We start from the raw sequence: 72,089 nt of genomic DNA on the forward strand, positions 1-72,089 counted from the left end.
CGTACAAGAACTACTGCGCGTCGGTGGCGCATCAAGTTAATGGTAATCTTTGGTCTGGTTTGGTTTACACGGTTTGATGTCGTAAAACGACTCAGGCTATGAAAAACGCCGTAATAGAGAGGCCCGGAAATTTTGACCACCCGGGGTTCTTTAGCATGCAGTGACATTGCACAGAACACGTACGGGCGCCTTGCTTTTCGCTTGCACCGATAGCGACTGCCGCGGCCGGAATTTTAGGTAGAATAATATAACGATTTTATTCCACCAGAAAACGAGTTCTCGCAATCGCCCTCTTAGCGACTGGTTGGCGAAAATTTGAATATGTGCATAACAAGTTTGGGCTGTATGACGCCACTTGACGGCACAAGAAAGCTAAAAAAAGATGACGTCAAAATAACGATTCAGCACTAATTACGAACATGAGATGCGCTATTTCATTGGGATCGTTTCTAGCAGCCCCGTCCGTATGGAATAAAATATGGCGGCGCTATTCTCCGGGGCAGGTCCTGCAAGACGGCAACGGCCGCAACTGCCGAGACTCGGTCGACATGCGGGCGACAGCCCAGACACCGCTTTCAACTGAGGAAGGAAACTTTGCAGTGATTGTATGGCGAACTAGCCAGCAACTCATCAGCGTTTCCGAAATCGCTCTTTGGTGGAGCGGTAGGTGCGCGCGTTGAATTTTGTTTTTTCTTCGGGTGGAAGCTTATCGCTTTGCAGCGAGGAAACAATCGGACAGACGCAACCTTCCATTAATGCCTGCGTTCGGCGCGCCGCGAAAGCAATCGACTGTGTTAGTGCGCAGAAGTGGACCTTCTTCTTAAGGACATCGGCGGAAAAAGATCATCGAAAGAAGGTTATCTCCGGTCCGGCAGCATACATGACGTCATGGGGCTCTAAGAAAGTAGAATTTCTGTGTCGCCAACAATAGCATGGTTGAAAAGATACCGTTTTGTGCAGTCTCTAGACGCGTGCATGACTTCGCTTAACGGTTGGCTCTTCTCAGCAATGCCTAGCCGCGGGCATGAAACGCTGACATGGAATCTGCGCCATCGCTGCTTGTCTGCCGGGTCTCGTGCATGACGCATTCGTCTGGCGATGTTGAACTCAGGATTGGTCGCAGTTTGCAATTTTATTCGGACACGAGGGAGCCTCCAACAACAGCGATCACAACCAATCAATCTCAACTACGGCCACAGGAGAGCGAAATTATTAAAAGCATTGGAGCCATCCGCTGATACACCGGGGGCCCTATTCTTGACACACATGGCCGCCGTTCAGCGCCGTTTTGTTTCTCTGATTGTTTCTCAGAACAGTCACGTGTTTCAAATTTGTGGCGCGAAACTTCAGTGTGTCGAAATGACTTTTTGCGGTGACGTAAAAATGACGTGAGCGTGAAAACAGAATTTAGCAATGGTGTTCATGACGTCTGGATGGTATTTATAAGTAATCGGGGAGGGAAAACAGAGGTATATATGGTATAAAGGAAAGCACTTACGCTTGTTCATTACAGATATTTAGTTCAGCATGCCTTACGGCGATTGCGTGATTAGCGAAATAGCGGGTCGGAAATGCGCATGCGCTGAACGCTAACAGCAAAATAGCGCTAGCGCATGCACGCAGTTTTGAGAAGTTAGCGCGCGTCTTTTGCGCATTTAGCGTGAAAACATGACGGCGTCCCTAGATCGGGCAGCCATCCGCTTCAGACGAACAAGGAGTCGTTGCAGTTCCGGTTGGCACGTTTATAGGTAACTATTGGTACATTCGTTTTTCGCTTTCACTAATCTTGCTTCGACGACGATGTGCAGGGTGTAGGAAGCTTTTTTGTGGAGATTCGGTCTGAAATCTGATGCTCCTTGGCCTAATGGGGTCGCCTACGACGATGCAACCACTCTGAACACATCGATTTAGTTTCCAGACTCTATATTTTACTTCTAAATTTGGCTACTATATAATTATAATTTACGACAAAGTATTGAGCTGGCTGTGAAGTTTGCATTACACAATTTCAAAAGCCTCACTTCAAAGGGGCATGCAAGTGGTTCTCGTAACATACGTCCATCAATCCTCAGAGCAGAGAAGAGCAGACGAGAAGCATCGTAATCAAAATGTCCAGCGCCAGAGTCGGAGCACGGTGTAACAGAAATATGCATGTACCTTTGACTTCTCATGACGACGTCGCACTGCTCCGAGAAGTGCGCAACCTGAATCTGTTTCGAGCATTGGAACAGCTGCTGTTTATCGGGGTCCGCGAATGGCTGGTTTTCACGTGCTATTAGCTTTGATTCGAAGCGAATTTTTTTTTTTTTTTCAATAAATGTGTGAATACTCACTGCTGCGAATTCCTCCGTCAGCCAGCTGTGATTGTTGGCATCGCTAAAAAGGTGCAGAAAACTACGAACAATGTAGCGGATAATCGTGGCGTTGGACATCACTGATGAATACAGACCGAAGATAGGTTCCAAATCGCACCAGCTGTTGGGATACGCAAGCCGTCTTCGTGCAATAAAAAGTGCCTATCGGTCAGGGACCTTAACGCCTTTGGCGCTGGTGAAAGTGTCTGGCACAGCAAGCCAGCTGTAAAGTGGCTCAACATTCTCTTTTCGAATCGGAACGGACACCTGAACAGCGCAGAGTCCGCAGCAGACATATCCAGTTGACCATTCTTTGGGCAGCAGCGGCATATAGTCAGCCCACTTCTCATTTGCAGGGAGATTTGCAAACTTCCTGCTTTGAACAAGGCAGGGCGAGCGAGCTCGAGAGCATACGCTCCTAGATACAGTTCTTTGTACTCCACCCATATGTCAGCATCGACAGATATCGCGAATCATTCAAGACGCTCGACGGTATAGTTGAAATACGCCTGAAGAATGTGCAATTCAGAGGCCAAGCGCCGCGCTGGAAGGGCACACCGCAGTGCTTTGGAAGCAGACGTACAAAACATTTAGAAGCAGAAGAACGTCTGTGGCGCCTGTAGAAACAAACGTTCGTCTGCTTCTAAACGTTTCGCACGTTTGCTTCCGCACAGACGTCGTGCCCTTCCAGGGGGGGAATTCTGTAACGCTCTCAATACAAAACCAGTCTCAAACCGCTCAACTTGCCCTGCTCCTATTGGTCGGCGGCCATATTGAAATTTTGCGTCATCACTGATCTCACCGGTGACTGCGCTTACGTCATCAACAAGACTAAAGTGGTGACGTTGCCCATGAGCTGAATATTGACTGAAATTGTGAGCGAAACGAGGTAACCCCAAAACCAGTCAACTGAGTAGAGCGAAAATGGCGGCTGTGTTCCTTGCGTTGCTATAGCGTTGCGCTGGCTGTGTGTCGGTGCGATCCACGGCGTAGAAGGGAGGACGAAGACACGTTTGACGTACCGGTCTAGTTGTTCCGACTGTGTTCAACTCGGAAACCAGCAGAAAGTGGAGTGACTGTGCGGCGATTGCCGACGAACATCGATGAACGGGGGCTCACGCAGCTCACGGACGAGTGCGCAGCCACTGCGGCTGCATGCGCACCGCGTTTTTTTGCTATCGGGGGCTACCAGCTTGCGTCGGGAACGTAACATCGTTTGCATCGCATAGGCATCGATCAGCAGGTGCGTGCGCTGATAGCGGAAGCCATCGGGCGGAACGCTGATTGTCGTCAAGGTGCCGCGGTGCGATATGGAAAGAAGTCGCTAGGCAAGGGGTTCTACGTTGTGAACATCACAGTAGTGAGTAAATGTTGGTTTTGACTGTGTGTGTTTGGCTACGACTTCGAAACGTCATTGTAAACTTGTATTGTGCCTATTTTATTACAGATCTGCGACGCGAACATACGCACTTTTGACCCTCGTTGCCCCGTGGGACCAAGGACTCCAAACAACGCGTTCGTCTAGCGGTACTCCTGCACGCCGAAAGGTGAACGAAGGCCTGTTAAACGCCTGCGACTTTTCTTGGGTAAGCTGTAAAAAACCCGCGTCGGTTATCGAACGATATTGATTATATGCATTAATATGTGCAATCGACCACTTGCTGTAAGTTGGCTTCTCTGCAAGTCTCGTTTTCTAACCAAAAGGACTCGTTCCCCCTCGCAATGTTAAAAAACGAACAGAGGAAAGATCTCTTTTCTTTCCAGCTGTTGTCTTCGAGATTACCCAGCGACGCCTGACGAAAGTTCAATACCTGTATATACCTCAAAATACAGAACGAAGGGACTAGGGATTGTAGTGCCTTGCCCCCATTCGTTACGCTCCCTCCCTACGACACGTTCGCTACTCGAAAGTGTGAGTACGCTGCAAAAAGCGCCTGCTTCTTTTCATTTCAGCAAGAACTAGAAGTCTGTTGTGTGACAACGAGACCCTTTGGTTGGATTACGAGCCTTACAGAGAAGCTGACTTGTATTTCGGCGAGTGATCGATTGTCTGAATTCGCTGAAGCTGCATGCATAAGACGGACTATAGTTATGCATATGAATGCTTGTTAATGTACAAATTTAGTGTTATGGCACCAGGAACCAAATATTCAATGTTTGAAATCTCTTTACTGCCTAAGAAACCGTAGCGCTTGTGTTGTGCAGGTAATCTTAACACATTTTTGTTTATATCACTGTAAAGCTACAAGGCTATCCTTACAATGATGCTTGCTTGGACAGCCCTGTGACACGTTGCCAACATTCCTGTGAATGTTTACCACCTCACTGCGGGCTAGTTGGTATGGATCTTTGATTGTATACTAGAACATGCAAAAGGCGGACTTAAGTGGATGTCATTGTTTGGTTATGCAGGAGACAGTGACTACCCACTGGAGTCATGGCTGCTTACACCAATGCCAAGTCATCCCAGACCCAACTTGCTGTCCCTTCTCTGCTATCACCTTGCAGCCTGGCACAGTTGGCTGTGGTCACTAGCTGTGTGGTAAACATACTTAAACCGAAAAGCGTAGCGTTACAGCAAGGTAATAAATATCCATGACGCTTATTGGAATCAGAAAATGGCACCAAAGATTTTTTACTGCCACATATACTCAGTAGAAGCACTTATTTCTTGGCCGCTGTATTTCACTCGAGTGTTTTTATTGAGAAAGAGACATCATACATACCAGCACACTTACCTTGATGTACAATGACCATACAACATTGACACGTATATTGCAGAATAATTATCGGGCTCAAAGAAGCCGCTCCCTTTCAACATATTGAAGCTACCTATACAAATAGGTACTGTATGCATGGTGCAGTGTGCAAAACGCTTACATATCAGAAGTAAAAATGCCAGCTGGATGGTATACTACTAGAGATCTTGCTCGCAGTGCTAAATGCTGTAACAGCTGTTAGGAGAATGGTGTACAAATACTAGGCTGCAGTGCCCACAATGATTGCTGAATGATTACAAAATTCTAGTGAAAATAAAATAAGCATCACACATACATTGTTAAGGCAATGTGTGAGCAGATGTTATGTACACTAATAAAACGTGTAAAACTGCAAGGGGACTGCTGAGCAGCTTTAAGACAGTAGAGGCAGCTAAGACATGAGCGTTCAAAAATATTTTTCACCATAAACATGATAGAACGAGGGAAATAAGATGGCTACTCAATACAAAACAGCACTAAACAAGGGTTGAGGAGGAACCTTGGTTTGCTAGCCAAAATGCCTCGGCAGCAGCTTTTCGATGGAGGCGAAAAGCAAGACGCCCGTGTGCTGTGCGATGTCAGTGCACGTTAAAGAACCCCAGGTGGTCGAAATTTCCGGAGTCCTCACTACGGCGTCTCTCATAGCCTGAGTTGCTTTGGGACGTTAAACCCCACAAACCAACCAACCAACCAAAATCGAAATGTGGGCTCGGCTTTCAAACTGAGGCTCCCCTCAACCCGTGTTCAGCGCTCTTTCATACACCATAACCATGTGATAAGCACCTCTTTACTTAATTGTCACCTACTTTTGACCTTGGAATTTATTTTCCAAGTTGTTTTCACCAAATAATCAGAAAAAGCATCTTTTGTGCAAACTGGCTTTTCAATTGAAATGGTTTGTACATAATGCACACAACATGGAAAGGTAATAGAATGAGGAATGTGTGTAAAATGAACATCTTTTTGAAACACTGCACACACTCCATGATGACACTTCAAAACTAGCACACATTCTTCGCCTTCGAGGTAATCTGCACACCTCACTGGTGGGCCTCTTGTTTATAAGACTAGGGAAATTTAGCAGATTCACCAGCTCGCCTCCGGCATCGCGCACCAAGCTTGCGTGATGTGTTTTTCTTTCCCGTCGAAAAGGGGGGGGGGGGGGGGGGGGGATACCGTTCAACAATGTGCCACTAACAAACACAACTTGCTGCGCGAAATACAACATACTGCACATCCCTGTCCAGACCTGGCTGAACAAGCTCGTCCTCTCCTCGGTCACTATATCAAATTTCTGAATAAAGTATTTTATTTCTCTGAACACACCAAAGGAAGCATTAACATCACAGTTTGTGTACCTTATAGAGACTAAACAATCAACATCAAAACATCAACGGAATATCGGGAACGGAGCCCGATGTGGCCGAAGTCAACTGGCTGCGAAGCACAGGAGTGACTGTCACCGTGGCTTGCATGAGGAGTCCGTAGTGGAGGGTCGTGTGTCGGATCTCGTTTCCCGCACTGCAATTGCTAACTCTAGCATAGTAGCTGCCACCTGCCTTACTGCAAGTGCAAACGTTCCTCTGTCGGCAAACACAGTAATGTAGCCTTCATGATCTTCTTGTATTTTCTTTTAAACAAACAGAACAGCAGACCACATACCTCCCACTCGTCGCTCTTGCCATCGATAGTAAACACTGTTTGACAACGCTGACACTCTTCAGTAAGCTGATGACTTAGTCGATTTTCATGCCCAACGCTTTCACCACGCTGATCACTGCAGGTTCGTAGCCTTCATTGTTTTCAATCGGATTTTTCCAGCTGCTCACGACATCCGCACAGGACCTCGATTTCAGGCGACGCACGGAAAATAGCAACTAGCCGAGGAATCAGCTGTTTTCTGGCAAGCCGCCATGTGCCCTCTTTGACACCGTCAGCGTGCCCTCGCGGAGACAAAAAGTTACTAAAGAGCAAATTTAATTGCGAAGCATAAAACGTATCTCCTTATGCTTCATGTTAGTTAGTTGTAAATACAGTTCCTCAGCAGAATAAATATTTATTAATTTTATTTACTGCGTATTAACTGCGCCGTTTCATAAAAACTTAGGAGACGGTCCCTCGTCGGCCTCGGCTAGCGTTGCGACAAATGTGTAGCAGTAGGCACGACCGCGGAACGGGGACCTCAGGGGCGGAGTCATGCTACGAGTCGCTGGCAATTGGTCGATTCCGTAATCCGTCACGATTGACGTCTTAAGGTCACGTGAAAGCCGCGTCAATTTGACGTCACGCTCTACAACTTGAGAGCGAAATTGAGAGCGTTACAGAATTCCCCCCCAGGTTCGTCTGCTTCCCTAGGCGCCACAGACGTTCGTCTGCTTCTAATGGTGAATTCCAATCGCAGAGCAGGAGCACTTCCAGAGCAACGTTTTCTGCTCCTTTCGGAGCAATTGTCTTCCAAACGCAGATCCGGAACACGGATCGCGTCTTCCAAACGCAGAACGGGAGCAATTGCCGAGCAAGGGTCGCTCCGCGGAGCAGTCAAAACTGCTCCGCCGAAATCGGGGGAACCGACCGGAAGTTTGCGTGACGTGACTTTCCGAGCGACGCTTGCGCATGCGCTAGCTAGCGCATCCATTTCCGGTGGCTCGCCGCGTTGGCTTCAGAGACAACGCGCCGCTCCATAGCAGACGATCAGTATTTGCCGCCGCCATGGATGGTTATTCGCGTCGCGCTCTTGCGCTCGCTTTGCTTGAGGACAGCGAGTCGGAGAGCAGCAGTTCCGACTCATCTGTCGAAGAATCAAGAATCAACTATTTATATGTCCATCGTCAGTGTAAACTCAAAGCCGCGCACGTTACAGCTCGGCTCTGGAAGACTGCAAACATTCGGTACGTGAACCGAAGTTTTCTTCCATAATAAAGAAAATGCTGAAGGAGTCTTACCGTGTGTGTCCGCGCTCGGCTCTTCGAGCAAGGAGGATATAATTGCGTAAACGGCTGGTGTAACCACCATATCAAAGGGAAGAAAGGCTGCAGGCTTGCAAAGCAGACGACGCGAGCGCACGAAAAGCGCGGGCAAGTGCAAGGAATGATGGGTACTTTCTCCATCTCCGTTTGCTCGCGAGCGCCACCTACTTGCTCCGGCCAGAGCAAGAGTATTCGAAACGCAGAGTCTGGGAGCGTGCTCTCCGCCGGATTGAGGCGTTCTGTGATGGAGCATGCGCGCTGCTCCAGTTCTGCGATTAGAATTCGCCATAAACGTTTCGCTTTGCTCCCGACTTCAAAGTCAGATTGTCTCGGCTCCCTCCGGCTCAACCTACGCTTTGCTTCATTTCAGTGAACGCTTTGCTTACCAGGCGGCGCTGGCAAGCACCTCGAATATATATCCTCCACCGCTGATACATCATGCAAAATAGTTTGTGTATCGTTTACTAAACGCTATACTAAAACTCGCTCTGAAGGTGAGCCTTCTGCGGCACGCTAACTTTATTTCAGTTAGCACCGATATTTACGCTAACGCCAAACTAAAACTCTCTATTTTGAATTTAAACAGCGCGAACACGAAGACAAAGGACAAGATAAAAGAAAGTATCTTGGTAAGCCATACTTACGCTTGTATTACGAATGGGCTGAAATGAACTGCCTACTGTCAAGAGCCGACTACTGAAATCTGATTGGCTGACATTGTATGGCGGGAAATGCGTCATGCATAAACATTTAATGATGACGTTAAAATGGCGTTTCATTACGTAAAGGATGTTCTGCCGTTGCTGTAAATAAAGAAAGTTGGGCGCCTCATTTCGATCCATTTGAGGTGGCCGCAAAATAATTATGGCAAATTCGACGTGCCGTGCAGGCGGCTGTTAGCTCACCGCAGTTTGGTAGACAGTTTGGTGGGTGGTAAAGTAAACTGACACATCTTGTTGTAATTGCATAAAGCAGTGAAACGACGTTATAAGGGAACTTTTCAGTTGCGTCATCTTTTAGAGGATTGATAATGAGATGCAGCTTTAAGGCCGCACGAGGGTCGTACCAACCCTCCCGTTGCAAATGCTTTGCTCTCATAGGGAAAACATCAATCCGCGTCGTCATTGCCCAGCACAGCAATGCGGCCCGCTAACTCAAGCGGGTGATCTGCGCGAGACGAGGCATTTAAGAGAGCAACAGAAGGGGAAGTTGGGCAAGTTGTAGGTTGTTCATGATGGTTTCGTGGGCGCTCTTTAACACAGAGACAACGAAAGGAAGAGAAATAAAAGCTCCAGTACCGTGTTTTCTCCTCTTTGTGTTAAACAGCTCTCACCAACCCATCATGAGTTTCAGAGAGCACTGCGATGCTTTCTAATTATCTGTCTGGTCGGTTCGTGAGTACAACCTGAGGGATGATATGGTTCGATGGCTGTGCAGGAACTTCGCGCGGCAGGCAGCGAGGAATCACCAAAGACTGTCTTAAACGTCGGCCCTAAACACTGCCTTTTTTGCCTTGCACTATGCACTCAATGCAATGTTAATGAATTCAGCAGCGTTTCCACGATAGTATAAGCAAGCAAAAATACTCACAGCTTATATTTTAATAAAGGAATGTATGTTCTATGTACATGGCACATGTTTGGTTGCCACATGTGATGTGTTTCATATATTAAGTTTTGCTTTAATATGCATGCGGGCTCATGATTTGCTTATAATTTAGAAAAAGAAAAGTACACCGGAGCACGTTATGACGGTACGCTCTAATCATATGATGCAGGTGAGTGACATATTGTGTTGATTTTTTTTTTAATACAGCCGGAAAATAATCTCTCTTTATCGATTTGCATTTTACCGTTTCGACAGTAAGGAATACGCGCGCGCACCGCCGCCCTAGCTTCATATCACGATTTCCTCAGTCATCTTTCACCTTCTTTCCTTATTCTCCATTTATCCCCCTCTGCACGTGTACTGTAGTCTGGACATCGCTTTATTAATCTTCCTGCTATTCTGTTCTTCTGTTTCTTTCTCTTTCTCGGACGTCTTTTGCGTTTCGCAAGAGCCTTTCCCACGCCAGCGCATGAAAATTTAACCGACTAGGTGTAAGGCCCAGCGTATGCCTTCCACTTTTGTGTGTGTGCGTGTGTGTGTGTGTGTGTGTGTGTGTGTGTGTGCGTGCGTGCGTGTGTGTGTGTGTGTGTGTGTGTGTGTGTGTGTGTGTGTGTGTGTGTGTGTGTGTGTGTGTGTGTGTGTGTGTGTGTGTGTGTGTGTGTGTGTGTGTGTGTGTGTGTGTGTGTGTGTGTGTGTGTGTGTGTGTGTGTGTGTGTGTGTGTGTGTGTGTGTGTGTGTGTGTGTGTGTGTGTGTGTGTGTGTGTGTGTGTGTGTGTGTGTGTCCTTAAATGTCTAACATATTGTGTCGCCTTGAGTTGTGTAGAGCATGGAAAGAGAGAGAGAGAGAGAGAGAGAGAGATGGAGGGAGGGAGAAAGAGAGAGAGAATGTGTGTGTTACACACACATACACGCACATACACACACAAATTCTCTCTCTCTCTCTCTACCTTCCTCCATCTCTCTCTCTCTGGGCTGCTTTCTGTGCTCTACACAACTCAAGCCGATACAATATGATAGAAACTTAAGCAGATTTGGTGATCGGACGGTAGTTGGTTATAACGCGGCTTTTCGAAAAAGGTGGGTAGCACAGCCAGTACCTAACAGTAATTGATACTTCGATACTGCGACCGTTGTCCTCAGACACGGACCATGCCGGCTGCGTCGGCGCCTATTCGTCAGGGCTGGAGCTACTTTGGAAATCTGTCGATCCCTTCTGCTAAAGATGAGGTCCTTAAACCTTTTAGTTTATGCATTTAAATGCCGTTGATAAGTGAACGTCAGAGGTCATCGGCGCTTATGGACAGCAATGCTACTTTCCGCTCCCATTTTGCACCACTGCGAATATTCCGTTGCCTTCTTGCTCTTCAGCAGAAACTCGAGCAGCCTTTCCGTGCGTAGCTGATGCCGAATGTTCGACCGCAAATATGTCATGACACACTGATACCGCAACACCACGACATACTTCACTCGCCTCACTGCAACCCGAGGCTTTGGAATCACGGAATGCACCGCAGTGTATCGGTTCCTGCCGGAGCATCGTCGTTTTTCATGCTTGGCGCCAATATATGTATAGTAGCAGACGACAGCGCGCTTTTTTCTGTAACTTTATTTCTCTTTTTTTTTTTTTCAGAATGCGTAGGCTGATAGTGTGCTTGCGTAACCTGGCACCGTCCTACTGCACACGTCACGCGTACGTCACAATTTGAACAAAATGACGAATTGTCGAGAATAGGGCACCGGCATGGTTGTTTTGTTTAAGAAACCGGATATGATTTGGAACTCGCTATTGACGGCTGTAAATGATGCCACGGCTATTAAAAAAACAGCTTTTTACACTTTTACCTTTATTACATAAGAGTAAACCTCTATTATCATGCATCTAAGTGGTACTGGCTTCTTAAAAAATTATTATTTTTTTTTTCAAAAATAAACCTGTTTTACGGCCCTTTGTTAAGAAAAAACAAGACAATGCATTTGGGCATGTCTTATACATCTCACTGGCCCTTTTCGTGAAAACCGCGCCTGGGAGGCGCAGTGGTTAGGGCGCTCGACTACTGTGCCCAAGGATGCGGGATCGAATCCCAGCCTCGGTGGCCGCTTTTCGGCGGACGCGAAAGGCTAGGCGCCCGTGTGCTGTGCGATGTCAGTGCACTTTAAAGAACCCTAGTTGGTCGACGTTTCTGGAGCCCTACACTAAGGCGTCTCTCATAGGCTGCGTCGCTTTCTGACGTTAAACCTCAAAACCAAACGAAACCAGCTTTTCGTAAAACGTTACTCCTTGACGTCATGGGAATGGTCACGTTGTCGTCACTTCATACGGAATTTTGACATCTTCACCGCTGGAATGAAATCGATTTTGGCGTCGTTATAATATTCCACCCTTGATCTCGCACCCTCGCGTGCAGCAGTCGAGCGTTCTAGCCACTGAGCCACCACGGCAGGAGCTAATGGTAAAGTTTATCGCTAATATCACATTTGTTAAAGTTGTTATGCATTATATGATTTGAGGGAACTTACAGACGTTTGTAACAAGTTCGAAACACTTTGAAATTCCTTAGATATGTCTGTAGGTCGCACAGATTCATTATTTGAGCTTACCACTGTGGCTCCGTCTTTCCTTTTGCATTTAAATAAGCCGCCATACAACGCTTTACCTTCACCCCACCCCTTGCTGTGATCGTCACGGGACTTTTCACCGGTACAATGACGAGTAACACTTGCCGGGCCCGACGTTGTGCGCTGTCATGACAGAAGTCACTGTAGGCTTATTCATCGGTTTGTGGCTCTCTAGTAAATCTAAAGAGGAGGAAAAGTCTAACAAAATAAAAACTGGGCAGTTTGACGCTGTAGGACATGGGTATCGAGCGTTAGCTGTGCGTATTTTAATGTTGATCGCACACCTGACCTAATGGTTTCCATGCTGGTGTATACTCTTTTAGGAATGCTGGCTTGTATGTAGGCGCGAACTCATTTAGCAGTACTGTCACGACCCCCATGATTTGCATGTAGCGAGATGGCGTATGTGCATAATGTATTTACCTAGGTTAATTGAAGGAGCGGCACAGATGGAACTTGATAAAGACAACAATGTTTGCTACACAGCGTGAGACTCAGCTGCTGTTTTCCACTAGGCGTGATCGGCTGCGGCGATAGAATAGTGCTGTCGTGCCTGCGCACGATGATGACAACGACGGTGTTTGCTGCACAGCGCGAGCTGGAACACATACTGCGCACAAGTACGTGGCATCGTCCGTGGAACGCTTGAGGTACTAGGGGTTGCAAAACGTCAAACTCTAAAATGAACATAGCAGGGCTAAAGTTTGCGGCGAACGTATAGATGAGCCACGTTAAGTTAAAAGTTAGCCGGCGTTTAGCTCTGCCTCAATCGTCTGAAAGCACTGGTCGGCATGGTTAGACCTGGTTTTGCCTGGCGATTTACTACTGTGAGATTGACACAGAGTTGGCCAAAGTTAAATTCTTTATGTAATGTTGGCCCTTCAAATCAAAGGTAAAAAGTTAATCAAATAATTCTAGTTAATTATTCTTTTCATCACAGAGGGCTATCCCGCCCACAATGCCCGCCTTGCTTCCCAAAACCACCTGCACACACTGCACCAGCGTATTTCTCGCAAGGTTTAAAATAACGACCTGTAAATGGTTAAAGGAAACACCCGGTATATATTGGATAGGCCTCTCGGACATGCAAGCGTTACACAATATTGCTGAGCTCTAAACCTCAGGATTAGTGCTTCCGCACTAAAAATTACATTCATCATCATCATCAGCCTGATTATACCCACTACAGGGCGAAGGCCTCTCCCATATTTCTCCACATAACCCGGTTCTGTGCTAGCTGCATCCACTTGGCCCCTGCGAACTTCTTAATCTCATCCGCCCACCTAACTTTCTGCCGCCCCCTGCTACGCTTTCCTTCCCTTGCAATCCAGTTTGTTACCCTCAGCGACCATCGGTTATCCTCTCTTCGCACTACATGTCCTGCCCATGTCCATTTCTTCTTCTTAATTTCCACTAGAATGTCGGTAACTTGAGTTATTTCTCTGACCCACTCAGCGCGCTTTTTATCTCTTAATGTTACACCTACCATTTTTCGTTCCATAGCCCTCTGGGTTGTCCTCAACTTAAGTAGAGCTCTCTTAGTTAGCCTCCATGTTTCAGCCCCATAGGTGAGTACAGGCAAGATGCAACTGTTGCATACTTTCCTCTTGAGCGATACCGGTAAGCTGCTAGTCATAATCTGCGAGTGCTTGCCAAATGCGCTCCATCCCAATCTTATTCTTCTTGTTATTTCCTTTTCATGGTCCGGATCTGCGGTTACTACCTGTCCTAAGTAGACATATTCGCTTACTACTTCCAGTATTTCGCTACCTAATGTAAACTGCTGCTCCTTCCCGAGGCTGTTGAACTTTACCTTAGTCTTCTGCATATTGATTTTCAAGCCTACCTTTCTAGTTTTTCTGTCTAGGTCATCAATCATTATTTGCACTTCATCCCCCGAGTTGCTTAGCAAGGCAATGTCATCAGCAAATCGCAGATTACTGAGGTATTCTCCATCTATCCTTATACCTAACTGCCCCCATTCCAAGTCTCTGAATACTTCCTCTAAACAAGCTGTGAATAGTACTGGGGAGATTGTGTCTCCTTGCCTAACACCTTTCTTTATGGAAATTTTGTTACTTTCTTTATGCAGAACTATGGTTGCAGTGCAGCCACTATATATATCTTCCAGCACTTTCACGCACGGCTCGTCTATCTCCTGATTTCGCAACGCCTGCATAACCGCCGAGGTTTCAACTGAGTCAAATGCTTTTTCGTAATCAATGAATGCTATGTATAAGGGCTGGTTATATTCCGAGCATTTTTCTACCACCTGATTGATGGTATGGATATGATGAATAGTAGAGTACCGTTTCCGAAACCCTGCTTGATCCTTTGCTTGATTGCAGTCTAGGGTTGTCGTACATTACAGGTTGTCGTACATTACATTAAAAATTACATTACACTGGCATAATTCCAATGACGGCGACGTAACATATGAGAATGTGGTCGGTTGCATCATTTTCAACTGGCAATAGCGCAGACATTTCACATTACTATCCTACAATTATAGTGACATAATTGCTGAACCTTAATTGGACTGGAATGTCGACCTGAGTGAGGACAACGTGTTATATATATATATATATATATATATATATATATATATATATATATATATATATATATATATATATATATATATACGTATATATATATATATATATATATATATATATATGGGGAAAATGAGGGTGCTCGTTAAAATACATGAAGGAAAGAAGCCAACAGTCGGCGAGGCCAAGGAAAGCGTTGAGGATGATACTTTTATGTCTTCTTTTTTTTTAATGTTTGCTTAGATAATCACAGAAATTAGTAATGTAATCTGTTTATGGGAAAGATAATTAAACACAAAGTAGAAGAAAAAACAACATGCCGATGGTGGGATTCGAACCCACGACCTCCGAATATCGCGTCCGGTGCTCTTCCAACTGAGCTACATCGGCCGCTGTCCCCCCTGCTACTTGCTTGGCTATTTATGTTGTCTGTATACGAACCTTGAGAGTGTTCACCAGCGCCACCCTCAGCAATAGCGGCGGACGTAGAACGTCCTTTGTTACCGCCAGTGTCACGTAGAACGTGATCAAGAGCGAGGGTGAAAGCTGTGCTAGAACCCTCTTACGCTACCTATGGCTTCAAGACTGCAGAACCGAGACCCCCGTAAGCTGCAAGCAGATCAATAAGGGAAAATGAGGGTGCTCGTTATAATACATGAAGGAAAGAAGCCAACAGTCGGCGAGGCCAAGGAAAGCGTTGGGGATGGTACTTTTATGTCTTCTTTTTTTTTAATGTTTGCTTAGATAATCACAGAAATTAGTAATGTAATCTGTTTAGGGGAAAGATAATTAAACACAAAGTAGAAGAAAAACAACGTGCCGATGGTGGGATCCGAACCCACGACCTCCGAATATCGCGTCCGGTGCTCTTCCAACTGAGCTACATCGACCGCTGTCCCCCCTGCTACTTGCTTGGCTATTTATGTTGTCTGTATACGAACCTTGAGAGTGTTCACCAGCTCCACCCTCAGCAATAGCGGCGGACGTAGAATGTCCTTTGTTACCGCCAGCGTCACGTAGAACGTGATCAAGAGCGAGGGTGAAAGCTGTGCTAGAACCCTCTTACGCTACCTATGGCTTCAAGACTGCAGAACCGAGACCCCCGTAAGCTACAAGCAGATCAATTAAGAGAAAATGAGGGTGCTCGTTATAATACATGAAGGAAAGAAGCCAACAGTCGGCGAGGTCAAGGAAAGCGTTGGGGATGGTATTTTTATGTCTTCTTTTTTTTAAATGTTTGCTTAGATAATCACAGAAATTAGTAATGTAATCTGTTTAGGGGAAAAATAATTAAACACAAAGTAGAAGAAAAAACAACGTGCCGATGGTGGGATCCGAACCCACGACCTCCGAATATCGCGTCCGGTGCTCTTCCAACTGAGCTACATCGGCCGCTGTCCCCCCTGCTACTTGCTTGGCTATTTATGTTGTCTGTATACGAACCTTGAGAGTTTTCACCAGCGCCACCCTCAGCAATAGCGGCGGACGTAGAACGTCCTTTGTTACCGCCAGCATCACGTAGAACGTGATCAAGAGCGAGGGTGAAAGCTGTGCTAGAACCCTCTTACGCTACCTATGGCTTCAACACTGCCAGAACCGAGACCCCCGTAAGCTACAAGCAGATCAATTAAGGGAAAATGAGGGTGCTCGTTATAATACATGAATGAAAGAAGCCAACAGTCGGCGAGGCCAAGGAAAGCGTTGGGGACGGTACTTTTATGTCTTTTTTTGTAATGTTTGCTTAGATAATCACAGAAATTAGTAATGTAATCTGTTTAGGGGAAAGATAATTAAACACAAAGTAGAAGAAAAACAACGTGCCGATGGTGGGATCCGAACACACGACCTCCGAATATCGCGTCCGGTGCTCTTCCAACTGAGGCTTCTTTCCTTCATGTATTATAACGAGCACCCTCATTTTCCCTTAATTGATCTGCTTGTAGCTTACGGGGGTCTCGGTTCTGGCAGTCTTGAAGCCATAGGTAGCGTAGGAGGGTTCTAGCACAGCTTTCACCCTCGCTCTTGATCACGTTCTACGTGACGCTGGCGGTAACAAAGGACGTTCTACGTCCGCCGCTATTGCTGAGGGTGGCGCTGGTGAACACTCTCAAGGTTCGTATACAGACAACATAAATAGCCAAGCAAGTAGCAGGGGGGACAGCGGCCGATGTAGCTCAGTTGGAAGAGCACCGGACGCGATATTCGGAGGTCGTGGGTTCGGATCCCACCATCGGCACGTTGTTTTTTCTTCTACTTTGTGTTTAATTATATTTCCCCTAAACAGATTACATTACTAATTTCTGTGATTATCTAAGCAAACATTTAAAAAAAAAAGAAGACATAAAAGTACCATCCCCAACGCTTTCCTTGGCCTCGCCGACTGTTGGCTTCTTTCCTTCATGTATTATAACGAGCACCCTCATTTTCCCTTAATTGATCTGCTTGTAGCTTACGGGGGTCTCGGTTCTGGCAGTCTTGAAGCCATAGGTAGCGTAAGAGGGTTCTAGCACAGCTTTCACCCTCGCTCTTGATCACGTTCTACGTGACGCTGGCGGTAACAAAGGACGTTCTACGTCCGCCGCTATTGCTGAGGGTGGCGCTGGTGAACACTCTCAAGGTTCGTATACAGACAACATAAATAGCCAAGCAAGTAGCAGGGGGGACAGCGGCCGATGTAGCTCAGTTGGAAGAGCACCGGACGCGATATTCGGAGGTCGTGGGTTCGGATCCCACCATCGGCACGTTGCTTTTCTTCTACTTTGTGTTTAATTATCTTTCCCCTAAACAGATTACATACTAATTTCTGTGATTATCTAAGCAAACATTTAAAAAAAAAGAAGACATAAAAGTACCATCCCCAACGCTTTCCTTGGCCTCGCCGACTGTTGGCTTCTTTCCTTCATCCATTATAACGAGCACCCTCATTTTCCCTTAATTGATCTGCTTGTAGCTTACGGGGGTCTCGGTTCTGGCAGTCTTGAAGCCATAGGTAGCGTAAGAGGGTTCTAGCACAGCTTTCACCCTCGCTCTTGATCACGTTCTACGTGACGCTGGCGGTAACAAAGGACGTTCTACGTCCGCCGCTGTTGCTGAGGGTGGCGCTGGTGAACACTCTCAAAGTTCGTATACAGACAACATGAATAGCCAAGCAAGTAGCAGGGGGGACAGCGGCCGATGTAGCTCAGTTGGAAGACCACCGGACGCGATATTCGGAGGTCGTGGGTTCGGATCCCACCATCGGCACGTTGTTTTTTCTTCTACTTTGTGTTTAATTATCTTTCCCCTAAACAGATTACATTACTAATTTCTGTGATTATCTAAGCAAACATTTAAAAAAAAAAAGAAGACATAAAAGTACCATCCCCAACGCTTTCCTTGGCCTCGCGGACTGTTGGCTTCTTTCCTTCATATATATATATATATATATATATAATTATCTTTCCCCTAAACAGATTACATTACTAATTTGTGTGATTATCTAATCAAACATTAAAAAAAAAAAAAAAAAAGACATAAAAGTACCATCCCCAACGCTTTCCTTGGCCTCGCCGACTGTTGGCTTCTTTCCTTCATATATATATATATATATATATATATATCGTGCCGGCAACTTTGCGCTAGTAGTGAGCAATGTATATGTCTGCATACTAGTTTCGAATGTCTGCTGAAATAAATGCTCTGCTTCTGAAAATTACTGACCTCTCAGTTGTACAGTTCAGTTCAGTTCAGTCGTTCAGTCGTGTCCGACTCTTCGGGACCCTATTGACCATGTCACGCCACACTTTCCGGTCTCTCACTATCTTCCTAACATCACATAACTTCATCTGCAGTGCCTCGAGGATGCCATCTAACCATCGCGTTCGCTGCCTACCCCTTCTCCGGCAACCCTCAACCTTTCCCAACATCAAATCTTTCTCCAGCGACTCCTCTCTTCTCATCAGATGACCAAAGTAGCTGAGCTTTAACTTTAGAATTTGACCCTCCAATGAGCAGTCAGGGTTTATGGTCGACAATATTGACTGATTTGATCTTCTGGCAGTCCAAGGAACTCTCAAGAGTCTTCGCCAGCACCACAATTCAAACGCGTCAATTCTTCGGCGGTCAGCCTTTTTCACAGTCCAACTCTCGCATCCATACATCACAACTGGAAAGACCATAGCACGAGTTATACGGATCTTGGTTGGCAGACTAATGTCTCTGCTCTTTACTAGGCGGTCAAGGCTAACCATTGCTCTCTTTCCCAGAAGCAGGCGTCTCCTAATTTCATGGCTGCAGTCTCCTTCCGAGGTAATCTTGGAGCCCAAGAAGAGAAAATCTGTCACTGCTTCCACTTCTTGTCCCTTGATGCTCCAGGACTTGATAGGGCAAGACGCCATGATCTTTGTCTTTTTAATGTTCAGTTTAAGCCCAAACTTCTCACTCTCTTCTTGTACGCGCATCAGAAGTCTCTTGAGTTCCGCTTCACTTTCTGCAATTAAAGTGGTATCATCCGCATATCTAAGGTTGTTGATACGTTTTCCAGCAATCTTCACTCCAGCTGAAGACTCGTCCAGACCGGCCTTCCTCATGATGCACTCTGCATATAGGTTAAATAGGCAGGGCGACAGTATGCAGCCTTGCCTCACTCCTTTCTCAATCGGAAACCAATCAGTAAGACCATGCCCAGTTCTGACTGTGGCCTCTTGCCCTTCATACAGGTTCCTGAGGAGACAGATGAGGTGAATTGGAACTCCCATCTCTTGGAGAGCTTGCCACAATCTGCTGTGATCTACGCAGTCAAACGCTTTCGCATAATCAATAAAGCAGAAGTAGATGGGTTTGTGGAACTCTCTTGCTTTTTCCATGATCCAGCGAAGGTTGGCAACTTGGTCTCTAGTTCCTCTGCCCTTGCGAAACCCAGCTTGCACGTCCGGAAGCTCCCGATCCACATACTGCTGCAGCCTACCTTGGAGGATTTTCAACATCACCTTGCTAGCATGCGAAATAAGCGCGATCGTGCGGTAGTTGGAACAATCCTTGGCACTGCCTTTCTTTGGAATGGGGATGTAAACTGACCTCCTCGAATCCTGTGGCCACTGCAGGGTTGTCCAAATCTTCTGACATAATGTATGCAGAATGTTAACAGCGTCATGGTTGAGGTTTTGAAGCAACTCAGCTGGAATGCTATCAATTCCGCTAGCTTTGTTCTTAGCAAGGCTGGCTAAGGCCCATTCAACTTCACTCTTCAGGATGCCCGGCTCAAGATCAGTTATCACAACCGTCTTATGTTGGGTTTGCACATTCGAGTCCTTCTTGTACAGTTCTTCTGTGTATTCCTGCCACCTCTTCTTTATCTCTGCGGCTTCAGTGAGGTCCTTGCCTCGTTTGTCCTTTATCACGCCAATCTTAGCACAGAAGTTTCCTTTGATATCTTTGATTGTCTTATACAGAGCTCTTGTGTTCCTTAATTGGCTGTTGTCCTCAACTGCTTGGCACTGTATGTTCAAGAAGGCATTCTTATCTCTCCTTGCTATTTTCTGAAAACCCGCATTGAGAACCTTGTATCTTTCTTTTTCCCCCATAACTTTTGCCATCCTCCTTTCCTCAGCTATTTGCAAAGCCTCTTCAGATAACCAGTTTGCTTTCTTGCATTTCTTTTGCTTTGGAACTACCTTAGTAGCAACTTCTTGTATTATATCACGAACATCAGACCACATCTCTTCGGGCTCTTTGTCTTCTAGATCTAATTATTGAAATCGATTCCTCACTTTCACAGCATATTCTAATGGAACTTGATCCAGATTATACCTGAAAGGCCTTCTAGTTTCCTGCGTTTTCCTCAATCGAAGCTTAATCTTGGCAACAAGAAGCTGATGATCGGTGCCACAATCGGCCCCAGGCCTTGTTTTTACTGCTTGTATAGCGCTTCTCCATCTCTGCCGGCAAATAATATAATCGATCTGATTCCTGTACAGACCGTCCGGTGAAGTCCATGTGTACAGGCGCCTCTTGTGCTGTTGAAAATGAGTATTCGCTATGGTCAGGTTGTTTTCTTGACAAAACTCTACTAGCCTCTGCCCAGCTTCATTTGGCTCACCAAGACCGAACTTGCCTGTAATTCCGGATATTTCTTCACTCCCTACCTTGGCATTCCAATCTCCTATGAGAAAAACGACGTCTGATGATGGGGTGCGGTCTAAAAGGCATTGTAGGTCCGCATAAAATCTCTCAACGTCAGCTTCTTCAGCAGTAGTGGTCGGTGCATAGACTTGGATAACTGTTATGTTGAAAGGGTGACCTTGGATCCGAAGTGAAATCATTCGGTCGTTTTTGGGGTTGTACCCTAGCACTGCTTTGCCCATTCTTCTGTTTACTATGAGAGCGACCCCATTCCTTCTCTTGGATTCGTGCCCACAATAAAAGACATAATGGTCGCCGGAGTTAAATTCTCCCATTCCGGTCCACTTGAGCTCGCTGATACCCAAGATATCAATGTTCAATCTGTCCATTTCTCGCTTGACGATATCCAGTTTACCTTGCGTCATAGATCTTACATTCCATGTTGCTATGTGATACATCTCCTTGCAACATCGGACTTTCCGGTCGCTTCCCGACACATCCACAACTGAGCGTCCTTTTGGCTTTAGCCCAGCCGCTTCATTCGTCCTGGAGCTACTAGGAATCGCCCTTTGTTCATCCCCAGTAACATGTGGGACGCCTTCCAACCTGGGGGGCTCATCTTCCGGCGCCATATCATTAATGGTATTGTGACTGGCCATAGGGTTTTCTTGGCAGGAAATACTGGAGTGGGTTGCCATTACCTTCTCCAGTGAATCACATTTTGTCAGAACTCTCTGCCGTGACCTGTCTATCTTGGGTGGCCCTACACAGCAGAGCTCACGACTTCATCGAGTTTCGCAAGCCCCTCCGCCACGACAAGGCAGTGATCCATGAAGGGGCTCAGTTGTACACCCTCACACATAGTATGTGAGGGTGTGGAGTGGGGAGGGGGATGAGAGATCATGAGGAAATTGAATTGCAAGGCATGTGCAGGTATCCTACAGAAAACGGTCAGCCGTCGAGGTCGCCATGGCTGGGATTCGTGGCAGAACAGCAACCATAAATCAATAATTGAAATATTTTTAGAACGAAAACGACAACAAAAGTATGAGAAACAAAAACCTGTAAAATTGGAAATAATTTGTGGGTTAAAGGTTAAAAAAAAAATAAAGGTAAATTCGAGGAGAATACGCAAAGCTAATGGGTTGAATAGACTCTGATCTCCTATTCCAGAAAGCGTAATTTGCCAGTTACATAAGATAAACTTTCATGGTAAGAAAAACTTTACGGCACCAATATCCATCTGTCGGCGAGGTTGCACTGATGCTAAATCAAATTTGGTTGATCGTTTGGAAGAGACATATTTTGGAAGAGTTTTGAGACATGCCTGAGATGCAAAGCCCTCTTTTCTACCGTGAACAATTAAGCTGATGATTAGGATAGGTAAATACATGCGGAAGTGTTTTAACTAAACGTTCTCTTCTCGGTGATTACCACTCTGAGCGTCTGCGCGGCGCGGCCAAGCAGTCCAGTTTAGAAGCTGAAATTCTCGTACTGTTAAGAATGGTTTCATGAAAAAAAAAAGAAAAAAATGCTGTTTCTGCATAACGTGCACTCACTCAGCATCAAGTAACATTATTCAGAAAAAGCTTGATTGTTGGAAGCACAATGCCTTGTTAAGAACGTTCAAGACTCCGTCCAATTAAACCGGTGAGATTATTCAATCCACAATCTACAAAGCAAAACCCGCTTCCAGTTGTCGAACAGTTTTTGAACTCCAACTAATGTCCCTGCTCAGTGTGAAGGCACAAATTCAACAGCGGCCATGGCAACCCAAGAAAATCAAAAGAAAATTTAAAAGAGTGCTTCAGAACTGGCAGTTCTTTGTGATGATAAGATTTTCCTAGAATGCCAACCTTGATGCAGCCGAGAGGCTGCAAAGCGCCTATGCAATAAAAGCGTCCGCAAGGCGTTTAACTGTCTCTGTAAATGAAAATAAGAGGTGCAGACTCCAAAATGTCATATTATCGCACGAGGAGCAGCGGCTCCTCATTAGTACTTGAATAGCGACAATCGCTAACAACGTACTCGAAAAAAAAAAAAAGCCGCTATAACGAAAAGACTGTTCTGGGTTAAAACTTATCCGACACTGCATAACCTTGATACAAAAAAAAAAAGGTTAGCAAACAGGCATTCAGTGAAATAAATCAGCTTTAATTTTTTGTCCGCGTGCACTTAGTTGCGCAATGCTCACCCAGGGCAGTTCGCCTGTAAGACTCTCCAGGAAACATGCATTTGTCAGTGCTGCAGAATGATGAACAGATGGGGCATGGGTGGTGCAATTAAGGGAGCAAACTGTCGCCTACGCCCCGCAGTGCTCAGCGTTCGAAGCGCCAGAAGGGTGCTGATCTCCACTGTGTGCGGGACTCGCGGAATTGCGACGTCATAATGAGAAATATATTTTCGCTAATAGCCTTGTTGACAGCACGACCAGCCGAGAACAGGGGATGTGCCAGAGCAGAATATGGGTGAGCTGAGTTCGTCCTCAGGCATTCATGGCGCCATTGAGTTAACTGATTCAGTGCGCTGACAGCAAAGGACAACAGCCAGGAAATCCCAAGAAGGACCAGCATCCTCCTGCATTCATACTTGTTTCTTTCAGCCATTTTGCAGCATCGATTTTTCTGTACTACCAATACTTCCGTTATCGCGCGTATTTTTTTTTTTGTTTTGATTTGTTTTGTTGCTCCTGAACCGCAGTATGTGTATTGCAGGGGGCTGCACTCCCAGAGGACAGCACAAAATGAGGCAATACGCAGAGCTCTCCGAATTACACGCAAAATATATTAACTGTTAGTTACTGACTCTACCTACGCGAGAAATGGCTGCAGGTTACAAGCAAACTTAGGACGCTATTCCGACGAGCTCTCTTCAGTCTTCTTTAATTAACACTTGACCCGTATAAACGGTGAGCTGTTCTGGAAAACTCGAATCCGAGCAAAGGAAAAATCTTTCAAATTTGTCTGGGTTAAGAATGTCAAACTTTATTCTAGGAAAGCAGTGGGGGCTTCCGCTATCAAAATCGCGTCTCTTTCAGACTGAAAAAATGATGTACGGAGATTGATTGTTATTGTTATGTCTTCTTCTTCAAGCTTTGATGCATGTTTTCAATCGTTCCATCCAGTCTCATTGAGTTCACTTACAATTCTTCATATTAACATTCGAATTGTAGTCGAAAATATTGGATTCAATTTCTGGTAGTCGCACAAGACATTTACTAAGTTGTATACATATTTGCATTCACAGCGATAAATATTGCTGATCATATTACTTGCGCGTCCAAGCTTCCACCTTTACCCACCAAATAGGTAAAGGTGGAGAAATTGCTGTTTTCTTCAAAGATTCATAATTGGTTTCCAATGTTAGCATCTCCTTCAACGCTGCTGAAGCTATGGGTTTTGAAATTTCATACTGTAACATTTCGAGTAATCTTCTTATCATTATACCGCCCGCCGTCTAGAAACGCGTCTAATTTTATCATAGAACTGCATGACGTTTGTAAACATAGGTTCAGCCAAGGTAACCTATGCATAATGGATGACTTGAGTATTGATCTAATAAAGCCAGAGAGAGCATCTGCGGAAAACTACCTAAATGCTCCTGCTGTCCATGGTATAGAAGCATTACTTTCAGATCCTACTAGAGAAGAGTTCGTAAATAACAGAATGTCTAAAACTTGCATAGATCACGTTAATGTTTGCACGTCGGACCTGTCTCGCGCTATGGCAGCAGTCATTCAACAGGAATTAGCGGATCATCGCTTTACATTATGACCCGTTGCTAAGGTTGATTCTGCATAGAAACCCGATGATAGCAAATGTGTCATAACTATCCTAGACCGAAAACTGTTTGACATAAAAGGGGTTATCCTTCGACTGAAACTGATTTCTATCACGAAATAAGAAGGATACCGCGTATGATAACTTCATTTTGGCTTTTCAAAATTTAAAAGAATCCTGCAAAAGAAGTATAATTACCAAAAAACGAAATAATAAATGCTACTTGCTTCCAGCTGACATTCCGCAGCCATCAAAGAGAAAGAAGCCCTTTGGCCAAAATGTCGCGCTTTACCGAAAAATGCAAACTTAAGTATGAATTTCGGGCTGCTATGAAGTAACCGCTCTTCTTCGGTCCGCTAAAAGACGCTACTACGCTAGCCAGCTTCACAATTGCCACCATGCATGACGTGGTCAAAACTTGGGCTATCGTGAACGAACTACGTGGGCGTCAGCGTAGGCCTTTCAAGGACGCAATTGAGCATAATTTTGGTCTCTTGAAGTCATCTTTAGCAAACGAGCTTAATAACTTTTTTTCCAAGGAACAGCGCATTGCCTTTGCTGCATCAGGTTTGCCGTTACTTCCTTCTTCTGCGAGTGACTCAGCATTTGTTTCCACCCATAACAAAGCCAGTTCGTTTCAGTATAATTTCCAGTCTTTCAGTTCAGTTCAGTCGTTCAGTCGTGTCCGACTCTTCGTGGCCCTATGGACCATGTCACGCCACGCTTTCCGGTCTCTCACTATCTTCCTAACATCACAACAAATCCACTGGAATTGATAGGATATTTATCAGCAACGTTTCCAGAAACTTCAAAAGCTTAAAGTGTGTCCTCCTCTTTATGCTAAATAGTATGATTGAAAGTCGCTGTTTACCCCTCCCTCTCAAACAAGCACGTGTTTACCACTTTACAAGGGCAGCAGAAGAAATATTTCTAACTATCGCCCAATATCTATCGTGTCATGTATATCACAAATCTTAGAAAAACACATCTCATCTACAATGTCAGCATTTTTTCTGAGGCATAATTTGCTTAGCCCTCATCAATACGGATTTGTTGCCGATTCTAGTACCTAAGTATTATTAGAAAAGATGTCGAATTTCATTGATTTCAGTTTTGATAAAAATGAAGTGGCATTTGGTCTTTTTCTTGATGTTATAAGCAGACATTTAATACTGTACACCAGGATATTCTCTGCGAAAAATTTTTTTGCTATGCGTTTCATGGTCTTTTTCAAAGGTTACTAGGAAATTATGTGTCTCAGCGATCTCAAATGGTGGCACTTGGACGTGTGCAAAGCAGAATTATAGACTTTCATAGTGGTGTTCTTCAGGGATTCATCTTATCACCTCTCTTATTTAATCTCTGTGTTACTTCCCATGCGTTTTAACTTCATTACAGATTTATCAATATGCAGATGATACCCTCCTCATCTCAGCTAGTGCAGATTTTTTGTGCGCACTGTTCGACAACTTAAATAGGATGCCCCCAAGCTATGTTATTGTTTTCATTGTAATTTCATTGAAATAAACCCTCAAAAAACTCAACTATTAATGCACACAAACCAATTCCGAAAAACGCAGCGGTTTTTTTAGCACAGCTCCAGATGCGCTGTATGTTCTTGCTGCCCAATTACATGTGTTCCGTCTCTGAAATATCTTGGCATTTACAGCGATTTATCCTAGAACACACACATGGCGCACCTCAGTAAGAAGCTTACAGGCGTCGCATGCTTGCTCTATGCTCTAAGGACTTTACCTGCCGTTTGCCATACGACGTTTAATTGCACAGTCTTTAGGATATTCTTTGCTGAGATATGGCATGTGCTGTTTCTTTAAAGGGAAGCTGAAGCACTTTTCGAAAAAATTGAGTTTTTGGCAGCATTTAGTTGTTTTTGGTCCTTGAACAAGAATATCGCATTAAAAAAGGGCTTAAATAAACGCAAACAGCTGTTTTTTAGAAGAAAACGCGCGCCAGCGCCTCACGGCGCCGAGCGAACGCCACTGTCGCGTGTGAGTGGTCGGGACCGTCGTGACGTCATCTACGGGTGTCCCGCGGGTCTCCGGCCTGCACCGACGGCGTTGCTGCGTAGTGCGTTGCTAGCGCGTTGCTTCAATTGGCTGGAAGGCCTAGTCTTGAAAATTATGGATAGTGCGGGCAGTAGTGAACAGTTTGCACTCTCGCTATGTATGTTCGAGCCATCAGCGGCTGCAGAAAACGGCGGAACCAACGACGCCGCGGAGTGCGCCGATGGAGAAAGTGACGCCGCGACATTTTCACGGGTTGGAAATCTCCTCTGGTACGTATGTTTTGCGTAGGTGCTTGTTTTTACATATCTTTGCCAGGTAGATGTGCAAGTGGTAATAAAGTAAATCACGTCGAAACGCTGTTGCTTACTGGCTGCTGCATAACAGCCGAAACACCAGACACCTGTAATATCGAATTCAAAACGCCGGCATGCTTACACGAGTCACGCGAGGTAAAGCATTTGTTTTTCATTTATTTAGAGCACGGTACCTACTTACATCCGAAGGCCTTTTATTACTACGAAAGAGCGCCAAACCTGTTTAGTGAGTTCACTGCTGGACTGCAGTGTAACGAGATGACAGAGGAAGCTATTCGTGTGTGCTATTAAGTGCGCTCCTGTATTTTTTTTTTTCTTCTGTCGTCCTACGAGATGTAGTAGAGTGGAGAGCTAGGTGAATTGGCCCATTTTAAACAAGTAAAGCCAGCTAGAAAACGAGGCAGATGTTTGCCGCGTCGTCCTGTGCACCTCTTTTTGTCTGCGGCTTTCCGCTGGTCTTGTTTCGGCAGGATGTAGTTGGTGGTGTTGCGCAGCGAGATAGCCAGCAGAATGACTTACAACAGATATATGCATACCGCGGCTCGACGAGTTTGCCATTTTTACTCGAGGAAAAATTTGCACGAACGCTATACCATTGTCGATCATCAGCCTTGTCAATCGTTCACGATTGCAAATTGTTTGCATTGCTCAAATATTCTTAAGTTGTGTGCTGAGCGTTGTTCGAACGTACCCTGCCAAAACTGGTTTATACACAGGCTTCAAGCATTTCTGGGATTCCATATAGGTAAGTGCAGAATTGTGGTTCCATTTTCAGTTAGCATTCATTACATTGCAGCTTTATTCATGGCAACACCATGTAACGACATCAATTCTAGAAACCTTATTTGGCAATTGCACTTAGCAACACATGCAGGTCTTCTTTTACTAGAGTGTTGGACTTCATAGCAAATTCATTCTGCGAATGACATGTGGACTGTCACTCCTATCTTGAACTAACAGTCTGCATACTTTTGCTTTCTACGAAAAAATCCCTAACATACAAATGTCTGTACAGAGCTCTGGCTAAGTTCTATAGGCAGATTGTACAAACGTAACAGCAGCTCCAAAAATGGAATGTCACGGAAATGGTTCGAGCACAACACAGTTGATTTCGTAGGTACGAAATTTTTCCTCTTCACGGCAGAGATCCACCGCGCTGAAAGTTTCTTGTCCTTTGGAAACGTGTGAAACACCACATCGTCCGGCCGCCAGTGTTCGCGCAGCCGAATGCTGCGCAGAACGACGGCATGATGGCCACTTGTCGCTACACCCACTCCACACAGAACGCTCGAACTAGAAAAAACAAATGGCACTAGCAAAGGATTACGTTGAATCGTCGTTCGCCACGCCAAAGCGCGAGACGCAGCGGAGCAAGCAATGCGGGACGGGCAGGACGGCCGGCCGGCTCCCCGTGAATGGGGTCACTTCCGCCAGCTCTCCAATTTTGCCATCCCCCAACCCGGCGCTTCCGGAGGCGACGGGGGCGTGTCCGCGGCGGGTTTTTAAAAGGCGATTACGGCTCTTCTAACGGACAGAATCGAGAAAAAATTTACACATATGATTTTCGAGGTCTTTTCTTCCCAACCACAGCATTTCATGCAATTTGAAAACCGCTTCAGCTTCCCTTTAACTTCTGCAACATGGAAAAATAGGATAAACCGTATTCTCAAGAATGTGGCTAAAGGAGTCATCTATTCAACACCCCATTAATTCCAAGGTGTAATTCTTTTTTCGGGTCTGCCATCCTTTGACACTGTGTTCAAACAAATCGCTGTACATAGATATTTCTGGAACTCTCAATTTAGATTACAAAATGTTAAACCAATTCCATTAGGGAAAATTTCTCGATATTTTGTCCCTACAGTGCGAACTCGTTTGGTATATCTGTGAGGTCATATTATATCCCATACATATTCAATGAGCTGCCTGATGACGTTTTCAACTTGAACACTCGCAGGCATTTACGGGATGGTATTGCCGAGCTTGAGCCGCTCTAGTTCATGCTGTTTTCGTCTACAAAAAAATAAACAAAAAAAAAACTATAAACTGGTAACAGAGGTTGTTGCTGCTGCGGGACGCGTCGCCCTACGAGCCCAATTGTTGCTTTGGCTCATCCGTGTCCTGTATTATTTCATTGAAGTGAATAAAGTATTATTATTATTATTATTATTATTATTATTATTATTATTGTTATTATTATTATTATTATTATTATTATTATTATTATTATTATTATTATTATTATTATTATTATTATTATTATTATTATTATCTGAGCCCCGCTGTCGAGGTATGTACCAACAAACACAGAACACACAGTGCCGAACGGCAGCAGCGTTGGGCCTCTGATCCGCCGGCGCGCGTTTCCCAACGGCCGCCACCCACCGCTCTCTATATACTAACCCCCTCCCCCCCCCCCCCCCCCACCTGCCTTTCCACCCGGCGCTCTCTTCGTCCCCTGCTTTACTACATTCCCTATTCGCTATTTTCCCTTGCACGTCCATCGCTTTGGTCTTAGTTCGCTCTGCCGGTTGCACCATCATCGCCCCAAACACTCAGCCCACGAAAGGGCGCCTAATGAGCGGCCCTCTAAGACTGACAGATTTTGACAAATCATCGAGATAGCTGTGAGCTGAATCTCCTTAGTTTGTATTCGCTAACCCGACCGTACTCTATTGCATTGTTATTGTTATTGGCAGACCGAACAGCATACGTTACTCCAGTTTTCCACGTGCTGAAGCTAGAATGAGTAGTGACGACTGACGAACACAGCGCGACTCACCTCTCCGCGCCGCGAGCAGCAAAGACAGGCCCAGAAGTGCGACGTTATAAAATAACTGCAGCTTCAGGTGCCTAACCCGAGTACTATACTAAGCCGCAGAATGAAGTCAGCATCCAGCCTGCCATTTCTGACGGTAAAATATGAAAGGTGCAGCGTAACATCTAAATTCCTCACATCCGGCGATATATATGAAGGCTACGGCGTAATATGTACACGATATGAGGCGCGTTGTGCCTTCCTAAAATAGTGGTCCAAATACGTTTGAGTATGTGCACCTCTGGCAAGAGTTACTGGGATTAAAGTACTTTACACCTCAATAGAGATATGCTTCCTTACCACAACATCTCTCTTCCCTTTTGTCGCAATAGTATTTTAATGCCTTTCCATGTATGTGTTGATCTTTCTTACCCATACAAAAATATACTTGTAATATTCCACCCCCACATCTTATGACATTTTATTGTAAGCGTGTTAGCAATGGCATCGTCGCATATCATAACGTCAAGCCTAGCGGCTTTATTTCTCCTGAAATTAGAGCCGAAAACTTTTGTGGCGCCTACCATAAATGTCTACAAGAAGTGTAATTCATTTACACTATGTGTTCCACTAGGGATATTTATTTCTTACGTCGCGTCAATAAACGTTTATTCGCTCACCCACACTACACCGAAGGCAGTTACATATTTCACAAATGAGCGAGTTTTCTTACTGAAAACATTAATACGGGTTTCGACGTTGTAGGGGGCGGTGGTGAAAAACATTTTTTACTTTTAAAGAAAGGTTGCTTCGGAAGCCGATCGTAGTGGGCCGCTCCCCTTACAATACTAGCCGGAGTCCTTTATTCCGGGACCCCATTGGTCTGGGCCGCCAATCGAGCTCACTGGACCAGTGGCTAAGGTATTTGTCTGATTTAATCGCGGTTTCCAGAATTGTGTGTAGCCGCACAACACACCAACAGTTTGCAATATCTGTTTCGTGTCTCTCCGACGAATCTTGGGGGCTAAAACCAAGCCGCAGCAACATCACAGTTTATTGAGGAAGCCTCTTCGTGGACACAAGAGTTTATGCTCCCTAGCTAGTCGCGCATTGACCTTCACAGAACAACTCGCAATGTACTTGCGGATTAGTCACTATAGTATGTTTGTCGAAAATGCTCTCATATGCTTTCCGTGCTGCTTCGCTATAGTTGTCTTACAAGGAGAAACCATAGTGAATGCGGCATGCGGCGCTCGCTCAACAAAGCCGTTGGCAAACAGTGCACGAAGTGTGGGTAATGCTCTCTACAAATGCTAAGCCTTTCAAGCTTTTCGGTTCGTCGCCCCCCAAAAGCCGATCTAAAATACCTAGTGTTTATTTTTTTTTTCTGCAATGCCTTTATCGCTTGCAGAAACAGTGGCGTTCAGCAGGATGTCACAATTGCATATCCCAGGGATTGTAGTCGAAAGCCAATAGTATAACGCAAAGTTGTTACGCAGACTTTGACGGGCTGCTACCTGATGCAAATGAGAAACACACTTGTATAGTGCATGTCTACAGCTGTCAGCACGGTCCTCTTAGCGCGCTATAGATGCATGCTCTGGTCTAGAATAAAGCGCTTCAATACATGCGCCTCAACACTAGTGACAGTGACATTCCTCACCGCGTCCAGTTGACACCCTTGAGCGCCAAAGATCGCCGGTGAGGCACCCCAGGCCACAGAACCAAAGCAGAGATAATACACATAGGCGGGGGCTCAGCACAATTTTTATGTGCAGGAAATATGACGCGCAAGATATTTTCTTGACCAGTAAGTCAGCCCAAACGTCGTAAGTTGGACTAATTGCAAGGATTTTGTTGCTAACGAGTGAAAAATGACGACAACAGGGGGGAAACAAAGAAACACACGCGTGAAAAAATGATAGGACTTCCAGTGCGTCTTCTTGCCCTCTGGCATCGTCTTTTGGCGCTAGTTAGCAACGAATACCACCGTATTCTGATTGCTCTTCGTGATACGCGTGCTCACTTTGGTTTGGTTTGGCAAAACTTTATTTCCCACAGTAGGGGTCCTGGAGGACACTCGGCTAGGCGCCAGGTGTAGAGGGCAGCTCCCACGTCGGAACAGAGAGCCCGAAGCTCTCCGCCGCCGCGCGGGCCTCCTGGACAGCCCGAAGCTGATCATGTAGTGAAGCACTTTTTAAAACTTTGTCCCAACGTTCCTTGTTCTTGGCGTAGGCGTCGCTCGATGCACAACCACACAGCATATGGTTTAAGTCTACACGGTCACTGCACCGTTCACACACATGTTGTCCGTCGTAGTCTGGGTCGATGTGCTTCATGCGCCAGGGGTTGGGGTATGAGTTCGTTTGGAGCAAGCGTAACGTGACTGATTGGCTGCGGGTTAATTTCTTATCCGGGAGGGGAAATGCTCGTCTGCCTAGATAAAAGTGCTTAGTGAGCTCGTTGTACGTGAATAATTGATCTCTGTACTCGATATGTGGAGTAGCAGGGGAAACCGGAGGGACGCGGTCGATGAGTCCTCGCGCCGCCTCGTGTGCGATCTCATTGAGATTCCGCAGGCCGCCCCCTAAGCTGCCCATGTGTGCCGGGAACCATACGATGGAGTGATCGGTGATGTTACTTCCGCCTAAGATCCGTAGCGTCGTCTTGTCTATCCCGCCCTTGGCGAAAGCTCGAGTGGCTGCTCTAGAGTCGCTGTATACAGTTGTGAAGTCCGAGTCTTTTAGAGCTAGTGCTATCGCTGCTTGTTCAGCTACCTCTGGATTCTTGGTGTAAAGTGTGAGTGAGTTGCGCGTACGCCCGTGTCCGCCGACTACTGCTACCGAGTAGGCATGCTTTCCCGGTATGTACGCTGCATCCACGAAAGCTGTCTGGTCGGGGAACTGTGCCGCGTCCGCAGCGAGGGCTTTGGCGCGGGCGAGCCTTCTTCCTTGATTGTGGATCGGGTGTACGTTTCTTGGGAAGGGGGACACTTTGATCGCTTCTCGCACGACTTTAGGTAACTGCAGGACGTTGTCCTTTTCTACTATGGTGTTCAGGCCGAGCTTAACGAGAATCTCTCTGCCCGCTTTGGTGCTTGATAGGCGTGCAATCTGTGCCGTGTGCTGTGCCTCGATGATTTCGGCAAGGGTATTGTGCACTCCTAGCTGTAAGAGTAATTCAGTGAAGGCATTATCGGGGAGCCCCAACGCTGTCTTGAAAGCTCGGCGTATGTGTACCTCAAGCCTTCTCTGATGTTCCTTTTTCCAGTTGAGCATTCCAGCCACGTATATGATGTGACAGAGTACAAAAGCATGGACCATTTGAATAGCGTTGTCCTCGCTCAGTCCCCTGTGCCTATTCATGATGCGCCGAAACATCCGGATCGCGTTTGCAATCTTGATCGTGATGCTGTCAAGCATCGCCCAGTTGGACCCGTTGCTTTGGATGATTAGTCCTAGAATTCGTATTTTATCGACCGTGGGTATGCGATTTCCTTCCCTGTCGTGTAACTCTATGCATGGTGTGTGGTGTCGGCGCCAGTCGTTGGACGGGCGGCCTGGTCTTGGGGGGTGGTAGATGAGTAGCTCGGATTTTCTAGAAGAGCAGCGAAGTCCCATTGGGGCAAGATGGGCCTCGGTAACCGTGATGGCTTCTTGCATGCGCGCTTCTAATTCGGCATCGCTGCCACCGGTGCTCCAGATGGTAACATCGTCTGCGTATATGGTGTGCTCCACATCAGCAATTTCACCCATTGCGCGAGAAAGCTTTGTCATCGCCAAGTTAAATAAGAATGGTGAAAGCACTGAGCCTTGTGGTGTTCCCTTATCGCCCAGATTAAAGCTCTCCGAGACGTGTTCGCCTATCCGGATAGTGGCCGTTCGATCCTGCAGAAACGCCTTGACGTAGTGGTAGAAGCGTGTTCCGAGATTGTGGTCAGATATGGCTTTGAGAATGGCTTGATGTTGGATTTTGTCAAAAGCTTGCTCCACGTCGAGTCCCAGTAGCGCCTTGGTGTCTCGTGTGGGGCGATCCAACAGACTTTTCTTGATGCGTAGCATAGCGTCTTGCGTTGAGAGGCCTGGCCTAAAGCCAATCATATTGTAAGGGAAGTACTCCTTTTCTTCTACGTATTCCGATAGTCTATTCAGGATGACGTGTTCGGCTAGCTTTCCTAGGCAGGACGTCAGTGAGATCGGCCTTAGGTTGGGTAGGCCCAGCGGCTTGCCCGGTTTTGAGATGAGGATCGTATTGGCATGCTTCCACTCTGCAGGTAGTTGGCCAGTTTTCCAGACTTCATTGATTTGTTGCGTTAGGAACCTGACCGAGTCGTCCTCTAAGTTTCGGAGAGCTCGATTTGTGATACCATCGGGGCCGGCTGCAGAGTTACTGTTGAGTTCGTGAATTGCGAAGCGTACTTCGCTTTCTGTGAAGTCCGTATCTAGCTCTGAGTTTGGCGCACCGTCATAGCTGTTCCTTTGTAAGGTACTGGGTAGCCCCGATTTAAGCGGTAAGTATCGTTTGGCAAGGTCATCCAGAAGGGCTTCGGCGGTACTGATTTGCTTCTCGCGATGTACTAATTTACTTAGCCTGATCCGTTGCATAGTTTTGGACTTTGCTCCGTGTTCGTCGAGGAGGTGTTTTATGAGTCTCCACCCACTTCCTCTTCGTATTTGCCCATTGAGGGAGTTACAGACTTCATCCCATTGTTGTCGGGAGAGAACCATGCAGTATTGTTCAATTCTCTTGTTGAGTTCGGCAAGTTTCCTTCGTAGTCTTCTGTTAAGACGTTGACCCTTCCACCTGGCTAGAATGGAATGTTTGGCTTCGAGAAGATTCGCTAGCCGACTGTCCATCTTCTCTACCTTAACGTCCGTGGTAATTGTCCGTTCCGAGGCTGCGATGTCTGCTTTGAGCTGCTCGGTCCAGCTCGTTATCGTGTGCTTTGTGGTTGCTCCTGATGAGTTGGATGGCTGCGCCCGTATTGCACGAAATTTGTCCCAATCGATAAGTTTGTATTCCCTTTGCCTCTTTCCCGGTATCTCTGCATCAATTCGGAGAATATAGTGGTCACTGCCAAGGTCTATTCCCGAGTTGTGGCAGGCACATTTTTCTAGGCCCCGGACAAAAGTAAGGTCCGGTGTGGTGTCTCGACATGTGGAAGTGCCACATCTGGTTGGGGTCTCTGGGTCTGTGATCAGCGTGAAGTCGAGATCGGAGGCTATCGTGAGAAGACGATTTCCCTTGCTAGAGGGATACGCGTAACCCCAAGCCTGGTGTGAGGCGTTAAAATCTCCACCTGTAATCAGCGAACTGTCTTTGGCGATGTGCACAATCTTGGCCAGAATGCCTCTAAACCCTTGCCTCGTATCCTTAGGGCTGCTGTACAGATTGGTGAGGAAGATGCTTTGCTTGTTCCCTACGTGGTCGTTCGGTATGATCTCAATCGTGAGGTGTTCTAGATAGCAGGCTGTGTGGCGGATTTCATGCCGAATGTACGGGATCTTCTTTCCAATCAGTAAAGCGACTCCTCTGCCCTGCTCTTTTCTGTGGGCTTCGGCCGTATATCCTGTAATGGCCAGTTCGGTTGTGAGTGTTTCTTGTAGCATGATGACGTGTGGTTTCTCGGTTTCTGATTTGACCATCTGCAGGAGGACCGCCTTTTTTGAGGCGATCCCCCTGCAGTTCCATTGCCAGACGCGGAGACTGCGTGTCTTATTCGGCACTGTCATGTTGGCCGTTGTAACCTCCTTCGCTTGCAGTGAGACCATCGCGAGGTGGGCCTTGCGCACCGATGTGTTGTGAACTCATCCTTGCCATTGCCGGTACTACCGTATTGTTTAGATACATTTCCATTTTCTGTACTCGTGAGCTAAATATGTTCATTTTCTCGTTCATTCGCACCATGCTCTCGTGCATTAGCCTCATAGTCTCGCTCATGGCGTCCATAGCGTCCTTTGTGGTTCGCGGTTGTGTTAAAGCGCGCTTCTTAGAAGGCGGGCACTCTTCGATTTGTTCTTCATGTCTCTTCGTCTCAACGAGTTGGGGAATTTCGACAGCGGTTGATGGCTCAGGTGTGAGCGTTTGTTTACGGCTGTTCGCTTAACCCATTGCAGTTAATTCGAGCGTTAGCTTAGTATAAGCGGCTTTTAGCTCTCTTAGTTCCTGTTCTAACATAGCTATTCGCTCTTTATCAGGATTGCGGGACTTACTTTTCTTTGGAGGCGTGATAGCGTCTCTGACCTTGTCCGCCCACGTGCCTCCGTTGTCTTTTCCACCGAAGCGCACCTGAGAACTACTTCCGTTTGTCCTCGCATGTGTGCGGCTCTTCGATTGAGAGCGGGAGCGGCTGCGTGTTGGCGTCTTGGACCTAGATCGGCTTCGTGCCGCGTGCTGCTTGTCTTCTTCAACTAGCTGTACTTCCTCTTGTTGCTCCAGTCGCGCTCGTTGTCGTCGTGCGCGTACTACGTATGGAATGAGATAGCGTTTCCTACACACCTTGTCCGCCGTCACGTGCAAGCCCCCGCACAGCTTGCATTTTGGATCGCACACATGGGATGAGGTGGGGTTAGGAAGTCCGCAACCCCTACATTCGGTTGAGTTTGGCTCGGGGCAAACGTCCGCACGATGTCCGAGTTTGCCGCATACGTAGCATATGTCTACTTGTCTGCGATATAAGTAGCAGGGTACCAGTGTGGGTCCATACCTAACGAAGTTTGGGACGCGAAGACCATCGAACACAATGATCACTGATCCTGAGTCCTTGATTCTTTTCGCCGCTAGTGCCAAGGGGTTGCGGTCATTCACAATGTTTCTTTCAATCGTCCTGTGATCGTCGGCACTATCGATGTGTCTGATTACCCCTTTGCAGGTGTCGCTTGGGGCAGTTTCGTAAGCGCTGACTGCGTACTCTTTTTCGGCTATTCGGATAGCCCTTATTTGCGCATACTTGTCTGCATTTTTTCGAAAGGGCGTGCTCGCCACCATGATGTTCTGCGTAATATTGGGACATATTATGTCCTCCGTGGTCTGCTGTGGATCAAGATTAACTGCTGCTATTATGGCTTTGCTCACTAAGGTAGGTCCGAGCTTTTGCAAGTTCAAGCCGCCCTTTGGGCGAAGCACTATCTTGATGTTGTCTTGCGGCAGGGGTGGCATGCGTGAGGCTCTTATTACCCGGTTCTTAATGTTAGGAGGCTTGCGAGAAGAGCTCACCTGCCCGTCGCTTGCATGTTGTGCTTGCTGTGAAAGTTGCGCAGTAGGTTGGGCGCGTTCCTTCTTCGTTCTCCGGCTGGTCACCACTTTCCAACCCGTGTCGTCTTCTGTAGTCGACGCTTGTGGTAAATCCTCCGCAGAGCTATCCATTTCATCGGTTGCCATTCTCTTCGTGTTGCACCCAGCGCGAAGGGCGGCTGGCGTCTCGCCGAGCTAGCGCGTTTCTGGCTAGCGCTAGCGTCTGGCGTGCACGCCTAGGCTTAGTTCGGCGGCGGCGTTCAAGTGGTAGAAACGTACTTGTAGATTCTTGAAAAATGAAGACCCACCTCAAAATCAGGTATCCACGAATTCCCTGCCACTTCACGAAACTGCTGATGCAAGAACTTCGTTGAAAATCGACAGAAATCACTGCGGAATCATATGAAGATGACGGAGCCGATTGGATCACGTCCACACATCTCGGCGACCGCAGCGCCACCCCCCTGCTCACTTTCGAAACAGAGGTAATAAACTGACTACGTCACTGGCGGCTGCATATTAGGGGTGGTCGCCTGCCGTCTCGTGAGAGATCACCATTCAATACGCCGAACAGCAATAAAGAATGGGATGAGTGTGGTCAGGCCAGTCGAATTTCGCGTTCAGGAATAACACCTCAAAGGATGTGCAAATGTGTAGATCACGCCTATTAAGCTATTTACTCTACACATGCTGGAAACATGCTGAGAAAGGAAACAAAAAGGAAATAAAACACAACAGAAGAAATTATATTTTGATAATAACGGGGAAATCTTGTCACTGATTAAAAAAAAAAAAGGTGTTCCTGGTGTTCGCGGTCTAAAGTCAACACATGAGGCCCTAAGCTCACAGTAATAATATGCTAGCATATGAATGAATGAAGTAACTTATGCGCACATTTGGTCGCAGCGGTAGCAGAGACTCGTTAATTCTGTTCATTTAATGTACTTCCGGGCGCTTCACTGCCAATCGTTGGCGATAGCGGCTGTGGACCGATACAGCGATAAAGACAATGGGCACGTCCAATTTTCAGTCCCTGGCCGTCCCGGAATACTTGCTGACAAGTTTCACGCACTCGATTGTCCTCGGGCAGCCCAGAACCTTCGCCCACCAGTATAGCTCCCGGTTTGGCGGCGATTTTTGAGTTAGACATCGAGCGCTGTTCCGGAATACGATACCGTGCGAACAATGACTCAAGCTCACTAATCAGTTCTAAGACGTTTGAGTATTGAGTCTTCGGTTCTTTGTCTTGAATTTCACTGCACACGGAAGCGTCCAGAGCCTCGAGAACGGATTGTTTTTTTCGTGCTCTACAGAACGATCTTTTATCCGCGCAGACCTGAAAGCGTTGGAAGCGAACCGCTATGAGCTGGAGCCGCTAACGCTTGTTGTAAATACTTTTGCAAACGCTTTCATCTGTTTTCGAGCGAAGTGAGCCAGGCCATTTGAAGAAATTCGGGAGTAGCTACAGCAAGCAATCCCTTCCAAACCGAGTTCTGTAAAATGCTTCGCATTTAGGCATGTGATGCTCCGTTCGCGAAAATCACCGATTGATTCGCGCTTCTGTTATCTATCTTTAGTATTACACATGCGCCAAAAGACAAGCGTGCGCGCGGCGTCACTTCAAAAAACCTCAGTCGTTATGACTGACTCAGGCTATGAAGGTCGTCGTAGAAGAGGGCTTCGGAAATTTAGTCCTCCTGGGGTTCTTTTACGTGCACTGACATCGCACAGCAAACGGACGCCTCGCTTACCGCCTCCACTGAAAAGCAGCTGGGATTTGATTCCGAGTCTTTGGGTTCAGCAGTCGACCACCGTAACAACTGAACCACCGCTTCGGGGACGAAAAAGCTATAAGATACTATTATTCATCTATACGCCCAAAGATTTTGCATTCATTTACAGTCCAGACTAACTTCGTCAATCATTAGCTTAAGCTAAATAGAATGGGTGCAACACATGTAGAGTCTCAGTCAAAAGTTTCGGGCCCATGTTTTTTCTTATAAGCCGCGTATTGGGACTCCTTTAGTGTTCGTAGGAATACATTCCCGTAGCAAAGATTAGGACAAAGACCTATTATCTTCAGGGGATTTGGGACAATCGAAATGCATTGCAAGTCACGTCATATGGCTTAGAATAAAACACTCTGAGCTCTAAACTTTTGACAAAGACTGAATGTTTCCTAGCTGCGTATAAAACTTGTTACTTTTTTATACGTGCTATAAATTTTCTCATATTATAAAAAATTCGAAGGAAGATTGTCGAAACAAACAGTGCGCAGACCCTGAACACTGATAAGTGGTCCGTCGTCGAACCACGATGATGGGCATGGAAGTTCACTCAAGCCAGATAAAACATAAAAGGAATTAAAAACATACGTTTAAGGAGCTTTACTGTGCAGAAAATGTAGCGCTGTAATCAATAGCAATACTTTCATTTGCAAATAGCATTCACTTGAAACTTTTGTCTGAAAATCATTCGCTAATTTTTGAAGCGTGCCCGTATGAGGATTGATGGAGGTGAAATATAAAATCAATTTCTTTTTGCCGAAACTTCTATTTCGCGTGTGTTTGTGCGCTTGACACACATATTTATAACAAGTGAGCAACGTTGAAGCTTATATATTGATTTCTCGTGGACGAGAGAGGCACGCTAGAAATAAAGGCTATAGAAGTTAAGCCTGACAAAGGCCGTGCCCTGCACATGTTCGGCATCATGCATAAGAACGGAATGAAAGCATAAATTGGCAAGAGCGATTGATTGCAAACACTTTTACGATAAAAGAACGTACATAACGTATGCGTTAATGTATGGATATAATCACACCTACCCACGTGCATAATTATACATACAAGGGGATTTGTAGCGGATTCCTCTATAAATTTAGCAGATTAAATTAAGACATCGGAAGCTATTTTTTTGTTTTTAGCAAGCATTAGAGCGGGAGATGCTTCTAATCAAAATTGTTAAATTGCATAGACGTCCTTGAAACATTTTTTTCGACTTGTGTAGTCCCATTCATAATGTGCGATGTGTTGTTTTTACCCTATGTCAGCAGCTGCTTTTGAGTTTTTGAGCATCTTTTCTCCAATTAAATATTACCACGAATTCTGCGCCCCGGTATTGTATTGCTCCTCGATAACACACTCTTGTGAACGATTTCATTGAAAGCTTCAGCCTTTCACTGGTTGGGGGGAGGGAAGTGACATTCGTAACGTTGTGTTACATTTGCTTGACACTATATAGGTTCGACAGCTTGGCACAATTATTTTTTCTATATTTGTGTGGTAGCGATGATTAGGTTCGATGGCAATACTGCTTCACAAGCATTTTTGTGCTGAGTTATCAGCATCATATATGTACGCACAGCCTTTGTTAAAAGACTTGAGCTAGAAAGGTTTGTCTCCAAGCCGCGTAGTTGGGCTTCTTTAGCACTGGTGGAAGCCTATTGGTTGGAAAGGCCAGGAGCAAAAATCTTCTTGCGGTCAAAATTGAACACAAATAAAGCGTTACCAATCATTTGGTGCGGTTCAGAAGCAAATCCCCGAGGCTCTAAACTTCCGAGCAAGGGTGTACATCGCAAGCGTCAAACGTTTCGCGCTTTTTCGTTTCGCCCAAGATTCGTTCCAGGTTTACATTTTTTTTTACATGCGTCTTTTATACTACATTACTTGTCTATGGGGTGCTCAAAATGCTTTGAGTGAAGAGGGATTCCACATATTGCCTGACCCTACCCTCATCGTTTCTAATAAATAAAGAAACATTGAACAACTCGCAAAATTTACTTTAAAGGGATCCATTTTCGCGCTAAAAATTTCAATGCATGCAGTCAATATAATTTGGCGCATATACATTTGATTTTCATAGACACTTATAAAAGTGATGAAACGGCGCTTTGAAATCGCTGCATACATAAAAACGCAACGAAATCAACGAGAGATACTCATTATTTACTTACTGAAAAAAAAAAACAATTGGGGGGACATCTTAGTTCTGCGATCAAAACGCGACAGCGTTAGAGGCTCGCTTCACCCGATTCTCTAACAAATGGTCGCCTGCTTAAAGCACTCAGCTGCTCGTTTAATCACAGCTACTTTAATTTTTGCTTCTATTATATAAAACATACCGATTGCCATTGGCAAACTACCACATTATGTGAAAGATCAGTCGACACCAAGACACGCCTTAACGAGGCCGTGCGAACGTGCCTGCGTGGCCTATAGAAGTAGAGCGTCTGACACGCGATCCTATAGGGTCCCGCAGGGTCAAATTCCCACCTCAAAGGAGCTACCCGAGCTGGCAGCTCCTGCCAAATTGTGACTTCATGTGGCGTCGTGACGTCACACAATCCGTCGACCGCTCATTGCCCGGCTTTATCACCTGTCTACTACTACCTCCCGATGGTATGCTCGTGGTGCTAAGGTGGCCGGCAGGCGACCATTGCTGGGGGCGACCGATGGTACCAATATGACGGCGTCGCAGCAGGCGTCGTCTAGCCACCGAATCAGTGAGTGTGACGATGGCATGAGGGCCTAATACCCCTTTCATAGGGAGCCCACTACCACAACGGGCAAAGGTATCTGTGTTCACAGCCACGAAGGGCCAGGGGGTCCACTTCCTCTCACAACCTCTGGCTCGCCATTCGCCCGTGCCGTGCGGTATAGCTAGCAGGTCTCCATGCGGCACCGTTCGTCTACAGCGTTCCGGTTGACGCTGCGCAATTCTCGTTGTAAAGAGCATACATCTGCAAGTCAAGCTATTGGCAAGCTCGGGAAAATTCTTCCTCCGACAACGTAGTACCCTTAATTGTAGGCTGTCCTGCGACTTTCATATTACACCTGCACGTAAACCAAAATGAAAACTGTTTAAGGAAAAGAAACGCGAACTAACCATCTCATTTCTAGGCAGACACCCGAAAAACACCGTGAGGGAAGGGAGGAAGATGGCAGGGAAAAAAGAGAGAGAGAAAGGTGTGCTGCAGCGCAAGGCTGCAGATTAATTTCGAATGGTTCGAACCAAGCTATGTAACCGATCCTCGTACGGAGGTCTGGGTGTTTTCATGCGATTTCTCTTTGCAAATATCATCCCACTGCTATAGTCAAGTTGGTTGCTAACGCGCGACAGGGATTCCAACTGACGAAATATAAACGCGAGACGAGGCATTAATGCTCTCGAATACATAAGCAGTCTGAAATGCCTTCCAACTTTTTTGCTCCGACAAAGCCGACAACACCGACGCTAGACTTTGCAAGCAATGAGGACTTGAACATTATCGAGTTAAGACTGAATGCAACATTCTGAGTTTCACGAAAACTTATAGGATGAACTGATATATACGAGTTGCCGATAAAACCTCAGTACATATACTGTTTCGAAACACAAGTTAGCGCTCATTACTACCTGGTTTACCAGCTTTTTGAAGTTATGTTAACAGTAACGAATATCTGTCGTTCCAATTTATTGAGTATTTTAATCCGTTTAAATAGAAACGCAGCCGTAGTTTTAATATAGAGCGCACGCTGCTATGTAAGGAGGTACTGGGTTAGATTCTCGCTGACAAAAGTTACCCACTCGTCTTCCGAAATACGCGTTACAAGCGACTAGCCGAACTGGTGCTGAACTGGTGATCAAAGGTTTTCAATTCTGCAATGTAACGTGGGCAGCATACAAACCAACCTAAATCACCTGTTGTACATGTGGCAAGGTATGGATGTTGCTTTTGATAAGTACGATAGCCGTAAGTGAAACTTGGCTCAAGCTTTATGAAATGGATTTTTTTCCGGGTTATAATTTTTTATTTCAGTCATGAGTTACACGTACAAGGGGAGGTGGGTAGAGATTTCTGCCGAGGAAAGTCTCTCCTACCAGCTAATGACAGTTGCGTGTATGAGTTTAGACTGCATTGAAATCCTATTCATAAAACTTCAGAGTGGTTTGATGGTTGGAATAGTGTACCGTCCACCAAACTCACCGATAGCATTGTTTCTTGAGAGGTTTGACATGATCTTAACGGAATGTTTTCATGGGCGTCGCTCCAATATTTCATAGTGGGTGATCTAACACATGGCGTACCGAACGGCTACACATTCCCTCTGGAATCATCTGCCTTGCGGAACCTTACTACAGAGCCTACTAATGCCACAAGTAGCTCAAGTACTTTGATAGATCTCGCCCTGTGTAATACGGTTCCAAGAATGCTGGGACACACACACACACACACACACACACACACACACACACACACACACACACACACACACACACACACACACACACACACACACACACACACACACACACACACACACACACACACACACACACACACACACACACACACACACACACACACACACACACACACACACACACACACACACACGCACACACGCACACACGCACACACGCACACACGCACACACACACACACACACACACACACACACACACACACACACACACACACACACACACACACACACACACACACACACACACACACACACACACACACACACACACACACACACACACACGAGACAGTGAACGACGCAATCGGCCTGCGATCTAGTACCGCTACACTTCTTGAGAGAGTTGGCGAACATACTGCTGTATCATAATTAGTGCATATTTTGCTTCCACAGTGCCTACAGTTGCAGCGCAGGTACATACATGCTGATGCAACTATGGCGGGCATGCCAGAGTCTATCAAAAACGCTTTTCATTGGCTGGCATAGAAATGGAAGAAATAATCACAGCAGTGAGCAGCCTTTCACCTGGCCAGGCGGCAGGACCTAATGCAATACCCGTCAGACTGATCAGTATTGATATACTAGGAATTCATTTGCTAGATATATTTAACCATTCACTGAAAAATGAAATATATCCTGACGAACTGAAGGTTGCAAAGGTTACACCTATCTTCAAAGACGGTGAATGATCTGACCTGTGAAACTATAGAAAGGTAAGATGTTAAATGAAATTTTGAAAAGGTGCTTTGCAAGGGCATACAGAATGTTCTAATAATATAACATTATCTGTCACAATCAGCACGGCTTCAGGCCCCAAAGGTGAACATCCACCGCAGTTCTTGTTCTTATACAACTCATAAATACTGCGCTTCATCATAGCAAACTAGCCATAGTAGTATACTTAGACATATCAAAAGCCTTCGATACGGTTGATACACAAGACTGTAACAGAAATTAAAAATTTACGTTCTAAGAGGGAAAATTTATTATCTAAATACGAGTTATTTTATGCTGAGGGTAACCCAATGCAACTGTTTTGGTCATTATTAACAAAAAGACTAGCGCATTCAACATCTTTTCTGCCTTAACTGGATTGAAAGTATTTTAGTGTCCCGTTCGCGTCTGATATGAACTGGAAAGAACAAATTAATAATGTCCGCTGTAAATTAGCCTATGGTTGTCATATTTTACTAAGGGCCAAGGAATGTTTCAGTATTCTAACTTTACTCATTCTGTACTTCACCTTTCTGCACAGCAATTATCCTATTCTCTATAAATATGGGACCGCACATATAAAACACATCGAGATCCCGTTTCTCTTCTTCAAAAACGTGATATCCGTATAATCACTTACTCAAACCGCGCTTGCTGCAGTCAGCCAAATTTTCAACAACTTCGCATCCTACTAATATCAATGGAATGTAAAATGATGATAGCTGAAATAGTCAACAATAAAATAAGATCGTACAGTCCCCTGCCTCCTAGGTTATTTAGATTACCAATGAAACAAACAAGGGCTGCCACTAACAATCTATTTAATGTACCCCCTTTTTACAACACGTACGTCCAGAGACTCCTAGAATATAACATATCTCATGTGTGGAATGAAGTGGCAAATGAAGTAAGAGAAGAAAGTAACTTTTCGGCTTCTGAAAACGTGTTCTACGAATTTCCATGGAAATGAAGAATAAAATTTGTGAGGGATAATTTAGATTTTTTTCTCCAACTGACTGTGTTGTGGCTAAACCGAAAGCAGTACAGCTATCCAATTTTTGTTGTGCATTACTGAATTGTGCGGTGAGTGACTGTGTCCTGTTATGATAAGGTCTGCCTGTATTATTGTGCTTATTTAGCACTTAAACCCATCACAAGCCGTAAGGCTATATGAGCCCAGCGAACTGTGTGCGTACTGGCTTTTAATGTCAATAAAAAAAAAAGGCGTGTTGTGTTCTGTTGGGTTCTATGACGCATAAGTAACTAAGGCTATCATGCGCCAAGCACAAGAGGATTATGTTTTCTTGGTAGATGATTAAAATGTCAGGATATCATAGCTTGTATAAGAAAATTGTTCCTTCTAAGAAAGTAAAAACACAGGCCATATTAACAAGTGCATTCTCTCATAAGAGTAATATGGAATGGAACGGTATATGTTAAGCCGTGTGAAGTGTTTTTCCCTAAGTTTTTCGCGTTGTCTGCATGAAAGTAAAATGTGGTTTATTGTGAGCCTATCCACAACCTTCACATTTTGGTTCATCTTCTTGAGAATTAAGTTGTGTATTAGATGCGTGTGTCCAATGCGAAGACGACATAATATTACCTCGATGAAGCCTTTCTGATGACTGCATGATTTTCATTCTACGACGACTGGTTTCACGATGTGTAGTTTGTTGTTTATTTCGTTTAGTGCGGTAGCTGCCCGAAATGCAAAAAATAGAAGAAGGAAATGTACAGCATAAATAGAAAAGGCAAAAAAAATATATTTGACTTTCAATTCAACTGCTGCAAACATTTATTCCTTTACTGGGACATAAAATCGGCTGATCTTAGATCCACACGCACCTTCGGCGAGTGCGTGTGCTCTTTTATTTGCCCCGATTTCCTCCCTGCCCGGAATTTCCACCTCTCTATCATTCAACTATCTTACCCCGGCGCAGGGTTGCTGTGGTGACCTGTAAAGAGACAGTTGTAGCGCTGCAATTATTCCTTCACCTCGATCCCCCTGATCGTCGGAAATGCGTTACTGTAATGCGTTGTGTGTTATTGTAATGCATCAGTTACAGCGCAATGCACTGCGTGCACTGTAAAAAAATTTACATGGCGTCGCTTCGGTTTTTATTCAAAGGCTCCAAGTGTTCCTAGGATTGATAAAAAGCTCCAGCGAGAGCAGAAGTCCCAAAAAATATATGTCCCTGAAAAAACTAACCCCCATAGTTTCCTCATTAGGTCTTATATAGTGGTAAAATTAATTTTGGGAGGTTACATCTAAAACCTCCTTTTGGGTATGAACAAAAAAAATTTCCTCTGTACCCCCCTACCGATTCACTAAAAAAAAGAAAAAAAATAGTACTTTCATCGCACCTGCAAAAAAAAAAAAAAAGGCTTGCCTGGGTAGACATAAACATAAATTATTCCAATTAAAAGCCTACTCTTATCAGTAAAAACGTCAGCGGACAAATAACTTTATGCCTTTCTGGGCACCCTTTTTGGCTCAGTGAGCAAGTATATAGAATCGATGGTCCAGCCTGGTGCTCCGGGTTTCAGGTTAGAGCGCTACCTTGAGAACGGAGTAACCGGTCTAAAATATCGCAAGTTCGAGCGCGAGTATATAGAAAACTTCATCAATAGTGGGGTCCGCAGTCAATCGCTCAAAGCTAACTGCGCTAGGCTGCTTCAGTTCTGCTAACGGCACACCAAACAGAAAGCAAGTAAAGCGCGAACGGTAGTTCGAGACAGGCAGCATTTACTTATTCCCATATGCGGCAGCGCTCAATAAGGTCCGCTTCGGCAAGACATAGCGCAACATGGTGCGTACCGCAAAACACGCGGCTATGACTTTATTGACGGCCATGTTTTCGACTTAGCATGCATTCCAAGCACGCTTCGATACCATTTCTTCCTCTGTCATTCGCAGCTCGGAAGGCGAAAAGCACTGACGGGTCAACGACGCAGAATTCACTGGTTATGTGGCACTGATTCTTGAGTGGCTCGGCTATGGAGTAGCGCACGAGAACAGCTATAAGCCCCGACTTTTTTGTGACCCTTTTATTTTGGTTAACCTCTCGCATCCGTGAAGTAATTTCACCAAAAGAAGCGCTTGGAAACAGTTAAGGAGGGTTATCGCAATTTAGTGTACGTGCTCCAGTTGACACGTATGATCTTGGAGCCGCCTCATGTATAGCTTGGACTCAGCTGTGCTAGGAGGATCAGAAAACGTACACGTCTAGTTTAATGGCAGTTGAGCCCCACACAAGTAGCCTCTCGAAACGTGCCGATAGCTAGAAATGCTTCGCTGAGATGTGCTAAGAAAAAAAGACTTCGGCATTTGCCGGTTTAAGTAAGAGCCGTAGGCTGTCCGTATAACCACTAAACATCACAGAGAGCTACAGAGATAAAAAAAAACTGACGTGCACTCTATTGATAAAATGCGTTTTGGTTGTTGCTAATATTTTATTTTTATGCGCCGTGTGTCATCACTGCACACCACACGCACTGAATACGCCCGACGGAAAACGTGGATGAAGGAGCGAAACTCGACTAAGGTAAAAATCACAAATACAAGGTAAACGGGCTAAATGAACACCTCCCGATGTTTAGCAAGAGCGAAGGAATTGCGAACATTCCCCGCGCCCTCGACGCTTTCTTTTGAGAACAACATATACCATAATGGCCGCATTACGACGCCCACAGAGGTACCTGCTCCACATAACGGTAGGGCGGCGTCAATATCCGAGATTACGCCTCAAGTGCCCGCCGGACAGCGTGGCTTGGCCCGTGGACGAAGGGTCCTAAGAAGGTCATTTGGATGAGCGCGAAGGCAAGAGGCGAGAAATGACCCGATTGAGAACATCTGCCACCCGGCTACGAGCGGTGTACAACGGAAGATAGCGATCTTGCACCTTGATCTTTTGCAGACGAACGCTAGACAAGGTGCACATAAAGAAGCAGGAATGACAGATCTGAAAAGTAGAGGCGAAAGCGCCGAGGAAGGAAGGTGCCACGAAGCGTATGTCGTGCGCTCGTGTTTCCAAGGGCAAATGAAGATCAAAGAACAGAAAATGTATTCGCATCAAAAGAAAAAAAAGTAGGATAACCTACATCAAACCAAAAGAGGACTCAAGTAACTTCTTTTACTTTGCAAAAAAGAAACAAAGGAAAGGTGAAGCTGTAAACGTTGCTCCATGAAAAATTACATGACATTGATGGGGAGAGGGGGGGGGGGAGAATAGGGGGGGGGGGGGCGCGTGAAATAAGCTACTTACAAGAAACCGTAAACATGCAGCAGCTGTAGGATGGACTGGCTTCAACAACAAATTTTGCACTAAGTATTTATCCGCATAATAAAGAGGTTATAAATAGACATCACGTTACGAAAATTCTAAGCTGCCCGAAAGTGAAGCAGAACTCTACCGCAGATAGAACGGTCAAATCAATACTGGATGTCGAAAGACTAACCGCTGCTCGACGCACACGCTCGAATTATATCGGCTTGATATGAAATAAAAATAATGTTAGACATTAAGCGAGAAACTAAAACGTCTTCGTGCAGACGTCATAGTCTTCGACACAGTGCAAAACAGATTTCTTGCAAGCTGTGCGGAGATCAGTATTACTCATTGTACTACAACCTGCAAAACTCTGGTAAATAAGTTGTCCTGGCTGGGATAATGAATATTTGTGTAACTTTTTCTTTCCCTCAGTTGCCACTGTTTTGCGTTAAGCGAAGTTACAAGTTGTACAGAAGCACTTCCAACTACATCCAAATGCCAGTCGCTGCCACACAATTCCAGCCACCTTCACAACTTCATTACTATTCAAGTACGGAGTTTACTGCGAACATCTTTGAAAACGTCGAAGTCCTTTGCGTCGATGTGAACGCAAGGTGCTGAAAATTGACGAAGGCTGGATATCGGGCGTTATAATGAAGAATGTTAGGACTGTACGTTCCGCGTAAATTTCTGGATAAACAAAAATTAAATTTTGAAGATCGTCTCCGTAAAATCTAAACGCCGACGTCATCCGCCCGTTTAGGCAGCAGTGGCATGAGCAGCAGAGGGAGGCTTTGTGGGCACGAGATACGCGACTCCTGAGTCCACGCATTTTCCGACCATTAGAAGCGCACCTCTTTCGTTACCATACATTATCATCATGATTAACCTCAATAACCTCGCGATCACCTTCACTCAGTCCTTCCCTGCACCAGCCGCGGCCACCCTATCTTAACAAATTTCGTAAATTCCTGCGCCTGACTCCGATGCCGTCTCCACTATATAATTTTCTCCTCTTCAAGGCAGCTGATAGCCTAGCACAATAGAGGATACGCGGCTCTCCAAACTACGTCCAGCCAGAATCCATTTCCCCCTTCTCCTCTTCTTAGATATTTTTGAATCCCGGCCTCGGCGGCAGTTTTTCGGTGGAGGCGAAAAGCAGGACGCCTGCGTCCTGTGCGATGTCAGTGCACGTTAAAGAACCCCAGGTGGTCGAAATTTCTGGAGTCCTCCACTACGGCGTCTTTTATAGTATGAGTCGCTTTGGGACGTTAAAAACCACAAACCACCATTCAACCATCAGATATGTTTAGCTAATTCTTCTTCTCGATTGCACGTCCTACTCATAAACCCGAACCACCAACCTTCCCCCAGCTTGATACATTGTTCTAGTGTAACTTCGAGCTTTTTGATAGCTTTCGTAGTTTTGGCACAATGGTTGAACAGTAGAAGTATGCGCTGAATGAAATAAAAATTATAGGTGCACTTAATCTCCGCCTTTAAAATATATCACGTGACAGAGTTAGCTCCCATTAGAGGCTTCCCTTGCGGATCCACGTTCGCTGAGACTGATCTCTAACCAGCATGCACTCTGCTACTCGCTTAGTCATTACTTCCCTAATTAGGGCCCCTCTAATCTCACACATGCCATTCGCAAACACTCGTAAGCTATCCACATTATGCGCAGGACCACGAGACATACATGTAACGGCCAGCTTTGCCCAAGCCATACGACCGTACCACTTACCTGCGTGGCCTCGGGTAAGCATTCCTGATTCGAGGTACAGAGATCGAGAATTCAATTCCCATGGCGAGCGTAATTCACTTCTTACACCACAATTTATGTAATATTTCAATAACTTTCAATCCGCCGCTTCACATTTGACGCCAAACCTTTTCTACCAATCCTGGTTTTCTTTCACCCAGCAACAGTCCCGCCAAGTTCTCCGCTTGATAGGAGCCTCAACGCTGTCGGGTAGGTATACACCACTAATGTTAGAGCAGCTACTACGCAAAACTTACATTAATTACGCGGCTGGTCGGGACTTCCACGAATACAACTATCGGCGAACCATCGCATGCAGAAGTCTTAGCAAACAGCTGTCCCTGATCCCTTTGCTATCACGCCTACAATCAAGACCAAAGGCTAAAGGAAGGCTTCCTAAACAGTTGCAAGACGACACAAAAGTTTCAGGATTTGAAGAGCAGAGACATCTTTGATCAAGTTATCCTTGATGCGAGCAATGATGTTTCATGCGAAAAAGCAGCAGATTTGAAATTTTCACTCTTTACTGACTCTTCTTCGCGAGCTGCATGATGGGAAGCTTGAGTTTTGTTAAAAATAAGAAAATCTTTATTTACTCGTGGAGATAGGAATAGTTGAGCGTTTTTATCCAGAACACGAATAAAGGGGTCCTGTCCAGTTTTGAAGCAAATAACGTACTGAGGTTCCAGTTTTAAGGAGACCAGGAATGAGACCAACACTGAATAATCCCAGATCCCCAGCGCAATTTGCGTAATAAGATTTCATTATCATATTTTTATTTTAGAAACGATTTCCTTTGTTTTACCGCACAGAAGCATAAGCCAGCAATCAACCAGGCTATGCAGCAGTTGAGCGGTACACGGCAGCAAGAATGCAGTATGGGCTGAGCCCGCTAGTGCAGAAGGGTGCTCTATTTGTGCTCACTGTCGACTAATATCAGTTTAAACACACGTTTCACGCAAGTTAAGCTCGAGTGAAAAATAAAAGGAGGAAAAGGGGAGACTACATCTATTCAGAACGCAAAACTGTTCTATTCGTTCGCTGTCTTGGATTGTCTATGAAGCTATGCAGTCTAAATCCTGCTGCCTATATATTACACAGTCCTCATGCAGATTCACAAATTACTAGACTTGAGTTTATGAAGTACGCAGAGCTTTTTAAGAACTATTCCATTTAGAGCGGTTTCAAAAGAACGAAACATATTTGTTTCATGTACTGTGAGGAAGGATGATCTGAAACTCATAATACGTGTTCGTTTTCTTGACTAGGACGACCAGTAACCCTAGAGCTTCCTGAGCGCGTTTTAACTTTTTATGATGTGAATAAAATTGTGGATATTTTTTCCGAGCCCCGAAGTTCTGCATTGCGTAAATTTTAATAGTACTTGGCGTAGTACACACAAGCTGTGACCAGTTTCGATATTATGATCATTATGGGCTTCTCGAATAGGGGTATTTCAGAAATTATAAGAAATTTAATCAAATAATCAGTCGCCACCTAGGTTTAAAGCCACGTCTTCTGCATGCCAGACGGGCACGCAATGCATAGGCCTCCAAGGGCCCTTGTTACCAAGTGTGTTAGAGGGGCACTTAGTGAACGTGTTGTGGTTTGTATGACTTACTAACGTAGGTCTGGGATGTGTACTAATGCTACTGTATTATTAATTTCAAAATTAAAATGATATACACAAGAATTGATTTTTTTTTTAATCCGCGCAATGAAAAGGTGGTGGTACTACTCTTATGGCGAAGTTTAACTCCTATTTGTTTTTACTAAAGTGTCTTGCGCTGTCGTGGCATATGAACTGCCGCAGGGCTTTGAGAAAGAACCACTGTTTTAAGATCAGTCTTTGCACGTGTTCACTTTCTGTACGGCGTGGCACCCCGTAAAAGCGACTTCCTTGCACCATCACTGACATCAATTCAAAGCACCCCCCCCCCCCTCCTCCCCCCTGGGCTACACGTGAGAGTTGTCTCTGTGGCTCAAAGCTTCTTGCTTGTATGAAATATTTGCTCAAGTACTTCGATAATGAACTCATATGTTGTGCTGAGAAAGCCTTCAGCAATATAGAGCAAGCATTAATCGAATTCAGCAAAAAAGGTCGCCGGTCTTACGTTTTAAGAGGGCTGGAGCAATGCCACCTAGCCATATAAGTCCCGGACATCTCCTTCTCTCCCCGTGACTGCCGTAAAAGTGGTGGTCGGCGTTGCTGTTGCGGCTCGGGTGAGGTATTAACTTACAAACGACTGCTTCTGGAGATGGTTATCGTATCTCACAAGGTAAAGTGAACACTAGCCGCTTTTATCATCTTGACATGCGAAACAAAGCGGGCTCTCCAGACAATTTGCATGGGCCCCACTACAATGGCTCTGCTTGTCATATCTTGTCATTTTCAGCTATTTAGCTATTTTGGATCATTTCCTAAATGCAGTGAACAGGAGGCGGGAAAGGGTCGCCATTGGCGGTGGCTTCAAAATCGATATGAGAGCTTAAAGCGCTAAGAAAATCAATTTTAAAGAAGTTTTATTCCGAATGGATGTTTCAATTTTATAGAATCCCAGCCTAAAGTTACTCCAACATCTCAGACTATTATTCACAATTTCCTAATGAATTAGGACCTTAATACATTAAAGGTTGTGGTCTGAGCGATTCAATAAGGAATCGCATGCCCATTTTTATGCAGCATAACATGACCTAATCGTAGTTTGAAGAAAATTAGTATCACCTTCCAAATAATCACTCCGCGTTTTTCTTTTATATAAATGTTTCAGTCAGAAATTCGGCAAGTGTATTGGAATAAAACAGGAATAAAACTTTTTTGTGAAACTGATGCCGAGGTAGCTTACAAAACGTCCTTGTATAAATTTTTGCTATATACGCGAAGCAATTGCTTTCTGAGGAAAGGATATACCATAAATGAAAATCAAAAAGCGGCGACTAAGTAGACGTTTATTTCAAAAATTAAAAAGCGTGAAAGACCCTTTGGGAGCAGTGGAGGGCCGAGGAGAGAGAAGGGGAGAAGGAGTGCGGAACGGATTTCCTTATTAAAAAAATAGAAACAATTTTTTGTTAACCTTTTTTGTATAGGAACATTTCTTTGCTCTGCTGTTGAGTAATAAATAGCACATGGCATAGATGTTTCACCCCACCCCATTCTTTGAATATTAATGGTTACGTAGGCTGACCGCCGAAGAATTGACGCGTTTGAATTGTGGTGCTGGTGAAGACTCTTGAGAGTTCCTTGGACTGCCAGAAGATCAAATCAGTCAATATTGTCGACCATAAACCCTGACTGCTCATTGGAGGGTCAAATTCTAAAATTAAAGCTCAGCTACTTTGGTCATCTGATGAGAAGAGAGGAGTCGCTGGAGAAAGATTTGATGATGGGAAAGGTTGAGGGTCGCCGGAGAAGGGGTAGGCAGCGAACGCGATGGTTAGATGGCATTCTCGAGGCACTGCAGATGAAGTTATGTGATGTTAGGAAGATAGTGAGAGACCGGAAAGCGTGGCGTGACATGGTCCATAGGGTAACGAAGAGTCGGACACGACTGAACGACTGAACTGAACTGAGTAATATTCATACGCAATCATCCTGTATTTACCCTAATCTATTATAACTTGAAGGCTAGCGCCAAATATGAAGCGCATATTTAACTGTAAGCGAAACGTAAACGACATAGGCGTCTGTCTGACTTTGTACTCCCTCCGTGAAAGCATGAAAACGAAATTCAGGTAGGGAGATGTGCAAAGGCTATGCCCCCCCCCCCCCCCCTCCTCCTTTTTCTCCTATATGGGTGCCACTGTCTAAAGGTTCACAAAGACAAGAGAACCTTCAAGAAGTCACGGTGTTGAGTAACAAATTATGCAAAAGTATTTTATTTGAATCCAGTCTTGTCTCGTCCCCGCAACAGTAATAAACTGTTTCTTACACAACACAAAACTTGTTGCTGTGTAAAGCCTAATGCTGCACACATCGCAGAAAATAAGTTATATTACTAAACGGAAAGATAAGGTTGAGCGAGCGAAACATTTGCGCTATGGTAGTATGACAAAAGAAGAGGGGATGATTAATGCGATTATTAATTGTTTCTTCCACAGAGACCCTGTGCAGACATTAAAGTCGTTACATAGTCTTTTGCGTTTCAATCAACACACTTTTTTCACATTCATGCAACTGCCTAGCTATAGTATCATAATTCGAGAGATGTCGAAAACTCTGAAAGAATTATTGAAGAATGCAAAGCATAAATATATTAACATTACACTGAAGGAGTTTATCAAGAAGCCTCCGAATACATTTTGGTGTTATCTATCTTCTAGGGCGCATAAGAAGAGCAATTTACCACCAAAGGACGCTTTGCAAAAGGCTAATGAATTTAACAATTATTTTAAATCAGTGTTCACTCTTGATGACGGCATCTCGCCTCCATTGTAGTTTGATAATCATGTTAGTTACAATAAAGTCGAAGACTTAATCTTAACCCAGCCCGGTACTTTCTCTTTACTGCTCAATGTTGATGAAAAAAAATCTAATGGACCCGACAACTTACCAAATGCGTTTCTCAAACGATATTTAGAGGGGATTTCGAGGTACTTACTACTGATTTACAAAAAGTTCCTTGAAACTTCTGAGGTGCCTAAAGATTGGCAAGTAGCTAAAGTTGTTCCGATTTTCAAATCAGGCGATATAGTTCGAATCCCTCAATCTACCGCCCTGTTTCACTCATATGCACTGCATGTAAGATACGTGAGCATATTATTCTTAAACACTTAATAACATTTGTTGAACGAAACAATATCCTACATCCGAACCAGTATGGGTTTAGGAAAGGCCTGTCAACGACAACACAGCTAATAGAAACCAAACATGACCTAGCCTTCACAATTGATAAACGTGGACAGATTGATCTGATATTTTTAGACTTATCAAAAGCTTTTGATCCCGTATTCCTTAAAAGTTACTTTACAAAATCCACAGCTATCTCGGCATCTGCAATGTAACCAAATGGTTGGAAGCGTATCTTTCAGGTCGTCGTCAATTTGTATTTTATGAAAGCCAGTCTTCAGATCAAGTCGGTGTACTCTCTGGCGTACCGCGAAGCACAGTCCTTGCACCGACCCTTTTTCTCCTGTTTATCAATGGCATAGCAAGCAGCCTTAACGTGACAATTCAAATGTTTGCTGATTTATTTATAGAAAAGGAAAGGCGTGGTAACTGTCTCACTTGTTTTCTGTGGACACAGCAACCACGTCGTAAGGGAACGGAGGAAGGTGGGAGTGAAAGTGGAAAGAGAGAAAGAGGAGCCGTAGTGAAGGGCTACGGAGTAATTTCGACCACCTGGAGATCTTTAACGTGCGCTGACATCGCAGAGCACACGGACGCCTCTTCGTTTCGCCTCCATCGAAACGCTGCCGCCGAGGTCAGGTTAAAACCCGGGTACTCCGGCACATTAGTCGGGTGTCTTACCACTGCACCACCCCGGCGGGGCAACCGATCCTTTTTCTCCTGTTTATCAATGACATAGCACGCAGCCTTAACGTGACAATTCAAATGTTTGCTGATTTATTTATAGAAAAGGAAATGCGTGGTAACTGTCTCCCTTGTTTTCTGTGGACACAGCAACCACGTCGTAAGGGAACGGAGGAAGGTGGGAGTGAAAGTGGAAAGAGAGAAAGAGGAGCCGTAGTGAAGGGCTATGGAGTAATTTCGACCACCTGGAGATCTTTAACGTGCGCTGACATCGCACAGCTCACTGACGCCTCTTCGTTTCGCCTCCATCGAAACGCAGCCGCCGAGGTCGGGTTAAAACCCGGGTACTCCGGCACATTAGTCGGGTGTCTTATCACTGCACCACTCCGGCGGGGCAACCGATCCTTTTTCTCCTGTTTATCAATGACATAGCACGCAGCCTTAACGTGACAATTCAAATGTTTGCTGACGATTGTATTATATACAAATAAATCATTACCCATGAAGATCAGCTTGCATTACAAGCTGCACTTACATCAATAGACGACTGATGTCAGAACTGGCAAATGAAAATTAACCATGAAAAGTCTGTCTTCATGGCTGTAACCAGAAAGCAAAGTCCAGTTTCTTTTCCTTACAGTATACAGCACACACCAACAGAACAAGTGAATATAAGTACATAGGAGTGGTACTTTCATCAAACTTGAAATGGGAGAAACATGTTACATTTATAACAGGCAAGGCTGTTTCTGCTCTCCATTCATTAAAGCGCGCAATCAGCTCTGCAGCACCAGATACGAAAATTCTGGCTTACACCACACTGATTCGTCCTATACTAGACTATAGCATAATCGCCTGGTTTTCATATACAAAACAATGTACGCAAAAATTATAGAATGCTCAACGAAAATCAATAAGATATACATGCAATAGATATAGACGTGATGATTCACTAACCAAACTTTTTAATCAAGCTGGCATTCCAAATATAAGTGGTCCTGCCAAGTTCATGCGCGTTAAGTTTATATTCCTCCTTTTAAATATGGTTACCTCAAAATTGACACCAGTCGTTTCTTGTACCCTTCGACTTCACGCAATACACTTAAGAAACATTGTAAACATTTAAATGATTATAGGTTCAGCAATAATATGTTTAGGTATTCATTCTTTCCCCAAGGGGTTAGAGACTGGAATTCTCTGCCTGGTGATATTGTCAAGACTACTACGCTTTCTTCCTTTATCTCTAAGTTGTGTAGGGTTGTTTATGATTCGTAAGGAGGAATAATTTGAATCGCGTCATTGATGTGAGTGTTGTTCAACATACGTGCCTTATTTTAACATTCCGTTAATTGGCTAGTTTTAAGTCACTGACTGGCACTGTTCGATGCTTTTTTGTTGCTTTGTCTTGTTCCTGAGGGCATCTACAATTTCTGTTCTATCGTTTTGCTTGTTCCTTTTGTATAATGCAATCTCCCAAACCTACGACAGCCTCAACCGAGGCTAGCAGTACGTTTTAAATAAATATATAAATATTGTTTCTAAAGCTTGAAAAAAAAAAGCAGTGTAAAAGAACTCACATTAGAATTTTTCATGATCTTGTTCAAAAATAGACTATATTGTGTGGTAATAGAGAAACCCAAATCCCACATAAAGGAAATAGATTAAACCCCATAAACCGGCTAAACTCCATAAACCAACCATTCTCGGCCCACTGTTCTTCAACCGCTGCATACATGACGATGTTCCCTACATACATAAAGAAGTAAAGCTCGGTATGGTAACGACAACAGCATACTTCTTGTGTCCTGCCACAGAAAGACAGCAACAGCCGATGACATCAAAAGAAAGCGCAGGGGATTCTTTTGGTTTGTGTTCTTGTTCAGGCATTATTTTCTAAACAAAGCATGAGGTTTTCATGCATGTTTATAGTTTATTTTTAATCGGGCATGTTTGAATAGAAATAAGCTGTGCAGACAGTACATGACATCCACCATTTGTATTCGCCACGTTCATAAGCAAGGTGCCGCGAGCGCTGTGTACAGGGCGACGCAGAATTAAAGGGAACACTTCTCGCCGGCATCGAATCTTCCTCACTATGAGCTAGAAGCCTACGTTTCCTTTTCTTCGTTATGTAGCGTTCATCTAGGCCCAACACAACTTCTACGCCCTTCCACATTGGATTCAGATGTAAAAAAAAAAAATTAGAGGTACAAATAAGTACCGCCTTTAAGGGTATTGCGCAGCAGCATTAAAGGGAAGCTGAAATGTTTTTTTGACATTTGGATAAAATACGGCAATTCGAATGTAAGACGTTTGTAGGTGAAGCATGTGAACTGGTTTTAGTGCCAGAATTTAAAATGATGACATAATCAAAGATTAAACTTTAAGCATTCTCCCCGCTGCGCCACGTCGTCAGGTGACGCTGCTCAGGGGACCCTACCGTTGAGAGAGCGGAATCATGCGCTCCATGGTGTTGATATCTCAGCGGGGAGTTGGTATTAGCGGACATGCCAACAGAATGTGGGTCACGTTTGCGGGTTCTTTCACTTTTCGGCTTGAATTCCAGGCACCGTCTACATCTGCACGGGGTGTGGTTTGGAAATACGCAAACGAGCAGCGTTACAGCTAGGCAGCATTTGAATCAGAAATACGCACTGCACTTTAGAGGCAGCGCAGTATTGTTTGGTAAACGACCTCACTATACCTTCCTGAATTTGTCGGTAAAAAATAATTGGCTTTCAGATAACATTCTAGCGCACTTGCATTTCCTTGTCTGTGTGCACTTCTACGAGGGAAATCTCTTATCGACGTTGAGAAGTGCTTGCCCTCTTCACGTTCACCGTGCGGAGGCCAGCGCAACCTACCTTCCCGTATACCAGGTGTTTGAGGAAGGCCCGCTACTAATTTTGCAATTTAGGCTCCTTTTAGTAGATAGATTTGCGACATAGTAATGTCAATTTTTCGGGACGTGAGAAAACAGATGAATAACGTTAGTAACCTGGTTAACTAAATTCTAACAGTTATGCCTTAAGTATTATATTTAGGCATCTAGTTTTAATTATAGGTTTGCGACTACCATTATTAATCGTCACATAAGTTTTTAACCTCGTTGCGGTGTCTCAGTGGTTAGGGTGCACAACTGGAGTACCCAAGGTTGCGAGATCGAAACCCGGCCGCGGCTGCTGCTTTTCGGTGGAGATGAAAAGCAAAGCGGCCGTTTGATGTGCAATGTCAGTGCACGATAAAGAACTCCAGGTGACTCAAATTTCCGAAGCCCTCCCCTCCGGCGTCTCTCAGAGTTTGAGTCACTTTGGGTCATTAGACCCCATAAACCACACCAAACCAAAATCAGCGTTTAGAATTTATAAAACACGCTGACCCTCAGTGCTGTCACAAATTCCAGCCATTTCTTGTACAGTTCAAATGCCGCGAACACCGCTCTGTCCCTCCGCGGCACATGTACCACGCGGTCTTCTCGTCAGCACCTTGGCAGGAGCACGCAGTGAACGGCGGTGAGCAGCGAAGCGCTGGTAATGGGGGCCAGGACAGAAAAGGTTACGAAGCACAAGTGCGCGTAGTGACGCTATGTGGTGGACGTTGCTAGGCGTTAACAGTCAGCAAGCGAATTTGGAATTGTGCGAGAAATCACCCGTTTTGTTCACCCATAGCGGCAAGGAAAATTGCGTCTCCGATTTTCTTGCCTCAGGTAATGCGAAAATGTTCGCGGGTTATGTTTGCACAACTGACATTTAAGAAAAAAAAAAGAAATCTATCTCGCTGTCCCACTGATCTCCTCCGGAGAGTGCAAAATCACTAGGCCACACTGGGCTCGCAAGCAACCAATCGTAATTTTGTAGCATGAGGAAAATAGTAGCTATGACAATGAAGATGCATTTAGTTATTGATGATGATCATGATGGTGGTGGTGGTAGTGATGATGATGATGATGATGATGATGATGATGATGATGATGATGATGATAGTAGTGATAGTGATGGTGATACGATAGTAGGCATGAAAATGGCGATACAGTTAGTGAGAACAGTCCTGTAAAGTCCTCTAAAGCGGCGAACGTTGGCGGCAGGAGCGCGCGGAGCAATCGGAGAACACGTGCGGTCGCCGCCACGGAGGAAGAGGGAGGAGGGGGCACACGTGTCAAGTGACCTCTCTCCCGCGGGAGCTGAAGCCGCCAGGAAGCATCGAGCACGGCATCGCAGGCGGAGCAAAGCAGGCCACATGCCAAGTGCGCCACAGGGTAACCCGTGTTTGGTGTAAGTAGTTTTCAGAGTTAAGTACAATTTTCGCATTTGTGGGCACGGTTAACAGTTGTGCTTCACTCACATATCCTTCGCCACCACAAACACCACAGCTGTATAGCGGCTTCACTCTTATACGTAATCAGTTGCCATCGGCAGCATGGCTCTGGGTCATACTTGAGCCTCGAATTCGAGACATTTCAATCGATATTGACGTCAGTACAGGCCTACCAACCATACGGCGTTCTTTATCAGCATCCAGAAATTGCTTTATTATATATTGTATGATGATGGTATTCGCAAGGAACTCAATTTTTACTGATTCCTGAAAAAAAAAGAACAAGAGGTGTATACCTTTCTTCCCACCAAGAGAAATGTATTTTTGTAATTCTTTTAAGAGAAGGGTGCGATTTAGCTGGCGGGGTTTCGCGTCCGTTTAAAGCGCATTTCCTTCAGGCAGCGTATCTACATTTAAACAAGCAACATGCCGCCTTGAGCTGTTAAAGAAAAGGATGTGGACAAGAGCAATGTGACTGATTCCATGTCAAGAACACTTGCAGACGCCGAAAAAATTATATAGTGAGAACCCCCCCCAGTGATTTTGTCTTTCAAAATGGTATAAGCTTATTGCAGTTGAATAGGGATCATGCTTTTGACACATACAGAACACGTGTGCTGAGAAAAAAAAAATACTTGGATCTATCCTCAGAACTTCAATCTAGACCGCTCAAAGCCCGCTGAAGCCGATCGGATCGACAAAGAGTTCCTACAAAAAATTTGTTACAGAAGCAGCAAAAGAAGTTAAATTGAGCGAAGCGCTTTGCAAACATGACTGTCTACTGGTCAGAAATGCGCAATGCTAGCTGCTCATTCAGCTCCACTGTCCCCAAAGGCGGTAAAAGAGAGTACTTCCTCACAGTCATTTTTTATCGCCTGGAAGAGGGTACTGCGCATGACAGAGCTATATACCTCCACATTGGTAGTTCAGCAGATGTACGCCGTTTGTACAGAATAGAGAAAAGTTTAAACGGACAGAAGAAAAGATGAAAAAAAAAATTGTATAGAATGGAGACTGTTGCGCAGTTGCACTCAGTGGGTCTATGAGCAAAAATCACTGCGTTCTAAAAGTATGTTTTGTAATACGGCGGCCAAAAAAAAATACACTAAAGACTCAGAAGAGCTAAAACCGCTTTCGTCAGACGCTGTACCAACAGACTGTCGCCTATATATAAACTTTGCCATTTTAATTATGATCACAGTTGTCTCTGTTGAGTGAAGTGCTTGCGTGTAGGCCGGCGTTCCGTGAGACAGTATTTTACGCAAGAAATCGGGTTAGTTAGATATTTGTATCTGTCCTATAGAGTCTACAGGACGTCTACAAATAGGGGACGCTCGTAGACGCCGCAGAGGACTGGGACTGAAATTTAGGGTTTAAACTTATAGGAAAATATCGAAATGAAATATTCGGAAGAAGTTTTCAGGTTTCAAAGTGCGCCTGGTCGTCGCTTGCTGATAAGCAACTATGAGCATTTCAGAACACATTATGAAAGGTATGAATATCATTTTTAGGGCGGAGTATTAAAAAAAAACATGATAAGTTTGGGGATATATGACTATGGAGCGCGACCCATGAAAACATGCACATGCAAGCAGACTGCACAGGAATATCTTTCTCGTTTCACAGAGCACTAGTAGACGCGGCCAGTCGCTGAAAAAGGGTTCTTTGTAATTTCGATGTCAAGCTCTTTTTAAAACGCCGCGATAAATGCGTGCTGTCGGGTCGGACATGTTGCCAAAGGCTTACTTTGCTCATGAAAGTATCGTAGTCAAGAGTTGCTGCATGCGCTAGTTCTCCTTACTAATGCTATAGTAACATTGTACTCAAAATGCAGTTCTCAAACGCCTTGACAAGTAAACGAAAGATAACTGCACGCAGCAGAAGACGACGATGAAGCAGGCGATACCTAGCTCCGTCAACCTTGAGCGAGATCAGGACATCATCATCATGCTGTTGGTAGTATATCATTATATAATATATATATATAGGTATATATATATATATATATATATATATATATATATATATATATATATATATATATATATGAAGGAAAAAATCCCACAGTACATATATATATATGCTGCTTAGAGCATGTTCATTCATCGTCTATTGCATTTTTTTAGTACTTTCTTTTTAAAGGACTATAGACACCAAATTTTGATGGTGTTTTTCTTCTTGTTAATGATGCCAAAGCCCTTCCTGTAAATCTATCCGCACGCAGTTTTCGCCTACGACCACTAAATAATTGATAACTGTATTTTTTTTCTCACCAATTTCGGTTTCAGCAGACAAGAGATGGCTGTGACGTCACGATCAAGTCTTGACGAGCAGCATGAAAAACACCGCTGATTCTTCACTTGTGATTCCTGTTCTTGACGCAGGTTGGCTTTATCATTGTAGGGAATTTAAACGATACAGGATGTATTATATCGCTGTATTTTCACACGTCACGTGAGCGAGACTTGACTTTGACGTCACAGCCATCGATCGGCTGTTGAGACCGAAACCCAAAGGTGAGAAAAGAAATTGGATTAGAAATTACTGAGCAGTCGTAGGCGAATATGACGTGGTGGTCCGTGTACAGTAAAGTCTTTGGCAATATTACAAAGGATAAAACACATACCCAAAAATTAGGTGTCTATACTCCTTGACAGTTTTGTATGGGTGGAACCGCAGTCTTTGCAAGGTAGGGAACGCGGCAGCACGTCGGACTACACAGGAAGCTTGTGCGATCCAAAGAAGCACTTCTGGACAGTGAACCTCTTGGGAGTATGTCCGGCTTCGAACACAGATTTATCTGGAGGTTTTAAAGATACGTGGACTTTGGAATGATGTAGCATACTTTCTCACATTCTTCTTCAAAGTACTCGCCAACTTTTAACGACCGACCTGCTAAACTGGGGCTCTATGAAACGAGAAAATTTTGTTGCAAGGTTTGAATGCTTACAAGTGTTTCAGTTAGTCGCGCTCGCTGCTTGTACCGCCAAACGTAACGCGTAGATTTAATAACAATCCGTTTTAGAAATGACCTTTAATTCTTTCATAACGCGTTCTGGTATATTCATGGTTGCTCATCAGCACGCGACGCCATCATAGGTGCACTCTGAAAACAGAAAACTGGCCTGAGAACTTCGATTTTCATATGTTCCTTTGGGCGCTAGCATACTTTTCACCCCAGCTGGTCCAGCCGGGCGACAGTAGCATCACCACATCTTGCTGACGTCACAAATCGCTGTTGATTTACTCAAAACTAGCGCAACAGCGCACAACTTAGAGTTTATTACTATTACTCAAGGAGAATGCTAGCAACGCTTCATTTCAGCCTCCATGGACGCTCTAGGCATTATGGGGCGCACCGCTACTTGCTGCAGGCAGTCAGATTATTTCGAGCGCATAGAACAGCTGAAATCCACGAAAAGGAGATGGGTGCACGAATCGTCAAAAACAGTTTGCAGACGAGAAAAGCGAAAAGATGACCGCTTAACTTGGTCTTCATGGCGGTTAAATGTGATGTGCCATTGCAGTGAAACGAAAAATATTGGCGCAACCAGCATTGCATATGTAAGATGGATGCACTTATAAAAAAATTGTAGACGCGACGTCTGGGGAGAGAACGGTGCCACAAGGGTCGGTATTTTCCTCCGCGTTTTCTAAAATATTTTTTTTATTCTCTATTACCCTCTTTTCCCAGAAGGCGCCGCTCGGCGCATGCTTTGTCGTCTCCAGCTTCTAGGCAGGAGTTGGATTTTCAGGCTTTTAGTTTTTGAACATTTGGTGGCATTTTGAACGTTCTTCAAGGTTTCTATCAGAACGGAAATTTCCGTTTTTATCTTAAGAATGTCATTATTCATGGAAGAACAGCGATTTTTATCGGTGGTGCATTGTACCCCTTTTCGGCCGTAGGCCGTGTGCACTTATTCTTAGTTTGTTTTCAAGCGAGAAGAGTTGACGTACCAGTAATTAACAGAAAAATTGTGGTGTGCAGAATAATGGTCGCAATATAGAACGCTGCCACCATAAGAAGTAAGAGTGAAAAAGTTAAGTTATCTGAAAAAAACAAAATAAGCGAAAGCAACAGTCAGACGAACGCACATATCCACTTGCCTCACTTAGTCCAGCGGAACCAGGTATTTCTGTCTTGTCGCCTTCGTGACGGAATCACTTTGTCTTGGTGTGGAGGTAAATACATGCAAGTTTATATCTCTCTTACGACACACTGTTCACATCTTCAGTCATAAGGAAGAACCATGAAATCAGCAAATACTTCATGTGAACAAAGTTGAGGGTCGCAAAGAAAGAAAAGTGATCTTAACTCAAAACGAGAACGCGGCAAGATCCCTGAGATCGGTTGGTCCGCTGGATGACTGCCGGGGCGAAAGTTCCGGTGACCCGTCAGAAAAGCCAGAACACGACACATTTTGGGGATGCTTGAGCAAGGTTTGTCTTTTGCAGTGGCTTACTACTGTAACAGGCGATCACAATTTTCTTCATGCCCCGAAAAAACTTCCGTGGCCGACTAACGGTTCAAATGAGCTTATGGCCGTTTGTGAGACGAAGATGATATGCACTTGGAAAACAAAACCCCACGAGAGTATCTTGATCGGCACTCGGAGTGTGTATTATGTAGCAATGCCTCAAAAGACACATGAGCACCACTTTTTTTCAGCGGCCCGGTGTCTCATTCCATTCCTATATCTTCCGCACTTGGTTAAATCCATGGTGGTTAAATCTGTCTGTTGAGCGTGTTAGCTCGTATTGATAGCCATACAGCCGATGGCCCATTCTCAAGGATACTTATCTTTAGTTAAAAAAGAATTACAAACATTAAGCGGCATGCATCTGGCGACTTCTTCTTTATTATTATTAAACCAAAGATTCCTACTCCCTGCTGATAGGCACGCCATTACAGGCAAGGTCACACGCATATGCACTGCCGCATCCACTAGCCCGAGTTCAGAACGCGCTCCCTTCCCTTAGCTGCTGCGACGCGACCAGTGCGTATATTATGCGCAGCATGTAATGGTCGCGCCCTTAATTCCTGCGTGCTAATTCCGAAACTCGAGCGATAAGTTTCGTCGATAACGTTAAGCGCCTATCGGGAGACGACACTGAATGCGATCCGCTGCTAGGAGCTACCACATTTCCATTCAAAACAGATAACGAAACGCTGGCGATGCGCATCGAGGGATTGAAATCGCAGAAAAGACCACAGAGAGAAAGCTCCACAGAACATGTTTGAAGGGCAGCTAAAAGAATACAAAACGATGTCTGACACTACTCCGCCGCGATCTGCTCTTTTGTTTTGTTGCCCTCTCCAGATTCTTATCAGCTCCGACTTTCCTGTCGAGCACGACCGCCCTCGCGCCAGGACGTACTCTTCCACGCAGGTGGCCGCCGCTTGCAGCCTCTCTCTTTCTCTCCGAGGGATCCCGTATTAGTCCAAATTGTTATATCGTCCGCATACATCGCAAGACCGATTCCTTTGATTTTCTCTAATTTCCTGGACAGCCCTATCAAGATAATACTGCATGGGGCAGTAATACCAGAAAAGAACATCGTGTGGATTTTGGGGATGGGGATACAGTCGAACCAGCGCAGTATCCACACCCTAGCGCTGCTAAAAACGGCGACGTCACAGGTAGCGAAAATGATAAGGAGAGTAAGCGAGAAAAGACATGGGCTAAGGCTGGTGGGGAGTCTGGTGGTAAGCAGAGTGACCTACAGCCGGCTCTACAAGGCTCTCAATCAGTCTGAAACTATCCAAGCGGAGGCCATGATAAGATCGGCGTATAAGGCGACGCTAGGCCTCCCCGAAACGCCGTCAACGAAGAAGCTCTTAGCTCTGGGGCTGCATAACACTTTCGAAGAACATAAGGAAGCCCTGATACACATACAGAAAATACGACTCACCCAGACAAGGACTGGAAAGACCCTCCTAAAACGGTTAGGGTACCAGGGGCAGCTGCGGGATGTTGAAGGAATGGGCAACATTCCAGATTAGACGCGCAGGATGATAAGGGCATCCCCGATGCCAAGAAACATGGATCCGCGGCTCCACGCGGCAAGGGTGAAAGCTTTGGAAAGAAGTCTCGAGAAGAAGAAAGGAGTGATGTATGTGGACGCAGCCACGTACGAGAAGGACAGACAAAAGGCAGTTGCGACGGTGGTCAAGTTACAAGGAGGTTGCCGATCAGAGACTGCTCTGTAACGGAAGCGGAAGAAGTCGCCGTGGCTCTAGCGGTGGCGGAAGGCTTTCGTAAAAGACGGTCGCTAACCATTCTAACAGACTCTCGAATGGTTTGCCGGAATTTTAGAGATCGACGACAGGGTGCACAAGGCCGCCATGCGCATACTTCTTGAGGCGACTTGTGATAAAATAAAAAAAAAATGCTGAAGGAGCGATCGGATTTATACAACACAGTATCATATGGGTGCCGGGACATGCAGGAATGGCAGGGAATCAAGAGGCGGATCGGGTAACTCGAGGATATGTACGGTGCCGAGCTCCCGGGCCATCCGATCTCGAGGAACTTACGCCGGTGCCTTGCGAGTACTCGGCGATACTTGCATCGCCACATAAAGATCTCATGAAAGAAGAGGCGAAAACTAGAGACAGGGATGTTTTCAAATCAGTACGTACGAAATATTATTAACCCCACGGCATATCCGTACGTATGCCCGTGGTGTGGGGGAAAACCTACGATGTATCATATAACATGAGCGGGCGAAAATATTGACGTGGTACAAGTCATACAAGACCCTAGTGCAGAGCAATGGGATGCAATGCGGGCCAGGACCGCTGTGAAGACCAACGAGGTCTGATAGAGCGTGCTCCAATGGACGGCGTAAGCAAGTGGAGCCCTGGAATGGGGACACCAACCAGCGCTGAAGGCTCCACAAAAGAAGCAACCGCGAAGAATACCCTCAAAAACTAAAGTTATTCAATCAATCAACTACTCCGACGCGTCTACTGTTGCTTCTACGACGGGCGACATAACTTCGTTTTCTTTTGTGCGCAGTGCATTGCTTCTAACTATGCTGGTGTAGCGGAGCTCGGATGGCGCGTTCGGTGGCACGGAGAGATTTTGGTGCCAAGAAGGGGTGATGGTTCACCTCGTGGTGAACCATCACTGACGCGGAAGCTGCCTGAGTGCCGAAGTTTAGCAATATCAGCTGGCTCGACAGTGGGACCTGCTGCGTCGCGCTGTCAACAGTTCGACTAGAATATAAGGCGACTCTGTGAGGGACCCTGGTTGTGCTTTTTGCACTGCGGTGACAGCATATTGTCTTCAGGCAGTCAGCAACGTTGTTTTCCATAGAGAAGACTTCGTCCTATAAGGTTAGTCACTTTTAAATGTTCGCCCTGCTTCCCAAATAAAACATGGTAGAAATGGTACCGAGCGTCGTAGCATATACACTTCCATAAACGATATCGCAGGACCATTCCCTCCAGTTTTCCTGTTTTGTTTTTACTTCACATTTCATTTATTAAACTAGCGCCTTCATTGCAAATATATGCTCATATCAGGAACTGCAACGCCGTCTCCACACGTAATGGCCTTGTTAAAAATTTGAGATAGCTAGCATACAACAAACATTTATCAAATAATGCATTGAAAAATATGGGATAGAAGATACAGTGTGAATAGGGCAGTGAGAACACGCAACAATTTCTTTACGCGCGCATTAAACTAATTCCGAGGAGATTTATTGTTATAGTAAAAATTGTTGGTTAAAGTGAAGCGTTCTTATTCAAAAGTAATGCAGTTCTATTTTCAAGACGTACACGTAATCAATAAATCATGCCCTATGACGGACGATTCAGCATAACGAACTAAAAAACAAGAGCGTATGTTAGGCTCGTAATGGCAGTTACAAAACACGTAGAGGTATGTATATCTAAGGCCTTGTGTGGCATGTATGAACTGTGTGGTGCAATATGTTCTTGATTAGTTTTGCTTAGTTCAAGGTGAAGGTGATGCCTACATTATGAAACCATGACTCGTGTCGCGCCTGTGGAAGGAAAGACAACTCTTGCCGATTTAAATGGGCTGCAAAACAACCACGGGTGGCAGAGATCGCTTAACAAAACACGTTGCTGGGCTAGTTGGTCAAGCATGGTTTCGTAAAAAGATATCCAGTGCTACATAAAAGACACGGACACTGGAAAAAAACACAGGACGAGCGCAGGATGAGTTGAAGAGATGTTTCGTATGCCTAAATACACTTTTTACTGTCGACGTACGGTAAGCGGGTGTCGGCGTTAATGTCGTTCACTAAAAACAAAATCAACTGTTTGTTTCGAGTCTCAGTTCTGCAAACATCATACGCCTCAGTCCACTACGCTCTTATATTTTAGTAACATAAGCCCTAGCATTAATAAGGGAATTCCAAGAAGCTCTCGACTATAGTGAACGAACGCGGTGAGCAGGACAGAATGCATGCAGTCCTTTGCAATAGTGAACAATAACCAGAACATCGGATATCAACAAGAGTGGCATGCATTGCTTATAAATTACCATTGGAGAGAAGTGGGAAAATATGATATCCTTACATAAAGATAGGGCCATCAAAACAACCTCATGTTAAACGAAAACCTTACAAATAACAACAGTGCAGAATGAAGATAAATAAAATGTACCTCATTACTTGGAACGAGAAAATTACTAAAGCCTGGAGGTCGAACAGCGTACTCTGCAACATAAAACATAATTTGGTCCAAGTCATCAGCGATGCGATGAAGCACACATTTGAGAGAGCGCCGTGACCAGTTAAACAGGTAGACGCAGCGCACTCTCGGTTTTTTTGCGGACAGAACGTACGATACACTAAAAAGAACCAAACCAAATTTATGTCTCAACTATTTACGGGAAAGAAAGCAAACATAAAATGACATCACCTTTCCACCAGGGTCACTCAGACGAAATAATCTATGACAGCGCACAGTACTCAAAGAAAGTGGAAGTCTATCCGGACTCTGCCTTTAGGATTAAACACAAAATGCTTCGGCGCGCAGAGCCGCGCTCCAAAGAATTTCATTAAATATTTGCACTTCATTTCACATGTCGTTTCACTCATCCTTATTGCGGTTGTTTCAATCAATGTTTTTTGTACTTCTGGTGAGCCTTTTCGACTAATCAACCACATCCTCTTTAGAAAGTATAACGTTAGCTTTGCCTATAGCTTTGTTTTACTATTTTATCTTGTATTCCTTGCCATTTAGAAGGCCGCCTTTCCTTGCTTGGTCACTTAACATTAGCCGGAAGACGGCGAGGCGCGCAGATTTGATAGACGAAGATGGAAATACTTTATGCAGCGCTTAAATAAAGGTATGTAGACTCCTTAATAACGCGATAACAATTAGACTTCACATCGTACGATGACGTTCGTGTTAGTCGTAGAAGTCGCTGGTTGGTTTAGAGGGTGATTGTATCACAAGATCACGTGACATGGCCGAGCGCTGACTGGTTGTACGGGTGTGTGCATCACGAGACCACATAACAAGAGCGAGTCAACAGGTGCTCTGACATGCGGCTGTTCGCTGATGACAGCTGCACTTGCCTGTGTGCAGACATGTCTAGACATCTCCGCGTTTACAACTAGAATCGAGCCTGAATCTACGCCGCCCGTGTTGGCCGTAGCAGAAGAAAAAACGATGACGCTATGTTTGATTTACAACCTTATATAAGTGCTGAAAACTAAGAACTTCATAACTGAGTCTCAGGAGCGCGTCATTCTGTAACTGCAGCATCACAAAGCCACGCAACCATGCACGGCTCGAAAATTGAAAAACGACCTGAAATTACTGGGTTGAATCCGCGCTGTGCTTCTATAGCCGCGGGCATTTCAGATCTGCTTTTAAGTACTCCTACAGCAAGGGTGGCCCCACCAAAACGACTGGGAAGATCAAGGAAGCATGTGGCCATTGAAAGAATATCACAGCGACAACGAGCAGACCGGCCTGTAATGACAGAAACATGTAGCAGGAACGCTGCTTTGAATGCTGTCACAATCCCATAGCCGTCCCCATAATTTTTTGAAGAGCCCATGGGATTGAACTGCATATCTCGGGACCTGTTGGTAAGCATAATTTGTACTTGTAGATTCTGGCTGGACAGCATCCCCTTCCATCACTCAGTCGGCGCATGATCGATGCTGGACAATGCACACACCTGGTTTCTATTGACCGGCCTATAGCATGTGATACGTGCCTCCCATCATCGCGCAATGAGCACAATCAGGTCTGCATTCCTCAGAGTACAATAACTGCAGAAATCTGGAATTTAGGTATGTGTTGGTTTGGAGCCTAGGAAAAATAATTTGTTCCTCATTTAATCCCTTCGCTGGTGGAGCGAATTCTCTTCGACTATGTCTGTGGTATTGAAGCACATTCGATAAGGAGCTGAGCTTGTTTGTGGGCGTTGCTTGAGCAACTGCGTGAGCGCCGTCATTCCCCTCTATAGTGTGGCGTCAATTTGCCCTTATTAGTCGTATCCGTATCTTCATGTTCTCCATATTTCTAAAGATACAATCGTTATCCCGCCTACTCGACCTCGTTGGCGGGTCGAGTAGGCTGAACTCCTCAGTGTTCCTGAAACCTCTCCCTTCCGTCCTGCTACTAGCTAGTATATTCTTCTAAGCCACCAGAAAAGCATGCACAATTTCCTACATAGCGTTGTGGATGCCAAGCCTAAATAATATTTCCTTTTAGGCGCATATTGGAAGAACCAATATTCTCTTGTATGATTTCCTTGTGATACCGCTGTTGCTCTCTATTCTGTCTGCTTTAATTTCAGGTAAGGTGTGGCACAGGAAATTCTACTTCCAAAGGCCTGGACCAGTGCTATTTTTACCTCATTCCATGTAATTTGAGGATGAATTTCACAGTCACTCTGGTGACCTCCCCAAGTAGTCTCCCTCTCCCTCTGTCTCTCCAAGAGGTCTGATTATCTCGTAGTTAATTTTGGTGGTTGTGACGTGTAGGCCAAGAATTCCGGTCACATGCAGGTTTTGCTTCAAGACGCCGTTCAAGTACATCTCAATGGGACACTACTTTTTATCTCGTGAAGACGACAAGTTCTGACTTGGGGGCATACGTTATGCCACAGCTCACTGCGTGTTTCGGTACTGTGGTACTGGCTGCCTGTACACGGTCTTGACCTCGGTTTTATTTCTCTTTTTAGTTGTAATAGTGATGCCACTCGTCATCGTGAACAGTGTGTTATATGCCCTGTATTCCTTCTTGCTTATTTGATAACCATGACTATAACAAAGAGCAGGGGTGACAGCTCTGCCCCATGCCCCTGGTCACCGTTTCCTACGTTTAACATGATTTCCGGTTCGAGAGGGAATACCTGGTGTACTTGTACGTTGTTTCGCCGCAATTAGTTGCTTGAAAACTACTTAGAATATTGATATGCGTAACGTTATCGAGTCCGCTTCTGAGGCACACAGCAGATACCGCTCTGATAATTTATTTTCGAGGTTTAATAATAAATAATCTTCTATTTGCAGCACAACACCTCGCCTAAGCAATTAGGTTATGGGACCAAGCATGATGTTGGGGATAAAGCCCTCTCTTTCCATGACTAGTAAAGTCGACTTTTCCGAAACATTTGCCTCCGCATGACGTAACTTAAGTCGGCAAGAGGTGTGAAATAATGACCTATGCTGAAGATCATTTCTAATTTTCAGTGCAATGACGCTGTCTTATATCCACGAAAATATTTCGGTAATAAGTAGTCTTCATCCACTCAAAGCCTCCGTCTACTTCATTTACTAAATTGACTATCTTGTTCAAATTAATCGGCGCAGCTTTTAAGTTTTTAAGCATCACAGGAGAAAACGTTTGCTGCTACTCTATTATTTTGTTTTCTTAGACGTCTTAAGAGCTGTGATTTATAGGTGTGCCGTGCGTGGTTACTCTAATTTTATACTTTCCAGCTTCTGCAGCCTACGAAAATGATAAACTAAGGCTGTGTAGCAACCATTACGTTGCTGAAAACAGCAACAGTAAAGGCCGTTACAGCGAACATAATAAAGCATGATGGTTTTACCGGTGCGGAATCCACTTTACGCTTCTAGTAGACGCACCTGCGCCCCTTTTTGGACTCTGTACTCACAGCCGCCTATCATTGCAATGTCTTCGAGGCAAGTACAACTCCTTACTTCAAATTCATAGATGAGAAACGTGTATTCATTTAGCAAACGTGTTCAAGGCACGCAAGAGGACACCT

The 72,089-nt window shown here is 45.0% G+C and overlaps 1 protein-coding gene, 1 long non-coding RNA gene and 1 other non-coding gene across 3 annotated transcripts; 1 reads left to right on the top strand and 2 right to left on the bottom strand.

Moving 5' to 3' along the window:
- The first annotated feature begins 3,100 nt into the window (after nt 1–3,100).
- Nucleotides 3,101–5,602, top strand: LOC146204780 (uncharacterized). The gene is made up of 3 exons (XR_014704052.1): nt 3,101–3,714; nt 3,802–3,940; nt 4,767–5,602. It is a non-coding gene; the product is annotated as an uncharacterized LOC146204780 (long non-coding RNA).
- Nucleotides 5,603–15,175: 9,573 nt separating this feature from the next.
- On the bottom strand, nt 15,176–15,248 carry TRNAS-CGA (transfer RNA serine (anticodon CGA)). The gene has a single exon. It is a non-coding gene; the product is annotated as a tRNA-Ser (tRNA).
- A 17,750-nt stretch (nt 15,249–32,998) lies between these two features.
- Nucleotides 32,999–38,218, bottom strand: LOC146204782 (uncharacterized). The gene is made up of 3 exons (XM_084605109.1): nt 38,141–38,218; nt 36,011–37,077; nt 32,999–33,002 (listed from the first exon to the last, which is right to left on the bottom strand). The coding sequence occupies exons 1-3, from the start codon at nt 38,216–38,218 to the stop codon at nt 32,999–33,001; spliced, it is 1,149 nt and encodes a 382-aa protein (XP_084461235.1).
- Between the last annotated feature and the right edge of the window lie 33,871 nt (nt 38,219–72,089).

The sequence above is a fragment of the Amblyomma maculatum genome, chromosome 1 (assembly GCF_055883805.1).
Source record: "Amblyomma maculatum isolate TAMU_Amacu chromosome 1, ASM5588380v1, whole genome shotgun sequence".
NCBI lineage: Eukaryota > Metazoa > Arthropoda > Arachnida > Ixodida > Ixodidae > Amblyomma > Amblyomma maculatum.

Coding starts and splice junctions, on each gene's coding strand:
- LOC146204782 (XM_084605109.1), bottom strand. CDS start 38,218: ATGTCTAACTCAAAAATCGCCGCCAAACCGGGAGCTATACTGGTGGGC. Junction 37,078..38,140: donor GGCTGCCCGAGGACAATCGA/GTGCGTGAAACT, acceptor CAACTTTCACAG/CAAGCACAACATGCAAGCGA.